The sequence below is a fragment of the Pogona vitticeps genome, chromosome 3 (genome assembly GCF_051106095.1).
Source record: "Pogona vitticeps strain Pit_001003342236 chromosome 3, PviZW2.1, whole genome shotgun sequence".
Taxonomy (NCBI): Eukaryota; Metazoa; Chordata; class Lepidosauria; order Squamata; family Agamidae; genus Pogona; species Pogona vitticeps.
In genome coordinates this window covers 44,824,095-44,896,183 of record NC_135785.1, presented here as the reverse complement: position 1 = coordinate 44,896,183, position 72,089 = coordinate 44,824,095, and the positions used below count along the sequence as shown (strand labels likewise).

The window sequence follows — 72,089 nt, the reverse complement described above, 5'->3', positions numbered from 1 at the left end:
GGAAAACTGTAGCCTGTTTCCCATCTGTTTTTTGTTTGTTTAGTCGTGTCTGACTCTTCGTGACCCCATGGACCAGAGCACACCAGGCTCTCTTGTCTTCCACTGCCTCCTGGAGTTGGGTCAAATTCATGTTGGTAGCTCATATGTACATACATATAAACTTTATTGTTTCTGGCCATAGACCTTTACAATATATTGACTACTGTAGCATATAAAATCCAATTAAAACAGGTAATTGCCTTAAAACCATCAAAACCATTAAAACCAATAAAACCCGATCTAAAAATATTGTCATAATGTAAAACATCAATCCACTTTATACAGCATTTATGTGGCATTATGATCCCTGACAAATCGAAGCCTCAGCTTCTTAGCTGCTAGTGCAAATTGTGCTACAGCATATGTAATGTACATCTGAGCAAACAGTCATCAGCCTCTTGAAAATAAAATGCAAGTTTATGTACTTTTATCGTCTCCAACAAGGTTGCAGGAAGCCCATTCAGGTAAAGAGATATTCTCATTTTGCCTCTCACACAGCTGTTGGAATGAATGTGGACTTTTCTAAAGTAAAGATCATTTTTTAAAGCAATCTCCCCTCATATCGACATGCTTCCTTTTTTATAAATGGGACCGAATACCAGATCTGTTCCAAGACTAATCGCTCAAGGCAATATCTTTGTGTCTTAAGCCAAATGGGAAACACCAGTAGAAAGTCCAACATCTTTTTTTTTTTTTTTAAAGGAACAAAACAAAAAAAGACTTATCATTTGGGAGGTTCACAAAAGCTCAGCAGCATGCTTCAGGCATTAGGGGAGAAATGAAGTCCTTCATTTTATAACAGGAATGAGTGAGGAATGGTCTGCCTTCTTTGGAACACAAGCCCTGCGATTGCTAGCAGACATGTTGCCAGTACAGCAGTTACAGCAGGAGATATAAGATCACTTTGAATTTCTAATCTGACTTGTAACTAAGGGGAAAAAACACTTCAAAATCCTCTTCCTTCTACTCTGAAGAGTATCTCCAGGCTATGCTGCACCAGTTTCAAAGGGGATGTCAGCAGCCACTCATATTGAAGCGGAGAGAATGAAATTGCTGTTGCTGACAACTCTGAAGCATTAAACATCTCAAAGCAAACTGAGATTTTAGACTCATTCAAGCAGATATTAGAAGTTGTGCCTTATGAATAGAGCACATGGGACTGGACTGAGACAAAGGGCATCACTTTGGACATGGCCTCTGACCAAAAAGGGTCACTATTTACATATTAGGCCCTATAAGGATGAGTAAGAGAAAGAAATGGAAAACTGAGAATTCCATAATGTTTATCATACAGGATGTGGTGTGGAAACCATATTTATAAACAGGGAGGCAGTGAAAGACAGGACGGCCTGGCGTGCTCTGGTCCATGGGGTCACGAAGAGTCGGACATGACTTAATGACTAAACAACAACAACAACAAAATACAGATAGCAAAATGGCTGACTGGTCATTATGGTGTTTTGATTAAGACTTAAGGGCTAAATGTTGATTAGGGTAGAGTAATGGTGCTGACTAAGGGACGTGGTGGTGGTGCGAGCTAAACCGCAGAAGCCTTTGTGTGCTGCAGGGTCAGAAGACCAGCAGTCGTAAGATCGAATCCACGTGACGGAGTGAGCTCCCGTCGCTTTGTCCCAGCTCCAACCTAGCAGTTCGAAAGCATGTAAATGCGAGTAGATAAATAGGTACCACCTCGGTGGAAAGGTAAACAGTGTTCCATGTATAGCTGCGCTGGCCACGTTACTATGGAAACTGTCTTTGGACAAATGCTGGCTCTACAGCTTGGAAACGGGGATGAGCACTGCCCTCTAGAGCCGAACACGACTGACTAAAATGTCAAGGGGAACCTTTACTTTTACCTTTAATGGCGCTGACTGGATGGTGTGATATAGCATATATGAAATTATTTTAAGATGATAGAATTAAAATGTGTGTCTCTTCGTTCTCTTGCCAATGAGTTGTGCCTTTCATTCTTTAGCCACCTATGGATGCTTCTAGATTAGTGACCTCCAGCCAACAGATTATTTCTCTGGGACTTATGTTCCACAAATCACACCAACAACTTATGCCCCTTTTTTCTTAGAATGCTGTCTCTTCCCCTGCAATGATTTCTACTTCTTCTTGCACTGAGGTGCACTGGGGTGGTATAAATGGGTCCACCCAGTAAGTATTTGATGATAATAATAATCATGTGCTGCCATCAATTCTGACCTTCCGCAACTCTTTTCAGGGTTTTCCAGGTAGAGTACTCAGAAGGAATTTACCCTTCCCTTCCTCTGGGAACACCCTGGGACTATGCAGCTTCCCCAAGTCCACACAGGCTGGCTCTTCTGGGATATACAGTGGGAACTGAATTCTTAACCTCTGGATCCACAGCCAGATACCTAATTCACTGAGCAAAAAAATATTCATGGAGTTGCAATGAATCTTTCCTGTCTCCCACAAAAATGGGAGGAACTCACAGCTTTCATTGGTTAACTTCCATCCAGAACACTAGGGCACAGTGAGAAAAGGAAGACGTGAGGACTTCCTATTCTCGCTGGCATAGGTCTTCCTCTTTTTGTAGTGGACCAATGGAAGATACAGCCTGGGAGCCAACAGCTTGGCAGCTTTCAAGGATTCACAAGGTTTTGTTAGATGCCCACAAAGGATGTAGAGGCCAGCTAATTACCATGGTGGGACATCCAGTTTGGTGACATCCTGGGTCCACTGGTGGTGACAGGAAATCATCATCATCATCATCATCCTGTCAGGATTTTGTTCTTTTGGTGAACAAGGAGTTAAATTTTAATATTGTAAAGGAAGTGCAGAGTCAGGAATGTAGAGTAAAAGCCAATGTAATGACCAACAGCATACAGGTGTAACAAGATGATGTAATGCTTGATTGTTAAGCAAGACCAGCTGTAAATGGTGAAATGTGATTGATTGTTCTGGGTATAAATGTAACGGGGACAGAACAGACCATTGCCACTCAGCAGTAAGTCTGGTGGTCATTTGCTTCTATATCATTGCTCTGAATGTTGTTATGCCAAATGTATATTGCCATGTATATATGTTTAACCATATCTAATATACTATATTATAATCACTAAGAACTCTCTCATGTTGTTTTCTCCCCACGTCTAAGTCTCTAATTTTTGCTAAATTTAAGTGGGAGGAATGAAAGCAATCTGATGAGGGGCTCTGTATAACTAGTGTCCTTAAGTTTCAAGGCTTGTCTTTTAAACAGAGTGCTCTTGCCAAGCTTCACATTCAACGGGACTCTAAGAAGTTTTCTTGAGGCCAGAGCCTCATTAAGCCTCTGGAGTTTTGGCCCCATGCCAACACATCCTAGGACTGCAGAGCTGGAAGGGACCCTATGGATCACTGGGTCCAACCCCTGTCAAGGAGGCACAGTGGGGAATCAGCACCTCTGACTCCACAGCCAGATGCCTAAACCACAGAGCTATCCAGCAGTTATTCCAACCACTGGCTCCATAACCAGAGACATAACAGCATTTTGTGACATCATTGGTGTTGTCACATCTCTATGCATTTTGGTTTTATTTGCCTCTGTTAGCAGGAAACTGCAAAGAAAAACTAACCATATGCCACCATAAGAGGGAGTGGGAAGCAATTTAAAATACTTGCAGTAGAAGCAGGCATTACTGGCATGAAAGCCCTGATTACAAACCATCAGCAGACAAGCCTTTCTCACCTGGTATCAGGCAGAAAAGAAGGACAGAGGCTGACTGAGTGGGTTGGTCTCCGCTTACACTCAAGAAGATGCCTGACTTTGCATGAGGAAGAGTAGATAGAGGACTTCCTTAGGTTTACCTGATGTGGCCTATGGTAACCTACCATCAACTGCAGATTGCTGTTTTTACTGAAGTCCCTGCCTTCTTTCCTTACACCACTTTGTCCCAACCTTGTTAAACAAAATGTTGTCAGTCACTCAGTATGCCCCACATGGACTGCATCTCAGCTGCATCTGCAGCCCTCATTTTGGAACATACTTTGAGCAAGGAAACCTGGCCTGCACATCTGGCCATGAATTTTGGAAAGGACAGGTCTTTCTTCTTTTTTGTGGCAGATTTTTTTTTATAAATGTGAGCTTTTGTTTCTTTAACCCCTCCTTGTGGCATTTTTAATAAAATGCTGTTTCAATTTTGCACTCAGCATTTTCATTGTTGGTTAGAAAACACCTTCTGTATTTTTAACAACGTTTAATTTTACAGAATCTAATTTTCACCAGTAAAATAGACCAAGTCCCATGAGACTTGATACTCTGAATCACATCGCTTTCTATTAGCTGTTCTAGTAACTTTTAAGATAGAGATTGAAATTTAAGAGCCTTAGACCAAATTTAATCTCCTAAGAGGTACACTAGGTCCCTAGCTACCACTCCAGATGCAAGAGGTATGTAGGAAGGCAGTGGCAACTAAGACGATTCTGAAGTAAGCCAGTTCCTGGAATAATAGCATCATTAGACAATTCAGCACTATATCCTCCTCATCAGGATGACCCTCCAAATAAAGATGGATGTTGAACAAGTCTACAGGGTATTGCTTTCATGGCCGTTATGCAGCTCCTTTGGACTGTATGTGTGAGTCACATGTTGCAACTCATGCTTCAGATGAAGAGTCCTTCTGCCCCTTCCTTTTCTCCTTAGCAATATTATCAACAGTCTTGAAGAAGGGTGGCATTGTCACCCACGTTCCCGTAACAAATTCATTGCATGCAGGAACAATGGGCACAGTTAAGTATGACATTACAGCTTGAAACATTAGCAAGTGATATCACCATTATCTCATTGTTCACTGGTGGCAGATTTGCTGTGTTGTTTCATTTAACTAAAAGCATGGAGTTAATTAAGAGTTTACTGAGATATGGGGTTAATTGTAGTGGCTTTCAGTATGCACAATATGACTAAATGGTACAGCAACTCTGGCACTTATCTGCTTTGTTGCACTCAGAATATATTCTTAACAGTCAAGAGGTTAGATATCTCGGTAACTTGTCTATGGCCATTTAATACAAATTGTCATCCTTTTAGATAAAACACTAAGTAACTAAGCTGATCAATTATGCTTTTATGGAAGAATTTATTAGTTTAGTAATTGCTGTCGTCAAGCTTTAAAACTCTACCTTTCCACCAACACCCACTGGCTAATGCATAACATTTAACTGTTGTGAAAAACTAGACATCCCATTAGATTTTGTCACAAACATGTGAAAGAATTACTGTTTCATCTTTACCCCCTTGGCATTTCCTTCCGCTAAAGTTTTAGTATAATTTAGTTATAATTGTATACTACACACCAAGGATCAAATCAGATGTGATGTGTGTGAAAGAATTTTATGTTTCTGATTTTTCCTTCTTTAACAACGAAAATGAGAAGGGAACAAAGTGCACAGCACAGGGAAGACTAACTGGGTATACTGGATGATGTTGGTCCAGTCCATACCCCTCAGCCTGGTCCATCTGTCCATGGAAACTTCCCTTCAAGGATCAACAGGAACTTTGGGGAACAGTGGATTCATTTTCAGGGGGTTACACTGTGGGGGAAAGAGTTTAACCACCCCACTGTACTTGGGTCCCTTAATCTTCATGAGTCCTGTTGTTCAAAGAAAATAAACAGACACATTGCATCTATTCATTCAGGCATTTAATGTCACATCTGTTTTGGCTATAACAGGTCAGCAGCATGAAAAGAAAAAGGGCTAAAGCAGTCACATGCAGTATCCCTGTATGAAGGTAACTGAATAGTTCAAGAGGACTGTGATGTTCACCCCGCGGCCCCTGTTTGTTTCACCAAACCCAGAGCTCACCTGAGTACCCCAACACGCCCTTTAACACGCTGCCACCAGTGGATCTCTTTATCAACCTATATTTCCTATGAAAGACTGAGGTCCAGTCAGTACAGAACTTTTAAACAGAAAGAGGTTTATTGATTACAAGTTCTTTTAGGACTAGTTCTTAAGCACATTCTTAAAGTTACACCAAGCTTTGACTGTCCTGACTAGACTCTGACTCACCCCTCCCTTCTAGTTTCTCTGGCTCCGCCTCCTGACAGCTCTCATTGGTGCATGCCGATATACTGCTGAATATTCATACCAGGGTTGATCACTACAAGGACATCTACAATAGTAATGTAAGCTTCTTTATGTTTTAAAGTTACTTTACATGATTGTGGCAAAAAAAAAAATGATATGGTTGCGTTCCACAGCGTTTCTCACGTGTAACCACTTTGTGCGGTCTGACCCATCAGCTGCAATTGGTTTGGCCAGCATTCTCTTTTCTACACCTCAGAGCACGAGGACAAAAGGCAGCTGTAATTGGTCATATGAATAGAAGCTGATGCTTGGAATCATGAACCCAAAGCTGACTTCAGTAAAAACAACTACATTATTACATTGAGCTACATCTCTCGGAGAAAGGAAGGACAAAATCTGGCACCACTGGCTACATGACAAAGCCGGGGGGGGGGGGGGTGGAGAGATTTGTGGACAGAAGTGAAGTCAAGAACATATAGAAGGGAGCAACACTGCAGAGAAGATAAAGAGGGAAGAAAAACTGGAGCCTTAGCATCCCGCTTCTATTCTTATTTCCCACCTGCTTTGACCTATATTGCTCACATGTGCAAGCCACTAGGGCTGCCCTTGCTTCCACTTTCAACATCTGGAGTAAAACTACCACCTAATATTGCTAGATGGTGGGATGTTGCCACCTTTTCTGCCTTCTCACTTCAGCACCTGCAGGCTCAGAATCTGGAAGGAAGGATAGATTTATAGATGGAGAATTATGCTAGTGAGACATAGCTAGTTTTAGTTACATCCTGACACTGTATCCCAATAATCAGATACTGACCTGTAGTCCAATGGGCCCTAAATTACTCAGACGTGACATTCTGAGAGACTTGCATTTGGTTGATGATTATTAAATCATAATCTTTTAAATTTTTTAATATTTTTGCAGACCACTGTTCCAGATGATAGGAACATTTTCTTGTTTTAATGTCATTGCATCTAAATGAAGTTTGTATTGTTAAAATCTTTCTCTTCTCTTCCTGCATATGAACTTCAAATTCAAGATTTCTCTTGGCCACCAGGGGGCTACAAAGAGTCCTTTTCAGCTCTTCTGTCTGTTCATATGCTGGCTGATGATGCCGGTCCCTCTCTGCCACTGCCTCTCACGTCTGTTTCAATCAGGATGGCCTAATGAGAATTCCAGTGAGGTGCATTTCTCGCCACTGGGCTGTTTTCCATAGCTAAACTATTCTATTCGTTGTGCCTCAAGGCCAGAGGGTTATTGTACTATTTTGTTTCCTACTGAAAAATATGTTTATGGCTGTCGCTTGTCTAATTTTCATATCTGTTGCTGTCATAGCTGTGGCACTTACCTGTTTTGTGCTATTTATTTTTCGAATAGATTTCTTCCATTAAATGCTAGAAAGCAATACATTTTCAATTACTGTATTAGCACCCGATTTGGGACCAGTATTCTGGGATACTTTATGGAAGAGTATAAATATGCATCGCCCCTGTAAGTCATAGCCAAAGGTGAGAGGTTGTGGAAGTTGAAATCTAACAACAAGGAAAAGGTTATATAATGGCACACCCATGCTTTCAGGGATAGGTTAGCTTTTAAAGTTACCAGTATGATTAGAGTATTGGGCTAGGATTCTAGAGAAGTGGGTTTAAATCCCCACTTAGCCATAAAGCATACTGAGTGATCTTGGCCTAGTAGTCACACTTGTTCACTATGACCTACTTCACGGGGCTGCCATGATGATAAACTGGGGAGAAGGGCCATGTAGGCCACCTTGAGGTCATTGGACAAACCCTGGACTTTGTTTGCAATATGATTGCATAGACAAGGCAGCTCTGAAGGAATGCATGTCTGAAATGTTTGTTTGTTTTGTTTTGTTTTTTGCTTGTTTGTTTTTCATTAATTATTATTTCCGCTTCTATATTGCTCCATTAGTGATATCACTCTCTGGGCAGTTCACAACATACAATAAATTAACACAATAAAAAACGCCATATAAATACCAAAAAAAGTACAAAAATGCTGTTGCTAGCCAAAACAATGAAGCTACTTTTAAACAGAAATGCACAAATTAAAATCCATTTGAGCATTTCAGGCCACTATTCACCATTAGCAGATGGCTGCTTTATCTAATTTGGTCTTAATTAGCTTCCTAAAAACTGAGAGGGATGGCACCTGGTGAACCTCTGTAGGAAGCTTGTTCCAGAGGGAAGGAACCATGATGGAGAACGCTCATTTCCCAGTGTTGGCTTATTGGGCCCCCTTGAGTGTTACAATTCTTAACATCAAGGACTAGAGATGCACACAACTTAAGTTGTGCCTCTTTATATGAAGATCTCCACACGGCACCAGAGGTGCCACACATTCCCTTCCCCCCACCTCCCAGATGGCGAGGACAAGCCTCACAAGCCTCTGTGCACTGGCCAGGTTGTCGTCCACCTCCAGCTGCCCAGTCGGGGAAGGAGCTTGGGCTTCCCTTCCCTGTCTCCTCTGGCAGCCAACCACTCAACGGCTGTGCATTGAGAATCCCTGTCCTGCCTTCTCATCTGAATTGGCAGCTGTTGGAGGAGGTGGGAAAGGGAAGCCTGAGCTCCTTCCCAGGCTGGGCAGTTGACAGCAGAAGATGACCAGGGTGGCTTGTGAGTGGGGCCAAGAGGTAGGGAGAAGGAATGTGTGGCACCTGCATTGCTACACAGAGATCTTCATATGAAGAGGCATGATTTAAGTTGTGCCCATCTCTATCAAGGACTTTGAGGAGCAGTAGTACGAGTAGCTGTTGGGGGTGGAACATTCCTCTAAATATCAAGATCCTAAATGTTATTTTATTTTTTATTTTTTATTATGACTTTATCATCTTCTAATTATGAAACTAGCATTTCATATATTTGATACCCTAATTTGTCTATTTCTAGTGGCTAGTGAAGGCATGCTTCCCTGCTAGCAGTGGAAGATAGGTGGGCCTGGCGTGCTCTGGTCCATGGGGTCACGAAGAGTCGGACATGACTAAATGACTAAACGAACGAACAAACACAGATATAGTAGTTTGGTGTCACTTCAACTGCCATCACTCCATCCTCCAGAATCTTGGGAGTTGTAGTTGTGTCAGGTGCTTAGAATTCTCTGCTGCAGTTCAGGGGACTGCACTGGGGTTCTCTAGTAGGGAGTTCTAAGTACCTTACAAAACTGTAGACTCCAGGAGCCCTTCAGAGGGAACCATGGCAGTTAACATACTGATACGATGCACAAATAAGGAAGGCCTTACAGGATCTGGAGTAAGGGCTCTAACATTGCTAAGAGAAGGTTCTTTCTCTTGCTTCGGGTGGAGATGGGCTTTTGTGAGTGGAAGCATTTTTTGCTAAGGCAAAAGAAGATGGGAGACAACCCAGCCGGTATCTGTAGCTTCATATATAGAAGCGCAATGGAATGAGTACAATGTGTCTTTGTACACATTTGGTGCAGGGATGCATTGCAATCCTTGACTCCAAGAGCCCTGCCCATTTTAATGATGGCATTTAATAACCAATCTCCAAATGTCAGAATTATTAAGAGATGGAAACTATATTTAGAAGCCCCCACATGTGTGAGACATATGATTGATTCAAAGATTAAGTAATTTATGTTTTATGTATTCTCGAAGGCTTTATGTTTTGTCTGATCTGCTCCGCTCGAGGTATCTTACAACAAGTAACAACATAAAAATCACAATAAAAATTTTGACATCATTTATAACCCTCTGCAGTAAAATGAAATGAAAATATAATAGGACTGTGCACCACATTATTTTCTCTGTCGTTCCGCAAACACAAGAATGTAAAAACAATCATGAAAACAACAGAACAAGAGAGACACTTCCATTTGGAAATTGTTCTTTATGTTTAGCAGAATAAGAGTATGCTGAACACTTCACCACTGGGAAAACATGCCTCCTGTTTCTTTCATTTGAGGCAAAGGGATATGCTATTGCACTACAGCTTACAGAGAATTAAGAGGCCCATTGTAGCCAGTTTCAGCCCATTCTCAACATAATGATTCTCAAATAATTATATTGCTGCCAGTTCCTCAATGGGTTTTGTCCTTGCATTACACCATACCTAGCAAGATGGTTCATCAAGCCTTACAAAATATTTGACATGATATGAATACTTCTGGAAACTCTCTGAGTCCTTCTGCAAACACATAGCTATCCCTGAAAATATTGAGATGCCTCAAACTAATGTACCAGCTCATGATGCCAGGGACTGAGTGCCCCCTGCAACTGCTATAAACATGTGGCATTAGCACTAACTGGCCTAAGGCAAGTGACGTGACATTTTGAAGTGTTCTACACTCAAGGCCATATGGAACAGGTTACCTAGTGGAGCCAGTAATGGTGGACAATATAGAAATCAGTGTGGCTGATGAACCATTTCTAGGTTATCTTTCCTTGGTAAAGGAGCAAACTAATATCTTTCCATCCCAAGTTTTGATTGAGAAATTTAGATAAGACATCCAAAACTAATAGCTAGAAAAGACAGTGTCAGCTCCTCTGCAAAATTCCAGGGATCTTATTACTGTGAGAGCCTCAACATCCCGTGGCATCCTTCTCTTTATAGAAGCCGTTGGCTCAGTGCAGCTAAGAGCAGATGGCCGTAATGACTTGGCTGAGAAGAGCTGTCAGCGCTGACCCCAGACACCCCCCTCCCTCGCCTCCCATGGTTTTTAAAATGCCACCTGGGGAGTGCAAAGAGTCTTGCTGCTTGCATACAAAATTACTGTCCATGCCCTGCTGTGTGACTTTGGCACCATGTGATGTGTGCCTGGTGCTACAGTTCCTAAAGGTTGCATAGCATTCTGATCTAGACAACAGGATAGATGTGGAAAGGTGTGTTTGTTTGCTTTTATTTGTTTGTTCAAAGGGATAAATTAGATTTGGAAGCAACATGGCTCAACGAGAGGCTGGTTATAGTCTCTACCCCAGTACAAGTGGGGACCTGGGTATTTCTGAAAGGGAAGAATCCCAGCTGTGAAACTACAGTTCCCAGAATTCCATTGCCAACATGGCCATGTCCCCAAAAAGCAATGTTCCTAAGCACTGAATGAAGCCTTGTGGAAAAAGAGAGTATCACTCAGGAATTTTTGCCCTTTTTAGTTGAAAAAAAATTGTATGCTTGACTGGTGGATAAAACTTTTTTTTGCCAGTTATGATTTTTCATCAATATCCTCTTGAGTTTTTGTAATGGGAAACACTCGCTCACTTCTAAAAGTTAGCAGTCTATGAAAGTTCAAAGAATGCTGTTTTTATGATTACTTCCCCACCCAGGCACAACACAGATCTAAGGTTCTTTGGAGAAGAAAAATGACTAGCAAACCGCTTTAGGTTTGAGCTGGGTTTTCCTCTTTCAGTGCCAGGCATGAGAATTTTGTAGTTTGAACAGGGCAAGGGTAATATGATTGCACTGCTCAACTAGATTAAGCTTGCTGGAATTAACAACCGCTTCTAATAACAGTACTTGTCTGATATGCCATCACCTTTAAATGTGTGCCCCTAAGTGCACTTACAGTCACCAGAAAAAGCAACGTGCATAAATGGCAAAGTTAAAGCACCAGTTGCTCTTTAGCTATTTGGTTTAAATATGCCTGTGGGCCCTGAACTTTGTGGGTTAAGCAACAAAGCCCAAAGGTGGTTGTCAGACATTCACAGATTATGCCCATTAAGAGAATGCTGGGTTTTCATCTCTTGTACTAAATTTTGCAGTAGAGATAAATAATGGCTACCTGTGAGGTTGCACAGTGGGCAAGATGGAGCAGGAAGAGGCTACTCAGGGGACCGAGCCAGTCAGCAGTCATGCAACCGAATGAGGTTAAATCCAAATAGCTCCTGCTTCAGTTCAGCTTTACATTTGTCTCCAGTAAGGTCCTGAAGCTTTTTTCCCCCTCCACCAGAAATTGTTCCATAGCAGTAGAATCCCATTATTCCTTCCGGTCTTTCGCACCACTTCACCAGGACTGACTGGGCATTATATAACATAGGGATAAAATATTTTTTTCCAAAAGAGCCTTCAGCATGTGTACAGTGTTGAAAGAAAAAGTTATACACCAAGGCAGAGGCGAGGGAATAGGCAGAAAGATAGCCAAATAAACTTGTCCCCTCTTGTCCTTCCTATGTGATCATGTAGAGACCTATTCATTGCTTCACTCCCCCCTTCATTTCAAAACTCAGAACTGATGCTGCTACACTTGCAGTCTCTACTATTACCAGACATAGAAGCCAACTTTAGAGATTTCTCTAACAGAGTTTTAGCCTTTTGTTTCTGATCTAAAAACAAAAGGCTAAATCTCTGTTACAGAAACCTCTAAAAGTTGGCTTCTGTGTCTGGTAATAGTAGAGATTGCAAGTGTAACAGCATCAGGATCATCAGGAAGCAGTGGAGGATAGGAGGGCCTGGAGTGCTCTGGTCCATGGGGTCATGAAGAGTCAGACATGACTAAACGACGTAACAGAGTTTAATTTTTTTCTCCTTGACTATCTCTACATGAATGTCCTAAAGCAATACAAACAAGTTTACAGTTTTTACAAGAATAAAAGTTTCTACCATAGTTATTCCAGCTTAAGCAACCAAGAGTTTAACACTTGCCTACCAAAATTTGTTCAGAAGTACCAAATATGCTTATGCATAAGTGGGATGTGCCCAGTGTTTTAACTGTACAGTCATCCTCCTTCACCCCATGTGTTTCCATCATCCTGTTGGAACAAGCAGTTAGAGCCTTGGGAAAGTCAGACAGATCACAGTGGATGGCCAAGAAGTTACAGACAAAAACCTGCCAAGATCTTAAGCAATGCCAGAAGTCGTAGACAAAAGATCACAAGAATTTCCTAGAAACTGTCCTTGCATCCGTAAAGAGGAAGCAGAGGGCAGCAAGTTAAAAAAATGGGAGTTTAAGACTGCATTAACAGATGCTTGCAAGCTCATATTACACTCCTCCATCCTCTACAAGTCTTTATACAGTTGATGCATAGCGGGTGAGCTGCAGTTAATTTAGACAGGATTTTTAAACAGAGGGGAAATGGCTTTCCTTCCAAGCATATTTAATTGGTGACCTGCTGACTTAACAAGACAACTTTACTTGAATTGGCTGCCTTATGCTTTCAAGTCTGGTCTCTCCATCTCTATGAAGGGGGAGCACAGAATGCATATGATTCTGCAGACTGCTCACTGGAAGGGACACCACAAAGACCAGGGAACGATTCTTATTTATCATGATAAACAGCACACACTTTCCTCTCTGGCTAGATTACTGTACTTACCATTACTTAAACCTATGTCAATAAAAATAAATGGGATAGTGATGAAAGACTGGTAACCTATATTTATTATCCACAGAAACTATTTGACCTTCTCGCTTGTGGTAATCAGGTCTGCAGGGTCTTTACAACATATGTTTCATTTTTGACCCTATAAACGTAGAACTTCCACCATATTATGTACAGCCAAGGTTAAAAGAATTAATCAAATGACTACAAACTGATGGGTATTTTTACTGCAGTAGTACAGATCTAACATTCCTTTACTCCAATGTTAAGCTGACATTTAAAAGCAACTTATAAGTAACATGATTAAAGTGGAAGCAGGGTTGGAGGCATCATAGTCATAACGAAAAATGGGATTTGTTGCTTTTTTGTATCATAGAAATAAACATGTGCATTTTTTCTTGGAAAACATTTCAGTGTCCAACGGTGCTCCCAGACAAGTGGCTCCCTAGAGATGGGCAAAATTGCAAAACCAGCAGTTTGTACCAGTTTGTTCTTTGGACAAAGAGGTGTTCCTACCCTGCCTCCTCTGATGGGTGCCCACTCAGAGGCAGCGCCTAGAGGAGGTGGAGCAGGGAAGCTGGGGCACTGCTTATGAGTGGGTGCCGCTAGAGGACATGGGGCTGAGAAATGCCAAACACTTGTTTGGCCAAAGGACAAACCAGCACAAATCATGGGTTCAACGGTTCATGCCTATCTCTAACTGGTAGTCAAAAAACATTTTGCAGCTGTATGACCTAAGCTTCCTGTGGTGTTCATCCTTATTATGTTAAATAACTCATGCATTACTCATATTTTATGCTGATATGGTTGAGAGGTGGGGCCACTAGAGATGTTAAAAGGCAGAGCCAGAGAGAAAGAGGAGTTTTACAGTCTGGATCTGAGTTTGAAGAGAGAGAGAGAGAGAGAATTAGTTGGGAATCTGAGAAGTGAATAGTCTGAGGAGTGAATAGTAACCTGTAAGATAATATAGAAGATTGTTATTGATGATTGATGAACCTGAAGAAGATACTTATGAATTATTATAGAAACATCTGTAAGCAATAAACCTGTTTTATTCAAAAGGCAGTGATGTATGGACCTTCATCTTTCTTAAGTAAAGTACATTGATTTAGTAATCAACTGGTGAAAAGGTGTGTTTTGTTTGTTTGTTTGTTTGTTTTGCCTTCAAGAGCTCTCTGTTTTGGGGATACAAACAGGGGACACAAAGGGGCAAATGTCACACTTCCGTACCATATTTTTCATGAAAAGAAAGGTGAAAGAAAAGGTGGGGAAACATGTTTTTCTTCTGAATTAAAAAGCACTGTAATCTTTTCTCACAAAGAAAATTTGCATCAGGCCTGTTACATTGATTTGGGCAGAGAAATGGTAGAAAAAGAGTTATATGTACTATAGAAGCCATGTTTACCTAATAATCAGCCCAACAGCCTGGGTACATTCCAAACACTCATCAAAGGCTAGCCTATGTACTGTAGTATGCACTCCAGTAATCTGATCGCATGTTTCACCATGGATTTAGGGCTTGAAACAGACATTTTAGATGACTGGTAATTAGGGATGAAGGCCCATTAATGTGGCAGAGATATGATTCAGGCAATGCAGTTGAAGACCTAACTCACTGCTTACTTGTTCACCCAGTTCATAAGGATTTAAGAGTAAGTCTGTTCAAAGAGTTAGGTCTTGCATTCAATAGATCTGATGCGTATCTGATAAACTTTTTACTGGGGGATAATGCACCATATATTTCTGAGAAGGTAGCCTATTTCATTTTCAGAGCATGAACTTTAAAGGAGGAAGTTTTATAGTGACGATGATCAGGTTTTTTTTTAATTACATGAATTGTGCTTCTTAGAATGTTGCTTTTAGATTATCTTTAGTTGAGCAATGTATTTCATTGTTTTATATTCTTTGAATTTCTTTTGTAATGGCTATGGTTATACAACTAAACTTGTCCATGATTCAGGAAATTGAACATATGTGAGACTTTAAAAGAATCATGTGATTTAATCCTTAAGATCAATCATGCAAGAAATAAGCTAATGCAAACATTTTGTGAAAAAAGCTCTTGGTTTGTATTCAGGTACTTTCAGCTGATAAGGAATTTCATTCTGGAAAGACAGATTACTTGTATCGCTGGTTCTGCCCTAAAACACTGCTGACCTCAGTATGAAATAATCATACTAGAGCAGGGACCCAAAAGTGGTTCTTGGGCTGATGCACCTCAAGATTTGAGGGTGTTGCCATTCTTACCCTACCACAAGCTGCCTAAGGCATGATACAATAAGAGAATGTGGATCAGTACATGACCAACAGTTTAAAAGCAATTTCAAGGACCAAATGTAGGATCAGCATGAGAAACAAGGTCTGAAACAAATCCAAAGTCTGAACACAGACTGGACACATGGGAAGCAAGAGCTGAGGCTGCCCAAAGTCCAAACTCAAGGGATCCAGCAAACAGCTATGTAGTCATATAATTGAGATAAAAATAAAGCAGTATTGTTCCAGCACAGCTGAAAGTTTCATTCAAAGCACAGCATATTAACAGGCCACCACTGTTACCTGTAGAATTAGCCATAGGAACAAATCCACTTGTGTTTCTGCCTTTTGACTTCCCCAAATAATACAGCAAAGATGGATATAGAGCTGTTATGAGCCAGAAGGGACATGATTGGAATGACAATAGCAGCTGTTGTTCCTCTTTATCCAGTGATAAAGTAATAAACGTTGCATTTCTCATGCTCAATAGCCTCTGGATACCAAACAGAAGAGCATCACAGAACAGGCTGTCATGTTTTAATCATGTGATTGAATCACTGTACAAAGGACAAGGCAGCGGTCAAGCAAAATGTCAGTTTCTGACTTGTGACAGGGCAGAACGCAGTCCAGAATTAACGTCTGCCCAAAAAAATCGTACAAATTACAATGCAGAGCTATAGAAGGGTTGTAAGAACATAAGAAGAGCTGGGCTGTATCTGATCAAAAAGCTATTAACTCCATCATTCTGCTTGCACCGTAGGCAGTAGGTGGTGAACAGCACACTGCCTTTGCTACTGACTAATATACAGACATTGTGAGTAGCAGCTGTCTACCTTATCCTCCATAAATATTTTTAAAGCTATCCAGGTCGGTGATTGTCTTGCTACATCTTAACTATCAGTTTTGTGAAGGACCTGTGGCCTTAGCAGAAAGCATAAACAAATTGACTCTTCAATAATGTCTTGCTGTGAGGTTGCACATCAGGCACTAGAAAAACTTGCCCTGGCTTCGGTACCCCTCACTCCCACAGTCTGGTTCCGATATGTAGATGACACCTTTGCAATCTGGAGCCACGGTGAAGAAAAATTGGAAGAATTTCTGAACCATCTCAACAGCATCCACCCAAATATACAATTCACCATGGAAAAAGAAATAGAGGGCCAGCTCCCATTCTTAGATGTCATGGTCTTACGCAAAACTGACCTCCGACTGGGACACAAGGTCTACAGAAAACCCACCCACACAGACTGGTACCTACACAAAAACTCCAACCACCACCCACAGCAAAAAAGGAGGCATAATCAAAACACTGGTAGACCATGCAAATCTGAACTGTGAAGTTCAATTTTCCCAGCACCGAACTCAACCATCTGAATTGGGCCCTACAGGGAAATGGCTACTCCAAAAATGAAATCACAAGAGCCATCAAACCAAGAAAACAACACCGAACTGAAGAGGAAAGACAGCCACCCACAAATAAAGTATTTCTGCCATACATCAAAGGGGTCACGGACCACATGGGGAAACTTTAAAAAAAAACACACAACCTACAAACAGTACTCAAGCCCACCACAAAAATACAACAAATGTTACGGTCTGCAAAGGACAAAAGGGACCCCCCTCACCACTGCAGGAGTATACCGGATACCTTGCAGTTGTGGACAGGTATATATTGGAACCACAAAATGAAGCATCCACACCAGAATCAAAGAACATGAGAGACACTGCAGACTAAAACAACCAGAAAAATCTGCAATAGCTGAACATGCCCTAAAACAAGCTGGACATGAAATTCTATTTCAAAATACTGAAACACTGGACACCAGCAATCATTACGTCAGACTGCGCAGGGAAGCCATTGAAATCCACAAGCACCAGCAGAACTTCAACAAAAAAAAGGAAAGTTTGAAACTCAACAAAACTTGGCCCCCAGCTCTCAAAAATACACAGTGCAAAAGGTCAACAAACTCTAACCAGCCACAAGGACCCGGGATCACTACACGCAAAAGACCAGCTAATGACACCCACCAATCAAACTGACAGATAATCTCTTCTCCTTATCACAACAATACACCCACAACAAGAGACACTAATCACCCATCTCCAGAAAAGGACAAAAGCTGACCTCACAGCCATAAATACTCCACTCCCAAGCAAACTACACAAGAGCACAGAGTGCTGTCTTCTGAAGATGCCGGCCACAGAGACTGGCGAAACATTAGGAAGAACAACCTTCAGAACACAGCCAAAGAGCCTGAAAAACCCAAAACAACCACTAGCAAGACTCTTCTCCTATAATGATTTGCTTTGAGGAAGGACTCTCTAGACCAAGGTTCTACAAAGTGTGACACTGGAATGCACACAGACCCCTGAGGCTATTTTCAGAGCCCACAACCATTTCTATTTGCCCAAAACAAGTAACCTCCAAATACCCATTTTTCAAAATTGAAAGTGGATTGTGAGTTTTGGCAGTCTATATGGAAGTGGAGCTAGTCCTTGCAGGGTCAAAGCACTAGGACTTTTCCAGCAGCAGGGATGATGACATCTCCTACCATTCCTTCAGACTTTCCTCCTCCTTCTGTGCTGTGAACATCAATCGTTTCAGTATCAGGGAGAGATACAGACTATCCCAGGAACAATATAATATTGTTGCAGATTAGTGCTGCTGCACTACAAAGCATTTGAGGGTGGTTTGCTTTTAAATGTGCATTTTAAAGCAATTAACATTATAAGATACCTGTGTGACATTCACCCTTTGTGGCACCTACGTGTTGTGCCCTCACAAAGGCACCAGTCATGTTTTCCTCTCACTGCCACCAGTGGATTACTTCAATCCACAATATAAATGACGTTTGTCAAAACACTTGTGAATGCAAACAGAACTTATTTATTGAAGTGAAGCCAATTTAATAACCACAGAAATTCTTCAGATAAACATTGTACACAAGGAAATCATTAACAGGTCTCCAATACATACTTTTATCTTGCCATATAATTACCACCTTCTCTATTTATTTATCTTAACCAGTTTTATCTCTATTAGTATCTGTTCCTTCTCTCTCTGACTAACCAGTCTCTTATCTGACTCTCCCTCCTCCTGCCAAACCTTCCTATATCCTCTGACTCCGCCCCTCCTATCCTCTCATAGGCTCATGCAAATTAGATCATGACTATGAGTGGCTGGAGTGACAGTGGGGCAATCGACACCTGTTCTTCAAACATTAGATAAACACTGATCTAACCCCTGGCACATATTAGGGGACTGGGTGGCTATGGGGGTGGTCATAAAGAGCACTTACTCTTCCATATTTAGCACTACACCACTTCTGCGCAAGCCTCAGAGAATCCTGGAAGCAGAAAAATGCCCAGCCCTGGATCTTCCAAAATTGTCCACACCTTTCTTAGGGTGAAACATCTGTGCCTTGGCAGCTCTTTGGGCACTCCTTCCATTGGATCTCTCATTCTGCCTGATGGGACTTTTTCAAGGTAAATGATCATGTGGCAGCAACCACTGCCCCTGTGAATGCCACCATGCCAGCCTTTCTTCTTTGGTGGTAATGGTGGGCAGCTTGCTATCCTCCCATTCTATCAAGTAAGTTGTGGGCTTCTCCTCACCATGTGGAAAGACATTGATGTTTGTCATCGTGCAATGTCACCTGATGACCAGGTTATACCAGTTAAGGTATCTGGTTGATTTGGTAATCTGGGAATAGCAAAGGGATGATTCATGTATACAGCTTCTTTTCAATATTGTGTCTGTCCTTGGAACATGCAAACAGATTCCATGAAAAGCACTGTCTTTGCAGTTACACGGAGTACTGCAAAAATTCTGAATGTGGTGATTAACATGGACTATCCATTTCACATGTTCAGGATCATTTGGCACTGTCATTACCCAGTGACGAAAATGTATCACTTTGACAGCTGGCAAGTGCCTCCCCAGTCTCTCTCCCTCTCTCTCTCCTATACATGTGCTTCTCCCACAGCAAACCTACAGCTGCCAGGACAGTTTTATTTAGCCAAGAGTACATAAAGGGATTCCATTGTTTCCTAGATCTAACTATCCCTCATTCTATTTTGTCCCAGCCATCCATTAAGTGCCAGGAATTGAAACCAGGAATCAGAACACATGGTTTATGTTATAAAGAGAGGAGTAAAGAGCATTCAGCCTTGAATGGCCCTGGGGAAATGTTCCTCAAGGCCACCACTTAGCCCTAAATAGGCTGTCCTCTTCTTTTACCCAGTTTGCATTAGGGATGTGGAACAAAGCCAACTCAGCTATGGACTCAGAGCTGGGGTTCACTTGCCACCTTTCCCCTTTTCCCTTTGGGGCAGAGTAAGACTTAAAGGAAGAGAGCAACACTATGTAGGGGTTTTCCTTAGACTCCACTGGCCAGGTGGGCCTTGCTGGTGGGCCAAATTTAGCCCACATGTCAGAGATACCTCAACCCTATAGCTCAATGGAAAGTTCTGGTGCTGTTGGATATAAGATACAGCTAATGACGTACAGAAGATTCCAAAATGGATAGTCATCTGATCATTCCATTTGATCTGTTAAAGAAGAATAAATCCACTTGAGCAGTGAATAGAACAGATTAATGTAAGAACTACTATGCTGGATCACTCTTGAAAAACTATCTAGTCCAGCACTCCAATCCCTTAATGGCCAACCACATGCCCATATAAGTCTGCAAGCAGGATATGTGTTTAGTGGTATTATCATACTTTTGATCTCTGGCAGCTGGTACTGTGAGGCATATTATCTCTGTATTTAGTTCCTCATAGCATGGTTATTAGTTTTAACTATCAGTGAATGGAACTCTTCATGCTTATTTTTGCTTTCTTTTTCTTTTTTTTACAGTGCTTCTAGGATTTTTCCCTTGGACTGAATAACTATATATAAGTTATTCAGTCCAATTATATATATAGTTATTCAGTCCAATTATATATAATTGGACTGAATAACTTATATATAGTTATTCAGTCCAAGGGAAAAATCCTAGAAGCATTTTTATATATATAAAAAAGTTATTCAGTCCAAATATATATACCCCGCCCATCTGGTCTAAAAGATGGATGAATATCTAATATTCATAGATAGGTCCTACTTTTCAATGATGTTGTGGCTTGTGTGACAGACAGGAGTTCATCACTTTTTTTATAACCATGTTCTTTTATGGTGTTTCTTGATAGGTGCCTGACGATTTACGTAGACAAAGCCCCAGGCTGTTTTCAAAAGTGTTAATCTAAGTAGGCAGCTGGAGGGCAGAAACAGAATTACAGATAATCTGTCAGTACAAGATAGAATTCCTTAACTGCTGAAAGTGTCTGAGTGCACAGCAGGAGCTTTTTCTCACCTCATGGTTTTTGCAAATTAGCTTGCTTTATTTTGTGATTAATCTTCTAGGCTCAAGCAGAGGATTCCTTTGAAGTCTGGTTTCTCAAACAGGAAAATACTCCAGAACCATAATTCTCCAGCATTAACAGTTCTAATCATGGGCTATCCATAACTTCTGTTTCCACCCTGATGATAGAGAAATTTTCCAGGATATCCTTGCTTTCAGCCTGTGACTATCTGCCATCTTGTGGCAATAATGAACACTTACATGGTGCTTTACAGTGTTCAAGGTGCTTCCCATCCATAGTCCTAACATCTAATTTTTGGAAAATAGGCCTATAGTTTTACTGCTATATGACAGATGGAAGACTAAAGGATAGTGTTTTGCCTGAGGGCACATGGTGTCTAAGATCAGATGAAACAATAACCCATAATGAGCACAAGGTTCATTCACAATTTTGAAACCATGGTTTAAAATCCTGGATTATTATCACTTCAGGAGAGTGCAGTGATGTTGTTTTGCAGCAGAGCCAATCAATATTCTACAAAGCCATATTTAAAATGGGGCAGCCCGAACAACAAATTATAACTTCAAAATTGGACTTTGGATCACCACCAAATTTGGCACAGATGTAACAGACAGTGTGCTCTTGATATGAGCAAAATTGTGGGAAATGTTGGTCAAACAAGTTTTAGGTATGGTTTTTTAAAATTTCAAACTGTTTTGCCCTTTGTGCAGAAAGAAGTGACTAAATGTCCTCAGATTTAAAGCAGAATACAGTAAATGAATTGAAAAGACCACTCTTGCCTATAATAAAAGAGAAATATTGGTCACACCCACTTTTTAATATGGAAAGAATCCAGGTTGCAGGGGCTGAAATATTGATCCTCAAGAAAGGCTTTTTAAAAAGGAAAAACAGTGACTTTTGTTTCAAAGGCTTACCAGCAAGAGCATTCTAAAATAGATACATTGTTTTAAGATTTCTTCAGGGAAAGCTAGAGGGCAATGAAAGGTCATGGAGACAGAGTCAAAGGAAAAGTTTAAAGAGTAAATCTAGGGAATTAGCATATAATTTTGTAAGACATACAGTGGTGCCTTGACTTATGAATGCCCTGACCTATACGAACAATTTGACTTATGAACTGCTCCGGCCACAACATTTTGCTTTGACTTGTGGCCAGAGCTTGGACTTACGAATGAAAAAAGGCAGAGGAAAAAGGCAGGAAATTCCAACTGTTGGTGGCAAAGAGGCTGCTTCTTTGTAGCTCTTGTCAGCAAACACGGGTCCAAAAACACGTGTAAGCCTGGACAGAGAGCAATCAGGAGTTTGCACATGCTAAAATGGGCTGAGTGAGTCCAAACTCAGCTAGCCAAGATACAACACTCCTTCTCACAGGTCTGCCCACATAAGAACACCCTTGTACTCTCAGTTATTATTTTGAAAAGGTCAAGTGGGCTTTGTAGTCCTTAGACTCAACTTGCACCACTGACAGGACTCTAAGTAAGCTAGGCCGAGGCAGCACTCTCAGATGACCCTATGACAAGTGTACTGTTCAGAAAACCAATTGAGTTTTATAATCTTTATTTTATTAAAGAATAAGCATGTTACTAAGTATCAAAGCCAAATTAAACCAAAGCAAATAAACTAGCATTGTGCTGGTTAGTTACAAAGATGTAGTGAGGCAAAGAAAACATGAAAAATAGAAAAGTGTTCAAAAACCTTACAAAAACACAAAAAGCCATTAAAAAGAATAAAAACAGTTCCAGTCCAGGAAATCATTAGTAAAAACAAAATAATCCAAGTAGGTTATAAAAAGGCTATAGTCCTCAGTGATCCTGTAGAATAAAAATCCCTAAGCAAAAGTAAAAATCCATCATATGTCCCATAGTCCTTAGAAAAGAAAAATCCAGTAAATGTACCATAGTCCTTACAAAATTACAAGAGCATAGTCCATATGGAGTATTCCAAGAAAAGAAGTCCACAAAGAATATTCCATAGGTAACAGTCCATAGAAAACAGTCCATGCATAGTCCTTAGGAAAAATCCCATAAGTCCAAGGGTAATCCAGTATAGTAAAGGTTAGTCCCATGTGTCACGAATGACTGAAGGATCGGTCTGGAAAGACAATGTCCATAGGCAAAAAGTTCCTTTTTCAAGAGTAACTGGCAAGGGCTCATCGCACCTTCCCACGATGTCATCCAATCAGAGTTCGTTACTAGGCAAACAGTCCTGTTGCATCACATGACTTCTTTCCCATACGCACCAGATGTTATTTGGGTTTTCTGTGGTTTCGCATAAAGTCACAACAATTCCCATCTAATCACACAGAGTCCTTTCTCAGGCTTTCAGAATAACATTCTCTCTGCTCGCCTAGAAAACAACCTGTCAGCATAGCAAAGATCCTTTATGCAAAGAAACAAGATGGAACCTCTCTGGCTCATTTCTTAATTACAAAACCCATATGCCTTAAAAGATTTTAACTCAAAAACCCATCTCATCACAGCTCTTTCACCCCAATGTTTAGAGCAGGGGGTCAGGGAACCTTTTTACTTCTGCCGAGCAGGAGGAGGAAGGAGAGGCAGGGCAGCTCCGGATCGCTGCCGGGTGCAGGAAGCCAGTGCACTCCCTGCCCATCCCTGGTGTGGGTCTACTTGGGAGTAAGCACCGTGGAATGCATAGCCTACTCAGGAGTAAACATCAAGGAAAGTGTGGGTCTACTTGGGAGTAAGGGTCACCCACACGCCCTGGTGGGGCGTGCGGGTCGGAGGGGCTCTGTGGACAGGGTGTGCGGCAGTGGCGCAGGAGGAGAAAGGAGAAGCGGCCAGATGCCAGTGATTTGGAAGCACGGGAAGCCTCTGCAGAGGCTTTGGACTGGTAAGGTGCTGCTTTTTCCTTTTTAAAAAGTTGTTCTGGGTGGGTTTTAGAGGGTAGGTTTGGGCAGGGGGGGTTACGTTTCTGTGTTGTTTTGTTTTTTGGAGCATTTTGTTTGTTTGTTTGTTTTGCAGTCCCAGCGTGGGACTTGCTCCAATGTTTATTTTTGGATTTTTAAAATTATTTTTTATTTTTTTTTATTTGCAGTCCCAGCGTGGGACTAGCAGTGTTGTTGTTGTTGTTGTTGTTGTTGTTGTTGTTGTTGTTGTTGATGATGATGATGATGATGATGATGATGATGATGATGATGATGATGATGATGGTGATGATGATGATGATGATGGTGGTGGTGGTGGTGGTGGTGGTGGTGGTGGTATGTTTTTCTTTGGCTGGAACGGATTAATCAGTTTTCAATGCATTCCTATGGGACATGGTGCTTTGACCTACAAACCTTTTGACTTACGGCCACCGTTCCAATACGGATTAAGTTCATAAATCAAGCCACCACTGTATTTTCTATATTAGAAAAACACAAACCAGTTGTGTTTGATCCAGCCTGAGAATTTTCAGAAACATTTCTGAAACTAGCCTCCTGACGTAAGTCTTCAAAGGGAAAATCAGCAGTACATCTGGGGCAATCTGAATTTTTGACCCTGTCAATCAGGACCCAATTACCTGACTCTCAGGAGGAGAACTTCCTGGCCAAATAGGCATTATAAAGGGATTCTGTGTGTGGTTGTAAAAAATAATTAAAATAGAATAGTAAAGAAATATTCTGTGAAATTACTGTGGGGTTTTTTTCTTTGTCTCTGCGGATGATCTTACTTAATGTTAGCAGAGCTTTAGTGCCTATATCTTGTCATGATTTCAGGTTCTCTTGTCACTATACAATTGTTTGGTAATTAAGAAACAACTCTGAAGTGACTGTGCCATCAAGTCACTTCTCATGTGTCATGACTATATGAGTTTATGACCTCCAGAATGTCATATCTCAGCTGTACTCAGATCTTGCAATCAACAACATCTCATGTTAGGTTGTTCTTTCGTTGTACTATCCCTCCCCATCCTAACAAAATTGTTTTTTCCTTTAATTTCTGCTGGCTAACATTCACTCTTGTTGAAAAACAGCCATGACAATTGCTTTGTGTTTGGGTGAGAAATGGTTAACTGATGAAAAAACAAGTTAGCTTCTGAGATTTCCCCTTGCTTCATGTCACTTTGTGTATGGTAATGCTCACAAGAAGGTATCTTGCAGACCATCTTGACTGCTGCCATTGGTGTTGTCAACATTCAAGCTACCATTCGCTATGTAAAACAATTTTTTTCCTACTGACAATGTAGGCATGATATTATGTAGCAATATCATGTCATTTCCTGATGTTTTGAATTGTGGATAGAGAAGCACAATACCTGACATTCATAAACCAGAGGTTTTCTGAAGAACTGAATTACCCCCAAACCATGACTAGTGAGCCAATTCTATAAATGAACTTTTTCAGCTTTATATCCAGAATTGAGCTAGTAGGTAATTAGCAGCAAAGCCAGTTGAATCCCAGACATTGTGATTCACACTAAAAAAATCCATCACTGACCCTTATTTTCTATTCTATGGACACCAGATTTGCAATAAGATTATAGTGTTAACAGTTGTGGGGGATTGCTTAATAGTGAAGGTCTAAATGAATTGACTTTTTTTCTGCTCTGAAGAATGGAGCTCGACAAAGTTTAATTCAATATCTTCTGGGATGTAAATAATTTAGTCCCCTCTTACTCAAATCACAATCATCAAGATAAATATGATACCTATACCTGATAAATTGATTTATTATGTGGTCTGATATTCTCCTCTACTGACCAATCCATCTCCTTAGGACTTATTACTGGGAATATCAAGCCCTCAAGCAAGGTAAAACAAAATTTCTTCCTCACCCTTGTTATGAATGTTAAATTTCTTCTTCAACATGCAGTTATGAAGGGCAAATCCACTCATTCTACAAGTAAATTAATTTATCATGTAAGAGGAGGCCTATGGCTATAATCCTAAGGTTAAGTATCAACAAATGTAAGTGCTATTAAGCTCGATAGAATTTAATTCTTCCAAGTAAATGTTCCTAGCGTGGGTAAATCTTCAAACTATGTGGAGTTCCACTGTTTCCCCCTCTGTTTTTGAAACACAGGATCAGTGTACACTGCCTGTATGGCAAGGCAGAAGAGAGAGCCTGCTTAATCCTCCCCACTGACCCCCCATGCCTCAGACTGTCATTTTCCAGCTTAAAATCACATTCACAAGATGTTTAACACTCACATGGAGAAAGAAGAGGTGGGTGCAATCCTGTTTAGATGTGAGCTCGCCAGGTACTATGTAGACATGCAGTTCAGATCCCAGAGAGGTTATACAGTAATGAAAAGAGACAGATGCTCCAAAGCAGTGACAACGGATGCCTATTGTGGTTGTTGTGGCAGAGTAAACCCAGTTATTAATGAATGGATGGGCATGAGCGACAAAAAGTGGGCATTCATACACAGAAAAGCAAGTATTCAAACATAAGACACACATGCAGAGTCACTCTGCCTCTGACAGGGAGAAAGGCAGTAGCAGCCGGGCTTGGACTAGACTAATCCTGAGATGGGTTGTTGCCTCACTTGTCCTGATGGATCAGCTGCCACTACTCCAAAGTCTTAAGTGAAGAGAGGTTAAAATCAGTGAGATTGCAATCCTGTGGTTGGTAGGATCAGGTTTTGGGAACCAAAAGTTATTCCAGGTGTCTCACTCTAAGAATTTTGATGCTTGACTGTTCCTCTCACTTCCCATAGATATCACCAAACTGCTTGCCCTATGAGCCACTGTGTTGTTTAGGCAAGAAAAGGGACACATTGGACGTTGGGAAAGATTCGGGTTCCACAGGAGCCCCAGACTTCTTAAGTCTTTGACATGTGCTTACCAAGTGGTGGAGTGAACATCAATGTACACTTTTGAGCTGGTGTACACACTTTCTTTCTCATTGTTTGCACTGGGAGGGCATGCTGGGGGGGGGGAAGTATACCAGACAATAAGAGATAAAAATGCTCCTTCATCCCATTGCTTGGCAGTTCCCTTTCATGGACCACAGCTCCTAGAAACCTGTGACAGTGATCATGGAACATTCCATGCTCTGCAACCTTTCCTTCCATTCCACTGCCTTGAACATGGCAGGGTTTTCTATGAAGATATTCATTCCGCTTTGGATCTCTCTGGCCTAGCAGGCAGATAGGACTGGGCTGATAAAAGCAAGGCCAAACGATCATAGAAAAATAAATGTGAAGAAATAGAAATGAAATGATAAAAAAAATCGCTGAAGTTTCAAGCCCCCCCCCCGACCCAATATCGGCTCATAGACTATTAGGACAGATTAATGGTGGAACAAGACTGGCTATTAAAACACAATAAAATGTGAATTAGAAATAGCTAGAGGGTCTGGCTTTGTGTCAGGGTGAGGCAGAACGCACATTTTTGATTCCACAGGGACTCATAGTTTATTGCCTATGTAAAGGGCTAAGAAACAACCCATCACTGTGTCTAGCCGCCAATAAAAGCTAAAATTATACTTAGGCAAAAATGTTTGTGAGTCTGAAATGCTGTTATGAGGTCCTGAAACCACGGGAAAAGGATTAAACATGATTGCTGGAAGGCCTCTGCTGCAGATCCAGTACTATTGAACATGTATGGGGAGGGCAATAATACAGCTCAGTTTATCAAGGGCATTGTATCATACAGCTGAGTAAATCATTCAGAATGGTGTAAATCACTGGTTCTTAACCTTGGGTTACTCAGGAGTTTTGGACTGCAACTCCCAGAAGCCTTCACCACCAGCTGTGCTGACTGGGGTTTCTGGGAGTTGCAGTTCAAAAGCATCCAAATAACAATGGTTAAGAACCACTGGTGTAAATGATTGCAAGATGAATCACATTCATGATTGGCCACTATGGGGGAAAAGGATTCTGAATTTGATGGATTCTTTGTTTGACTGATACAGCAGGATACTACCTTTGTTCTCATATTCAGATGCCTTTAACCCATTTGGTCTTCACTGTCCTGCCAGAAAAAAAACCTTACTTCTAAAAATTGTACAGGTCATGACTTGTCAGATTGGGTAGCTGAGATACTTGTTCATGACTACTGTATCCACCAGAGAGGGGATGCAGGTGCTATGTCTTGCTTCTAGGTCGCCTGAGATAAGAGTGAAGTCTTATCCGATTAAGGCAATTAAAACAGTCGACATACATGGCCAGGGAAGTCCAGAAGCAGGGTCAATATCTGTAGCATTTGCCCTCATGGCCCCTCCTTGTTTCCCCAAACACAGAGCTCACAAGGTACCTCAGCACACCCTCTGATATGCTGCCACCAGTTGATCTTTTTATCAACTTATTTTACTTAGCAAAGATGAAGGTCCATCCGTTACTGACTTTTTAACAGAACAGGTGTATTGATTACATGAAGTTTCTGCAATAATTCATAAGCACATTCTTCAAGGTTCATCAAGCTTCAATATTAACCTTCTCTATTAAGTATCACAAGTTACAGTCTTAACTAATCTCTCCTCAGACCCCACAAACTATATTTCTCTCTCTCATTCCAGACTCAGATTCTGACTCAGACTGACTGACTTCTCTCTCAGGCTCCGCCTTTTAACATCTCTTTCAGGCCCGCCTCTTAACCACATTAACATATAACATGAATAATGCATAACTTACAACGCATAACTTAGGGTGAATGCTACAATACCAGATGTTTGAAAGCTGTTAATAGGTTGGGGTGGAGGGGATCTAAATTATGTTTACATTCGAAAGATGGTGTTCAGATTTACACTTTATGACTATATTAAATGCCTTACTAGAATTAAGATACAAAATCTCATCCCTGATTTTATCTCTTCCTCTTTGCCCCCATTTTGAGCTTTGGAAAGAAGAAAATAACTGCAAGAATTTTCGATAATCCAATTTTTTTACCTATCCCAACCCCCCAAAAAGTTATCTTCTCTTCCCTTTTCAACCCCACTCCTTTACAATCTACTTATTATCACAATTTCTTTACTTTAAAAATCATCCTCAGGCTAGGTAGTACACATATGATAGCTGGAGAAGAAACAGAGTTTTTATTATATAGTTCATTGTTGTTCTTGTCACCTTTCAACAGTTTTCTTCTCTGCACTCTCCCACATCAGACAAACTTAGCTCTGGATAAGAAACATGGATAAGAAAACCCAAAGTTGAGCATAACACAAATTGTTCAGTTAAATTAGAAAACATGCAGCTTAATTGATAACTTGAGATGGGCACAAACTTCTGTTTGGAGGTTCATGCTGGTTTGTACACGTGTCACCACAGATTCCACACATCCGCTCCCCCTGCCTCTCTGCTGGATCCCCCACTCACCAGCCAGTTCTTGCTCCTCTCCTCTTCCTCTTTGGTTGTTTGACTGGTCTCTGGCAGAAGCATGGGCTTCCCTGCTCCACCTCTTTGGCTGATTGCCCACTCAGACAAGGAGACAGGACAGGCAAGCCCATGCTCCTGCCGGGTCCTGGTTGAACAGCTGAAGACAAGGAGGAGAGGAGCAAGAACTGGCTGGTGAGGGGGGGATCCAACAGGGAGGCATGGAAGGGAACACATGGTACCTGTGGCACCATGCATACGAACTGGCATGAACCTCCGAACCAAGGTTCCTGCCCATCTATGTTGATAACTTAACCGATCATAATATGTTCATGCCAATTTACAAGATGCAAATCAGTAATCCAGCAATGAGAGTTTTACCAGAGAGGTAAACCAGGCGTGGGAGACCTAAAGTTCATGGTTGTTGGCTAAAGACAGAGTGCTCAAAACTGGCAGAAGAGAGCCCAGTCTGAGCCCACCAGAACGACATGTGAAGACTGGAGCTGGCTACCAAAGGGCTTGGAAACTATGCTGTGAGATTGTGAGGAATTTTGCAGCAACCAGAATCCATTACCAGAATGCTACTGCATATATTGGAGCAGAAGACTTAACAAGTTGGAACCATTATGCAACCTAGAGGAAAGAGGAAAGCTTTCTTATCTGGGAACTGCTTAGCAAAAGGATCCAGAGACATTTAATCTAAGTACTGTACATTAAAACAATTTCATGCCTGTTATTGCAGAAATGACAATTTAATCTCATTTGTAAATGATTTCTCCAATAAACATTTTAATTTTGTTCACCTTGTCTCTCTAGCGATGGTGTCAATCCTAAATATGTGCCATAACAATAAGGCTACTTGGTTTCTAAAAAGCACAGGCGTTGACATCTGATAGCAATGATTGGTTTTTGTAGCTGAAACAACCTCATGGCAGGGAGTTATTTTAATCCAAATCAAACATTTTACAAAGGAACATATATGTGAAAAATCTTACATTTGGCACCTAGTAGTGGGATAAGCTCTCAGAACATGGTACCTGAAAAGTACATTTCCTAATCTGCAGAATAGATTCCAGCTGAGTTGGGATTGTGTTTTAAAGAATTCCCAAATATCCTGGAAGGATTTAACACTCTTGATAGTCTCTTTCAACTTCCCTTTGATTATCTTTTCTAATTCCTTCATTGCTGACCTTCCTTCTTCTGATTTCTTGGCTGCAGTCTCCATTTCAGTTAATAATTAAAAAGTTATTTATTTGTGTGTAATGTAATCAAACTAGGCCAAAATCCTAGTCCTGTAAAGCATGTATACATTAATTCAGATACAATAGTTGTCTCAAATTAATCCCAGAAGGCAGAACACAAAAGTAGAAAGGCCAGTTTAGACATCCTACACAAAAGGGGACCCAGTCGTGCCAAGGTCTCCATTTTTTTTCCTGTTCCAGAGGTCACATTTGGATTTAAGGATCATGGACACTGTCACAAAATGGCTGCTATGGATGAGAGGGGGAGAGGGGTGCAAGCTGAAGATAGGCATAAATTTCTGGCAATTTTTGTCAGTTTGTCCTTTGGACAAACAAGTGTTCAGTGCTTCCCAGCTGGCATGAACCCACTCAGAGGCAGTGTCCAGAGGAGATGGGGCAGGGAAGCCAAAATGCTGCTTCTGAGTGGGGGCCTGCCAGGGATGGCGGGGCTGGGAAATTGCCAGACACCTGTCTGGCCAAAGGACAAACTGGCATAAACCACCAATTCAGCAGTTCGTGACAATCTTTAGCGCCAAACTCAGAACTAGCCTGTGACTTTTTACAACCACGGGTTATTATGTAGGCACAGGCAGATCTGGCTCTAAACGCAGAGGTATCTGTGGTATCTTCTTTGCCAACTCTCGCTATAGTGGGTGTTATGGTTATAAGTACCTACTGAATAAATTTCAACCATTCACTCTAACTAGGTCATTTAGAATCATGTTGTTGTTGTTGTTCAGTTGTTAAGTTGTGTCCAACTCTTTGTGACCCCATGGACCACATCATGCCAGGCCCTCCTGTCTTCCACTGCCTCCCAGAGTTTGGTCAAATTCATGTTGGCAGCTTTGATGACACTGTCCATCCATCTCATCCTCTGTTGTCCCCTTCTCCTCTTGCCTTCACACTTTCCCAACATTAGGGTCTTTTACAGGGAGTCTTCTCTTCTCATGAGATGGCCAAAGTATTGGAGCCTCAGCTTCAGGGTCTGTCCTTCCGGTGAGCACTCAGGGTTGATTTCCTTCAGAATGGATAGGTTTGTTCTCCTTGCAATCCAGGGGACTCTCAGGAGTCTCCTCCAGTACCACAATTCAAAAGCACCAATTCTTTGGTGGTCAGTCTTCTTTATAGTTCAGCTCTCACTTCCATACATCGCTACTGGAAAAAACATAGCTTTGACTATGCGTATCTTTGTCGGCAAGGTGGCTTTTAATTTTGTGGCTGCTGTCACCATCTGCAGTGATCATGGAGCCCAAGAAAGTAAAATCTGTCACTGCCTCCATATCTTCCCCTTCTATTTGCCAGGAGGTGATGGGACTAGTGGCCATGATCTTAATTTTTTTGAGGTTGAGCTTCAGACCACTTTTTGTTCTCCCCTCTTTCACCCTCATTAAGAGTTTCTTTATTTCCTCCTCACTTTCTGCCATCAGAGTGGTATCATCTGCAATGGTGCGGCTAAAAAATATTGTAAATAAATAAATAAATAAATATCGGAGGTTGTTGATATTTCTTCCAGCATTCTTAATTCCGGCTTGGGATTCCTCCAGTCCAGCCTTCCGCATGATGTATCCTGCATATAAGTTAAATAAGCTGGGGGACAATATACAGCCTTGTCATACTCCTTTCCCAATTTTGAACTAGGCAGTTGTTCCATATCCAGTTCTAACTGTAGCTTCCTGTCCCATACAGATTTCTCACTCCCATTTCTTTAAGGACTTGCCATAGTTTGCTGTGGTCCACACAGTCAAAGGCTTTTGCGTAGTCAGTGAAACAGAAGTAGATGTTTTTCTGGAACTCTCTGGCTTTCTCCATAATCCAGCGCATGTTAGAATCATTCTCTGTATAAATTCCAAAACATTCAGGGGTTTTGTATCAAAATGACCAGACAGTAAGAGGGACTTAAATATAAAAACATAGGAAGACCCCTGATGCACCACACCAAACAACTCTCAGGTCTAGAATTCTGTTTCCTCACAGTGGCCAGCCTTCCCCATGAACTGTTTTACAATTATTTATACCATGATGAATGATAGGATGTCACTGAGAAAGCAAGGCATGTTCTTACTGATCCCATATTAGCTAAACAGTGCTGGGTTTGCAATACAATGTTTTGTGCCATCATAGTTAATTCTTATCCTGTTACACTATGGTAGCACAGAACATTTTTCAAACTCATGAATATTTGACTGGCAAAATATGACATGAGCTCTTATTGGCTACTAAATATAGGAAATAAGTTATTCCCTGGCACCTTGCCTGCACAAGAAGTTACGAGATTTTGTGAGGTCTGGAATGTGCTTTTTGCCTCATCCTGGCCCAGTACCAGAACTTCCAATTCTTTCCTACTTGACCTTTTATTGTTTTTTAATAGCTAGTCTTGCTCCACCTTTAATCTATCCCAATCTTCATTTCCATCATCCTAATGCTTCGTCAGATATCATTTGTTTCTTGGAAACACTGGTAGGTGTTTATTTTTATTAATCTCTGCCTTACTCAGTTTCTTAAGCTTTTTGCTTCCTCTGTCTTGACTTTCTGTGACATTTTGGCCTGAATCACTCTACCAACAATGTGAATTAGAAGTATCACGATCTTAATCACTTTATCTGTGAAATCCTACAAGCCTGTTCTATTGGGAAGATCGAAAGGTAGAGGAACTACTTCCTACAAAGTCCTGCCGAACTTGAGGTTGTGGAATGGAAAGAATGGCAGAGCAGAACTTGGAAAATTATTTCTGGAGTACAGCTTCTAGAATTGCCTTCCTAAAAAGTAACTTATCTGAATTCTACATGTAAATAGCTTTTGTCTCAAACTACAGAAGACACTTGAGGACCTGGGCTGGTAGCATTCAAATCCCAGGTACATAGATTACAATTCATTGTGTGAAGTCACATTCAGTCAATGGATGAGTCCTTCAAAAGTTAAGAAACTGTATAGCTGCACTGGGCAGTCCTTCAACCCACAGGTGTTCCAATCCCACCACGACCAAGAGCCAAACATCACTCAACTGCCAGCTCGGACTGTAAGAGAATGGATGTCAAGGTTATATTTAGAAAGGATTCTTAAGCCAGTACACTCTCCCCATCACATTGACTGGCTAAACTAGGTCACCCATAATTGCTAAACCATACGTCTTCACCTTCTTCTCAGACCCTGTTTGCTGGATTTGGAACAGGTAAAAACAATTGGCATTGCCACTTTCTCTGTGTTCCTCTGTACAATGAAAACTGAATCTAGCGCATGAGTTATTGAAGAATGCATTGTAGGGAAAAGAGTGTGTGTGTGTTTGACTTGTAAAGATTTTAATCCCTATTATCATAAAGTTTTAGAAACTTGGTTGCCTCTCCAAGAATAGTTGGAATTACTTGTTTTATCTCAAATGCATCACCAAGAGATTTTACAGACTTCATTCACAAGGGGCATCTGCTCCAGTTGCTGCTGTTTTTGCTATTTTTACAATCATTTATTCCCCTGCTGCCTCCCCTCCCCCTGGTCTTGCTTTAGGTTTCCACATTGGGTTTGGCAATCAAGAAGAAGACCTTTTACGGGGCATTTGAGCTTCACAAAGTGAATTCTCCGAGAGCAACAGTGGTGTTAGCAGGATTTACATGTGGGCAAGGGCTTAATGTGGAAAGGGCAGCCAGAAAGGGAGAGGGATGTTCAAAGAGAACATGTTCTGAAACTGGATCCCTCTCCCCCTGTCTCCCTCCCTCCCTCCCTCCCTCCCTCTCTTTGCCTGTTTTTGAAAAGTGCCTCCTTCCTCAGCTTTAGGAAATGGATCCCTGCTGGGATTTCCTTTCAAAGGTGACTCGTAACCTACTTGTTAGGGTCGATTTCTGCAGGGTACCCACAACTGGTATCTTTTGCAGGGTCAGCCAAAAAGCTCTGTGTGTGTGTGTGTGTGTGGTTGTTTGCGTCCATGTGTGTGTGTGCAATTTGGGTGAGGGGAAGCACTTGCTTCTCAAAGGGTGGGGGAAATCATACCCTCAGCACTTGGCAGTGGAAGCAAGCACCAGCAGTAGCAGCAAATAGGCTCTTTGAGAGGAAAGGAAGAAAGGCAATGTTCTAATGGGGACTATGGAGTTTCAGAAAGATCCCAGTGCAGTAGCTCTAGAAATGCTTCTTGTAGTCCAGCCTGAGAAGAGGAAGACTGCCCAAAGATTGCAGATAGACAAACAGATGAAGAGCCATGGTTCATCCCAAAGCCAAGGTAAAGAAATCTGTATTAATTGGGCAGTTTAGTTTGCAGAGATGGGCAATGCATGCAAATTCAAGTATTAAGTGTTACAAGTGAGTTGCAAGTGTTACAAAGGGGACATGGAGGGGGGGATCAGGGGAAGCAAGGCAGTTATTTAGGCAATTCTGCCCCTCCACCCTACCCAAATAATAGTTAATAAAATATGAAAAATCCTGTTCCTTTTGCAAACTTTCGGTGTACTCCCCTCCTACCAATCTTAAGATGGCAAATGTGGTTTCATGTTGCGGGCAAAGCAGGACAAATATCTGTTGCAAATCCATGCAAAAGAATGTACAGGAGACACTGTCTCGTCGTCGCAACAGTGCACAGTGTCCCATCGCAACATGAGATATTACAGTGTGAGAAATCTTTGAAGTCTCTTCACAAAAAACCTACAGTCAACAGATGAAGCCAGTAAGTGAGTCAGCTAAAGCAGACTGTGATGACAATTCCATCTGTAGTCTATTGTTATCATAAACAAAGGGAACAAATGTTTGTGTTTGGGTGAGAGCATGCATATGTGTGCTATCATATACGTGTGTGATTAATACAGGGACCAGCTGAAGGAGACATTTATAGCTAGTCAGGCCAAAAGCCTGAATCATATTTTGAAGAAGACAGAATTGTAAAACTAAACTAAGTAGCACTACCACCCCATTCACTATACAGAAAACAGTGAAATGGGTAACCCAATGAACATCACCGTTGTGATCACAAAGACTAGGATACTTTAACCTGGAATTGGTAGATAGAGAGGGAGATGATGTCACTTGCCCTGGGTGCCAAATCAGTTTGTTAACTTTCTTCCCATGGCACATGCCCAGCCTGTTCCCCTTCAAGAAAATCTATGAATTTACATGCCACACAATTGTTCTCCTCACTTTGAAGTTAGTAACAGTACTTAGGATTTCAAGATGGCTCACAAAGCCATTATTCTTTCATCTTTTCACCTGCAAAAATTAAACACTAATAATCAGCTTACTTCATTGGATTGTTGTAAGGATTTCAAAGATAATGTACATGATACAGAGCTTATGCTGAAACGTACTACATAGCCTCAAAGAACCTCATATACATTCTCTGAGAAATCCTACAACGACCCAGTAAGAAAAGTGAATTTTATTGTGCCTTAAGCACACATGAGGAGAGGGGTGACCAAACATTGGCTTGCCTAAGACCACCTGTTGAGTTGTTAACTGAAGTGACATTTGAATCCGGAACTCTCTGGCTCACAACATGCCCTCTGAACGTTATGCCAGTTCTCTCAGTAAAATATGGTGAACAAAATTCCAGTTGTTCCTCATGGCAATGGAGTCCAGTCCTACCTAGATTTCATGTTAAACAGCTAGATTTACTTGGTGTGATGGCTTGCCTTCAAATTATTAATAGCTGTAGTGGGGCTATTGGGCTGAAGGCAGGCAGTTAACCCTTTCTTCAGCTGCTGCCTTTCAGAGGAAAATCCCTCTCACCCCACAGCATCTGTTTAGTCTTTTCATCCAGCAGTCAGAGAAAACACCAAATAAAGAAGCAAGAGATGGGATATTCACATTCATATCCTGGGGGAGACAAATATGAAGATCAGCACGACAGGTGGCTGGGCCCTTTGGACCTTCCCTCCGGAACCATCCCAGTTCACTCACTGGGCTTCGTGTGGCGCATGCAGCCATCTTCGGTAACATTGTGTCAATATTGGAAGTAGCCCGGCTGGCACTCCCCCAACTCCCTGTGGTGCTGACCATTCAGCAGCTGAGTGGGGAGACTTGTCATCCCTCCTCCTTGCTGGAGTGGTCAGCAGCTCAGGGAGGTGAGGAAGTGCCAGCTGCGCTACTTCTGCAATTGGCATAACGTTACCAACAATGGCCATGGGCAAAATGCAAAGCCCAGTGAGTAGACTGGGATGGTTCTGGGGGTAGGGAACGGACCTCCTTGACACCTGTGGTGTTGTGCTTCTTATTCATATCCCCGAGGATACGAATACGAAGCTCTCATGTCTAGAAGCAGTAGCACCAGGATACAGATGGAATGGCAGATGTATCATGAGGAGTGCCACAACTGAGCTCAGAGCCATAGGACACCTTTGATGCAAACATTTGTCATAACATTAGTTTTTACTGTTATTCTTCAAGGTACCACATATCTTTGTTATTTTGCTGTAACGGATTAGCATAGCTGCCCTGCAGTCACAGCACTGCTACAAGCACAACTATTTTCTCACTATCATTGTGCTCATAGTTGCTGTGAACAATTTGTCACCTGGGATCCGATCTTCTGATGACAAGCCTGCCATATTTTGCATGCCTGACACCCAAGGACCAGCCTAGCTATCTTCCACTGACATCTTACGTGAAATGTATGATCCACGGTACACCCTTGGTGGTTCAAGCTCCCCTCTGTGCTGCTTTAAGATAAGAGAATAAATTATGTAAAGAAACAGGATTTTGTTAACAATTCCAATAACGGATCTCCACCTTTCTACACACTGGCAGTGTAGGTTGGCCTTTGCACCTCCAGGCTGTGATAAAGAGCTACGAGTGATCATCATTCAGGGCTAACAGATATTGTAGAGATGTTGCATGGAAAATAAGATCCCCTTTCCCTGCACACACAGTAGTTCTAATGAAAATTTCAACCTTGTACAAACACACACGCACAGGATTTTACCAAGTCTAATATTGCATGTGGGTGGATAAGACCATCCCCAGACACAAAGCAAAAAAAATCTCTCCATGGTTAGGAGACTGATTAAGATAGTTTACCCCAGGAGATTGATGCAACGCTGTCATGCTTTCCTGACAGCTAAAAAAAAGTGTGCTGCTTATATACCGCCCCATAGTGCTTCAGGCACTCTCTGGGCGGTTTACAAGTTAATTATGCAGGCTACACATTGCCCCCCAGCAAGCTGGGTACTCATTTTACCAACCTCAGAAGGATAGAAGACTGAGTCAACCTTGAGCCGGCTACCTGGGATTAAACCGCAGTACAGCGGTTGAACCACTGCGCCACAACCTCTTGGGGGTTTTCTTGTCATCTCGGCAGGCAGTCCTGTTGAAGTCCTTGTTAACCTCTAGAATGGGGAAATGGCCAGGGCTGTGGGCACGATCACTCTTAAGCATTGCTTCCTATTGAGTATAGACAGACAAGTGCCCTGGCTTGTCTGTGAACTAGCAGTGATTAAATGAGCAAGGTAGAGGTTTCACGGGTGGACGGGAGATCATTTGCAAAGTTAAAACTAGTTACCAGCTGTGTCCTTCAGATGTCAGATTTGGGTATAGTGACACATGCCGTAATTACATCCTACTTGGATTACTGCAATGTGCTCTAGGTGGGACTGCGTTTGAAGATAGTCCATTTCGGGGCCCAATTCGAAGTGCTGGTTATTGAATAAAAAGCCATAGACAATTTGAGTCCACGCTATCTGAAGTATCTCCTCATATGAAATTTCCCAGCATTTGACATGTTCAGAGGAGGCCTTCTTCTCAGTTCCATTGCCATTGTAGGCAAATTTGATGAGGATATGAGAAAGGGCCTCCACTGTGATTGCTATAAGATTGTAGAATGCTCTTGTTTGGGAGCTTAAGTTAGCCCCTTCGCTTCCATCCATCCACCCGCAATGACTAACTTTTTCAAGCAGGCTTTTAATAACCATAACTGGATCCTAGATGCTGGGTTTTAGCTGAATAAGTTTTTAAAGTTTTAAATGTTTAAAATTGTTTAATGTATTTTAATTGTTATTAGAATCTAATTGTTCTTAACGTGTAATTTATTGTGTTTTTAATTTTACTTGTTCTGATGTTGTGAGACACCTTGAGTCCCCTCATCAAGAGACAGGTGGTCTACAAATAATACTAAATAAATAAAATAAACAAAAAGAGTAGAAACCACTTCTCTTGTGGATAATGCACCTTTTTCTTTAGAGTGTTTCAATAGATTAGTTGTATTAATTCAATTGTTTTAAAAACCCTGTTTTATGAATGTGAGATATTGTGATTCTGTATCCATAATTCAAAATGGCCCAATATTGTTGCACAATATCATGCCTGTGTTGCCAGCAGGGAAAAGGTTGCTAAGCTTTATATAGCAAAGGGCAGCCTGAAAGTTGACAACACCAATCTACAGGATACCCTCTTGTGCTCACTACCATTTACAAATGCCAGAAACTCACTCCTATAGCTATGAATATGGTGGTTTTAAAAAGGTATCCAGTTTTAGTTTGAAAAAGACTACAGGATTCCTTTTTTCAAATGATGGCTGCTGAAACATAAACAAGCATCTAAAAAAATGCATATTACTTCCATTTTCAGTGGTTTTCCCTCACTAACAGATTTATCCCAATCAAATGAATCAATAAATAAAACTCGAACAATTAACTAACGAAGATTTGTCCAATTAGGGATAGGAATATTTGTAATCATTTATTCAGCATTTCAGCCAACAAAACATTTTACATTTCAGTTCAGCCCTCCTAAAAATGACCCAATGAGAGAGTCCTGTGGGTTTGCTTTTTATCAATGATGAACAGGGGCTTAATGCATTATTTCATGTCATTTCTTCCTCCAGCCTCATGATGCATAAAGACTCCCTCATGAAGCCTATCACATCTCTGATATATAGTGTCCTTTGGTGTGTGTTGCATTGCAGCATATGGAATCCAGAAATGACTGTAGAACGCCATGCTTTTTTTTTTTTACAAAAATATTCATTTTCCATTGGGCAAGGGAAGATCATAGGGAAGGGGATTTGCATCAGGGTATCGGGGTAAATAAAAATACTGAATATGATAGAGAACAGTATATATCATTATTACATCTGGCAATGTGTTTCTTACTAAGCTTATCTTGCATTTTTTTTCTAAGCCTTTAACATCTAAAATTATATCTTATATTTTCTTTCTCATAATTTTAACCCTTTCATATTCTCATCTCTCATCCAATTATACAAAGGTTCCCACTTTTTTCTAACCTCGGCAATTTTTTTGTCTTTTAATACAGTATTTCAGTGAAAATATCCATCTCTGCTGCTTCAAGAATTTTTTCTATTAATTCCTGGGTTATTGGAGTCTCCTCTTTTTTCCAGTATTTGGCATATAAAATTCTTGCTGCTGTAGTTACATGTATGATAAATAACTTTTTTCTTTTTCTATGGAATCTGGTGTTGTATTTAACAAAAACAGTTCATGTTCATATGGAATTATAGAGGATAAAAATTTTTGTAAAACTTATGGACTAGTTTCCAAAAGCTCTTAGCTTTCCTACCATGCTTTTTTTAAAAGCGTGTTTACAATTCTCATAATTATCTATTATTTTCAGAGTCTAAGACATTCTTAAGGATTCTTTTCAATTGTCAACAGGGCATTCTTAAGTCTTGTTCTTCTTCATCTCTTTCTCATCTTTCTGCCACCCCTTTCCCACCCCAAATATTAAAAATGCTGTGGTTCATTCCTCCTCCAGAGCAGAGAGAGAACTGTGTAGCCTCTACATGGCATGCAGCCTTCCAAGGCCATTAGTACCTCCTTGAATGAGCTCTTGAAATCTCATGCTGTTATTTATGCTTTTATAGGCTTTCAAGGGGATGGCAATGGAAACAATAAACTGGAGCAGTATCAAGAAAATGACCTTCATGGTATGTCATTACCCTTTTTCCCCCAAAAAATAAGACAGGGTCTTATGTTAATTTTTGCTCCAAAAACGCATTAGGGCTTATTTTCAGGGGATGCTTTTTTTTTCATGTACAGCAATCTATGTTTATTTAAATACAATCATGTCATTTTATTCTGGTTGCTGCACAGTGGTGGAGGACGGGGTTTCTCTTAACTGAGGTTTATTTTGGGGGTAGGGCTTATGAACATCCTGAAAAATCATACTAAGGCTTATTTTCTGGTTAGGTCTTATTTTAGGGGAAACAGGGTATTATTATTAGGACTATGTCCTTCCAAATTACAGCCAGCCCCCAACACATCTAGGATTAACTATCAGAAGACATGACATTCTAAAAGTTTAAACCTTCATGCTAAAAAAAAAGTGCTGACCTCAAGATTCTGAAACTGGGTGTCATAACTGTAAGGGATAACTCTAAAAAGAAGAGTAATCAGCTGATAAGTAGACACACAACTCTTTTGGACAACAACTGTATTATGTGCAGTGGTCCTTAGACACAAGCAAGCAGAATTAAACATTATACAGGTACAATGAGCACCAGAAGTGGGAAATATGAAATACTGTCATTGATTTAACCATGCTTATTTACAAGGAAAAAATAATTGGAAACCTAAACCTATACTGTACATTTTTAATCTCCAGGGTAAATGATAAAGCATCTCAATGAAAATGTATCACAAGAAGGAGCCATCATCACCATCTTGAGTTCTCTGTATTGCAACCCTTTGACCAAAGAGAACATCTGCTGCAGTCACTTTTTTGTGTGGACTGATGGCATCCTCAGAATAAAATGTAGTGTAAATAAAAATAACTGCTGGATAGCTCGGTGGTTTAGGCATCTGGCTGTGGAGTCAGGGGTTCTGAGTTTGATTCCCCACTTAGCCTCCTTGACAGGGGCTGGACTTAGTGATCCATAGGGTCCCTTCCAGCTCTGCAGTTCTAAGATTATATATGAATGCAATTAAGATCTTGAGTTTGAAACTGAATTTGCATGCAGTTTTGAAAATTCCAGTTCTGAAACATCTGTTGTGGAACCAAAGTCTGCATTTTGCACTGAAAATTAAAAATCAAAATTTTATCAGTTCCATTCCAAGAGCAATACAATAGTTTGCACTGAATTTTAGATATGAAACTAAAATGTTCAGGTTTTAAAATTTAAATTTCTATCTTTATAGAAAAAATTATTTCTATTTCTATACTCTATTCTTGCTGCCTTCTTGAAGTCAAAGATAGCACACTGGGTTTTGCTGTTTACTGTTCACAGATGCGCTCAAACATCTAAAAAACCTTTCTTGCATTGTTGTTATTAAATCATTTGTTCTGGGGAACTCAGGCAGTCTGTGCTGACAGAATAACAAGCAAAACTGGGCTACAAGAGGGAGATGCTAGCATGTGGAACTTTGAGGTTGACTGATCATGGAATGTATATGGAAGGGAGGGGTAAAGGATTGAAGCATCTCATAGCAGGGCATGGTTGGCTTGAATCCTTAAACAGAGCACCCCTGCTAAGACATAAGGATGCACTCCAACATTTCAATTGAGTTTCTACTTGCTTCTTAGTTAACATGTTTTTTTTTTCAGTCTCAAGTCCAGTTACTACAGTTTCAAAGTATTTTGGTCATTCCAATACTTCCTTTCCCTCTGCAGGCTGTGCAATTCAGATGCAGCAAGTCATCACATCCTGTTCAGTCCAAGGTATGTGGTAAACGAATGAATTGTTTGCTTTTTCCTGTGCTTATGTCCCAACTGTCGGCAGGAAGGATTGCAATCCAGAATATCACAAATAGGACAAAACATTAAGAGGCATTTTGTTAGTCCCCAAAGCAGAAAAGCTATTCAGGAAAGCTATTCAGGACAAGATGGTTGGACAACGTCATTGAAGCTACCAACATGAATTTGACCAAACTTTGGGAGGCAGTGGAAGACAGGAGGGCCTATGCAGGCATTATTAAACTATGCAAGCCCAAGATTTCCCAGAGGGTAATCCATTTCACAGGACCAAAAAACTGTAAGGTCTCCAGGCAAGGAGAGGAAGCAGAGAAAGGTGCAGTAGCTCTGGCCTCCAAGCCCCCACCCCCACCCGCTGTTCCTGTTGCCTGCCTCCATGTGTAGAGAGAGGCCATCTTCCATTGACATTGCTTGGTCTGTGGAGGATTTCTGTACAACTGAAAACCCTAGTTTGCCAAGATTCCCAACTGTAGAGAGGGCTTCCACAGACAGCGAAAGGTCTTCTCTTGAGATGGGTTCTTTCTACGCTTGATAAAAGCAAAACTGTTGAGGGAAGGAGTGGGCTGCAGTGGAGATGCAGTTTCACCCCTCACTCCTCTCTATTCTTGTGTTGATTTTAAATTCTTTTATAATGTCAACATCAGTTTCTTATTACTTCACTGATGCAGAAAACAAATGAAAAAAAGAAATCCAGTGACTGAGAAGAATAGAGAAATCAATGTGTGCAAGCCTGCTCTTAACTGGCTAAGAATAAATTAAAGAAAACTAAACCAACAAATTTTCCATTCCAGTCCAGTCTAGTTATTTGTAGATGAGATGCTGATCTTATCTTTCCTGCTCATACAGTGTTTTCTCCCCAGCAAAGTTATCTCCTTTTTTATTAGGTGTCTTCTCAATAGCGACTTCCTCTTACAAAGAAAGCCACTATATTTACCTTCTAATGATTATTCCAATGACTTTCATACTTCTGCTTATAACATGGCTTTACACTCATACCTCTTTTGGCACTTGAGGGAACATTACTGCTAAATATGGGATCAGCATCTAGTGAGGTCCATGGGGGGAAGTGAGAAGAAACTTCATCTGTGAAACAGACGGATACAGAAATGAGATAGAGACATGCCATGTAGTTTCAGAAGCATTTTGAATGTTTGGTTCCCTCTCCCATGGCCTGTCAATAAAATACTGTTTAAGGGTTCATAGTGAGAGAATTTCCATTTTATGGGTTTTAAAAGTTCATACTGTAAACAAAAACAAATCTGGAATATATTTCAACAATATTTATAGTTAAGGATTTCTGCACCTGCAATGGAACCAATGAGTGAACCATACTGTGGCTTCCATGTGGGGAAGTTGCCACACAGAGGGGATCCTGAGTGGCTCCAAATATTGCTGTAGTGATGTGGTGGCATTCTCTGGCTTCAGCTAAGAAGAAGGATGGTTTCCAATCAATGAATGTAAGCTATTTTTACTGTAGTATGAAACTTAACTGATGAGGCTTTGAGCCTCTAACAACAGTCAGCCATATTAACAATAATAACTGTAGAACACCTTCATCTCACTCTGCTTCTGAGAACAAGTGGTTCCTTCCAGAAATTATTACCCCTTTACTTTCCACAGTACTGTTACCTGTACTTTACTAAACAAGCACATTGAAACAGCCCTTAATGTTTAGGGGTGATATATAACATACTGGTCTCCATGGTGATGACCACTAGCTTATTCTGATGGCTGATCATTAATGAAAATGCATTCATTAGGGTGCATATATGAGGATCTAGCAATTTTCAGGCAGAGGCAGATTATTAGAGTACAAAGATATCTGAAACTCACCTGCCATTACGTAAGTCCTCCCATTCATCCAAGCTGTCCACCATGAACCTACCTTTTAGAACTCCATGAGAACAGGAGAAACAAGCAGGGTGGTTCACACCAAAGATCCATCTCCTTCTGTATTTTGTTGCCAAAAGCCATTTACCTAATGCCTTTGGGAAGCTCCAGCAAAGAAGCCCAAGGAGAATTGAATCTTTGTTTGTTTGTTTTTTAAAGAGATTTCTTAAGGGAAACCATATTTCTTGCCTCTTTCTTGCAGATATAACAAGTGTATTTGGCTCAGATCACAGTAATGTGTGTGCTCCTCTGACACTAAGCAACAAGAAGGAGATAGAACAAATAGTATGTCTGACTTAAGACAGATACACATATGAATCCCTAAATAGCTCTTACTGAAATGTACACATGAAGGAACCATAGTCATCTGAGAAATCAGCTCATAAATTGTAAGTCTTGGTCTTTCCACACCAAAGTGATAAGCAGAAGAATGAGTGGTGAGGAAGCAGGATAGCAGAGGAAAGAAAGAGAAGGTTTGAAGTTCAGGACTGCTTAACCAAAAGGAAATATGAAATGAAATGGGAAAAGTGGACTTTTTTTAAATGCTGTATTTGATGATGTACAGATGGATGTTTCCTTACATAAGAGACCAAATCTCTCTGGCCTACTGCAACTCCCCTTATTTCCTGAAAGGTCTGGAATACATCTCAAGCTTGTTCTGAGAGTCCACTGGCCTTAAGAAAGAGGCAAGAATGTGACATAGGAAGCCACAGTGGAAACCAGGTTGCCAACAAAACTTTACTTAGCACAAAAGTGGATGTTACAGATAAACACAGCATTAGAGTTGAAAGCACATCAGTGTATGAGACGTGATTTAGGCTGTCTTTCATGTCTGAGGGATTAGACCTCAAAGGAATCATGTGCTGAAGCCCTGAAGACAAGTCACAAAACAAAGCAAGGTAATGTGCAAACTCTGGAATGTGAGAGAAACTGGGTTGTGTAGAAACTCTGTCTCTGCTCTCAAGTTGCTACTGCTATTCAATTTCTCCCAAGAGCTGCCTCCCAGTGCAGCTATTACTGCCACATCCCAAGCTTGTCCTGAGGATCCACTGACATCAAGCTTTTTGGGACATTCAGGCAAATATAATGGGGAGGAGGGTAAATGTAATTCAAGGAGGACCCTGGCACTTGCCTCTTTAACCTCACACTGTATTGGATACAGGGTAGAATTAAGAATTGCTGAGGTCCTAAACTGTGTCAAATTTATAAGGCCTCATAGAATAACATTATCCCAAAATGGATACTATTCCAATGCTTATATGAAACTAGAAATTCCTTAATTATTTGGTATTTAGAGGCTATGATCATTTACAGCCTTAAACTGAGGCCTACTTAGCTTGGGCTTGAGTCCGATACTGAGGAGATACAACCCAATCTATTTGTGTTCTGAATTACAGTAATTTTCAGAGGACTGACCAGCTACAAAATCATTTTTTGTTTTAGGAACCCAAGTGAAAGTCGAGGTACATGATAGAAATTCCATGCCACAGTTATTCAAGAAGCTCTCCATTGGGAAAGGTATGCAGATTTATAAAAACACTTAAGCTAAGGAGTTCTGGTTTGGTTTGGGGTTTTTTTTAAAGCTAGCCACTCTCGATAGCTTCAGTCCCCAACTTATATACAACAGCAACAAAAATAACCATAAGCTTTATCCTACAGGGTTGTTGACTGAATACAACTGGACAATGCATGTAGAGCACTCTGAACACTTGAAAATGCTATACAAATGTTAGATAGTAGTAATGATAGCAGTGGTAGTAGCGTTAGTCAGACAAGTGCTACCAGTTGCTGCCCGGGCCCAATTCAAAGTGCTTGTTTTGATATATAAAGCCCTAAACGGCTTGGGCCCTGGATACTTGAAGGACCGTCTCCTTCCATATGAGCCTACCCGGCAGTTAAGATCTAGCCAGGGGGCCCTTTTGAAAGAGCCGTCCCTCAAGGAGGTAAGAGGGACGGCTTGTAGACAAAGGGCCTTTTCGGCAGCTGCCCCCAGACTATGGAATGCCCTCCCGACTGAGATTTGTCTGGCGCCGACACTGATGACATTTCGGCACCAGGTCAAAACCTTCCTGTTCCAGAAGGCTTTTAACTGAAATAATATTAGCTGTGGGTCCGATGGCAATTTTATATATATTTTAATTGTATTTTAATTGTTACATATCTTTACTGTATTTTAAATGCTGTAAGCCGCCCAGAGACCTTTGGGTAGTGTGGGCGGCATATAAATTAAATAAATAAATAAATAAATAAATAAATAAATAAATAAATAAATAAATAAATAAGTGGCTTGAAAGATGTCTTTAAAGCCTTTATAGCCCATCCTATGTCACAGGATCTCAGGGCGGGTTACAGAGCTGTATAAAATGGTTTTAAAACATCAGATGTTTAAACAATTTAAAACCAAACAATTTAAAATATACAAGTAAAACATTCAAACATTAAAGCCACTGTAAAATCTGTGCAAGCCTCAATCCTCAACACTCAAAGGTTCTAAAATGTTTGGTTTGGTGCTGAAATGATGCAAATGTCAGCCCCAATCAAGCCTCTAACAGAAGGACAGGAAAGAAGCTGTTGCCTAATCTTCAGTCCCAATGTGCAGCTGCAAACTGAAGACAAGTCCCAGGTCAGGGAAGACACCACCGAAAAGAAAACTTTAACCCTACCAGCTTGACAATCCTGGTCATCCATTGGAGAGGAAGGGTGCTGCATATCAACCCTCTCAACACTGAAACAGATGGTTAGGGTGTCCCCTTCCCTCATCTCCAGGTAGGCAATCAGTGCAAGCAGATTGTGCACAAAGCACTTTTTCACCAACAGATGCCTGAGCATGCATCAGGAGGCAAAAGTCTGACACCACTACTGGCGTCTTGTTCGAAGAGCAGAGGCAGGGTTAGCAGACAGTCACTCAATAATAATAAAAAGGTGTCAGAACAGTTGAAGAATGATGCAAACAATGTGCCAGGTCTTGTGAAACTGTGATGATCAGGTCTCTAGGTTACACAAGTCTAAGCAAAATTTACCAAGATGCACAAGGGTTATTTTCCCAGAAGGGCCTCTGTTTCCAATTATAAGGAAGAGTATACAGCACTGTAATGTTTGATTTTTATTAAATAATATGTATGGAGGTCCAGGCTGGACTGAGACTGTGCTACACCAAGAGATTTAAGAACCTTCGCTGTTTGTGCATGCCATGGTCCTTATGACCTCACATTCAGCTGCTATTTGCCAGAGGAGGAAAGACTGGCCAATTGTCACCTCTTGCAATGTGATCGCTGGAGAACTGTCCTGTCTTGGTGAGGTGAATTCATCAGTCTTTTTCTGCTGTTGTATTTACTGATTAAAGAGGCAGAGAGGGAAGGAAATAAGTGTTATTTTCATGTGAAATAGGACTCATTCGATGAAAATTTTGTACACAAGATGAAAATTTTGGGAAATAGCATGAGATTGCAAATGTTGATTAGAACAGATGTCATTTAGGCACTAATTACAAAATAGACAGGTGTCACACGATTTTCTCATGATGACAAATTCCCCACAAACATACACACAGAGAGATTGGAAAAATGTGGTGCTGGAAGTTAATGATAGCCCCTTAAACAACTCACGAATAACGAGGTAAGTGTTTGTTTTATACTCTGTGTCCTTTCTACTTTGATCTCTTTTGCCCCTCCTAATACTAATTATCCTCCCTATTTCCTAGGTTTGCAAGAAAATGGGAAACGCAGACCACGTCCACCTAGTTTGAAAGACCAGCATGGTAACTATGCATATAACATCCATCCCAACTAAACAAGCTGTGTGTGGTTTTTTCAAATGCATAGAATATACACTTTTAAAACAGCAGTTGTATATAGTATTCGCGAAGGCTTTCATGGCTGGGATCTAATGGTTGTTGTGGGTTTTTTCGTCTCTTTGGCCATGTTCTGAAGGTTGTTCTTCCTAACATATCGCTAGTCTCTGTGGCTGACATCTTCAGAGACTGGTGCTACATTAGGAAGAGCAACCTTCAGAATACAGCCAAAGGAAAAAACCCACAACAACCATTAGTTATATAAAGGTTTAATAATTATTCCATCTGTTTTTGGGGAATTCTGTAACTATATAGGGATCCTGTTCTGTTCAAACAGACTGTAATCTAGTGCAGTTCTTTCATTCATAGAAGGTTCTTCAATGTAGTTGAACTGAAGGGAGGAAATTATTTTAATAAATCCCCCCCCCATCTTTGGCATGCTCCTCCCCTCTCCCCACTCTATATGATGAAGAAACTGTCCAGAATAGCAAGTAGGTGGCATAATAAGATATAGGAGAAACAAGGAATATACAACATTTCATAACTTTCCCTTTCATCCATGGAAACCTCTGATAAAACTCTAGTCATTAGCATAAGGGCCTACCCACACTGGCATATAGTTATAATATGTGAACTTCCAGTGGCACAGTTTGGATCGGAAGTAAAAGAGACCTTATCTGCAAGTGTTTCAACAATCCATCTTTCCCCTTTAAAAGCTGTGACTCACCTCTCTGGCCTGGCAGTAGAGCATGCATTCTTTTTGGCACACTCATTGTTTAGCGCAGTGGTCCCCAACCTTGGGCCTCCAGATGTTCTTGGACTACAACTCCCAGAAGCCTTCACCACCACTTCTGCTGGCCAGGATTTCTGGGAGTTGAAGTCCAAGAACATCTGGAGGCCCAAGTTTGGGGACCACTGGTTTAGCGTCTTTAATCAAGATATGGAAGCTGAAGCTGCTGAAAACTGCTAACTGGCATCATAACTGCACATTCAGAGGGAGAGGGAGAGAGAAATGAAGGGAGGAGAGAATGAGGGAAGAGGAGCAGGTAGCGGGGAAGGAAGAAAATTGAACATACCAACAGAAGAGAGAGGAGTGATGTAAAAAATAATTTCACTTTCCCTGACTCTCCACACACAGTCAGAGGAAGTGTTAAATTGACAGCTGATCTGGCTACAAGGGATCATTTGCTGTTTGAATAGGAGGCACATTGCCCATCCCCCAAGCTCAACAAACCCTTTGTAGCCCAATCCATCCTACTTCCAAAACAGCCAGTCTGGGCAGGCCCATTAGGGTTTTTTAAGTACCTTGTTACCCATTACATCATGAGTTGGTGTGTTTGACATCATTTGTTGGTGTGTTTTACAAAAATCTGTATTCAGAAATATAGCCGAAACTCCCCACAAATTATCCCTCCAAAAGAGCATTTTAGAAGTAATGTTGTTACACATGCACGTCAGAGGTATCATTACAGCTTTTTGTATCTCTTTGTAAAAACAAGATTGTTAGGCCCTTGTTACTTAAAATGTGTAAGAGGAAACTTGTAAGATGTTTCTTCTAAGCTCTGGGCTTGAATATTATAAAGTGTTATACTATACTTTTCAAAATGTTGGGAGAAATCCTATTGTGGTTATTGTGGGATTTCAGGCTCTTTGGCCATGTTCTGAAGGTTGTTCTTCATAACGTTTCACCAGTCTCTGTGGCCAGCATCTTCAGAGGACAGCTCTCTGTGCTCTGGTGTATTTTGCTTGGGAGTGGAGTATTTATGGCTGTGAGATGGGCTTTTGTCCTTTTCAGAAGATGGGTGATTACTGTGTTTTGTTGTGGGTGTATTGTTGTGATGCGGAGAAGAGATTATCTGTCACTGTGATTGATGGGTGTCATTAGCTGGTCTTTTGTGTGTAGTGATCCCCAGTCCTTGTGGCTGGGTAGAGGTTGTTGATCTTTTGCACACTCTATTTTTCAGAGCTGGGAGCCATGTTTTGTTGAGTTTCAAACGTTCCTCTTTTTTGTTGAAATTCTGCTGGTGCTTGTGGATTTCAATGGCTTCCTTGTGCAGTCTGACATAGTGATTGCTGGTGTTGTCCAGTATTTCAGTATTTTGAAATAGAATTTCATGTCCAGCTTGTTTTAGTGTCTCCCAGAATCAAAGAACATGAGAGACACTGCAGACTAAAAAATCAGAAAAATGTGCAATAGCTGAACATGCCCTAAAACAACTCCTCTCTCCATTGGCTGTTGATCCATTCTGCATCACAACAATACACCCACAACAAGACACAGTAATCACCCATCTCCTGAAAAGGACAAAAGCCCATCTCACAGCCACAAATACACCACTCCGAAGCAAACTACACCAGAGCACAGAGTGCTGTCCTCTGAAGATGCTGGCCACAGAGACTGGCGAAATGTTAGGAAGAACAACCTTCAGAACATGACCAAAGAGCCCGAAAAACCCACAACAACCATTAGATCCCGGACCTGAAAGCCTTCACAAATCCTATTGTGTTGCTACGCTAAAGGCATAACATCTGGAAGTGAACTGCTTCAGGCTAAGAAGTCTCCATAGACAGCCAGCCATACCCAATTCACTGAACTATCCAGCCCCCTATGTGATGCACATCCATGTAAAAATAAATAATGAGAAGCCTAGACACAAGGAGCGAAAGCTTCTGTGAATAATAGCTGGTAATTGTTATGGGTTTTTCGGGCTCTTTGGCCATGTTCTGAGGGTTGTTCTGCCTAACGTTTCACCACTCTCTGTGGCCGGCATCTTCAGAGGACAGCACTGTAGTGCCTCTCATGTCCTTTGATTCTGGGAGACACTAAAACAAGCTGGTAATGCTTGGAGCTCATATATGACAAATCAGAGCTAAACTTGTATTTATTAGAAACTTTGGTCATGCAGCCCATTGCTTTCTATAAGAATGTCTGGATCAGGGCAGTTTCTTGTCTGAAGGAGCTTCATATGAATTCTAAGGGGAAAAATTGAATTTTGGAAATGATACCACTGCAAGGGAAAGCGGGCAAGATGGATTTCGTTTTGGCCGAGGAAGACAATCCCCACTTTTCATTCACACCTGCTTTGTATTTTAAAAGTTGAGTGGTAGCCATAAATGATCAGGAATTGCACGCAGGCGAGTAAGCAGCTGGTGGAAGAGAGACAGATTGCTGAATGCCTCTTCTGGCAACCGGCTTGATTTCCATGCCAGTTGGAGAAGGAGAAGTTTCTTCTTCCACAACCAGCATAACAACACAGCGAGCCGGCAGAGGACAGTCCGATTGCTCTGCCCCTTTTCCACTGGTCTATTTTGTAATAAGTAGCCCTTGGAAGTGTTATTTGTTTATATTGTGTCTTGCACAGTCCCAAGTCAGCATATGGAAGATATAGTCTAAAATTAACATTGCCACGCTCTGGTTGTGGCCACCACCACACCCCAAAATAGTATCCTGATCAAAGGCTAGAAACCTGTATTTCCATGCTAGATGTAGAGGAAGGGGCTTCCGCTTCTGTGCAGCTAGTGTGGAAATAGAGACTAGTGCATTTTGCTGACTTATTAACAAGTGTGGATAACACCATTAAGTTCTCCTCCTAGTCACAGCCATTTGTAACTGAGTAAAGATATCAGTTTTGGGAATTTGGGACGTGGTGGCACTGTGGGCTAAACCACAGAAGCCTCAGTGCTGCAGGGTCAGAAGACCAGCAGTCGTAAGATCAAATCCATGTGATGGAGTGAGCTCCCGTCGCTTGTCCCAGCTCCTGCCAACCTAGCAGTTCAAAAGCATGCAAATGCGAGTAGATAAATAGGTACCATCTCCATGGGAAGGTAAAACAGCGTTCCCTAGTCATGCTGGCCACGTGACAACGGAAACTCTTCGGACAAGCGCTGGCTCTGCGGCTTGAAAAACAGGATGAGCACCGCCCCCTAGAGTCAGACACGACTGGACTAAAAATGTCAAGGGGAACCTTTACCTTTACCTAAAGATATCAAAGTCAGTTACTGTGGTGGCTATACGTTGGACCAATCTGTAATGGTACAATGTATGGGAGATGTACATAATTGATTCCCATCCCCAGCAGCAGAAAGTAGACTCCTTTGTAGCAGGTGGGTGTGATACTTCAGCACACTATTTTTAAGATTTAAGGCTTCAATTCTATGTTTTGTCCGGGGACTGCTAGAGCCTGCAACTGTTGTGTGTATTATGTACCATGTAGTCAGAATTGACTTATAGCAACCCTAATAGGGCCTTCAAGGTGAGTTATGTAAGCAGTAGTTTTGCCACTTAAAGCCACCCTCCCCTGAGATTCCATGGCTGAGTGGGGATTCAAACCCAGATTTCCTGAGTCCATCCCTGCATCCATTACATCACATTGGGTATCTTCTGCCATTGTTAGGCTTGTTTCGACATCGTGTTCCTCAAGCCAGCGACCTGGTACACAATTCAAGCTGTTAATGGCAATGGTGTATGACTGCAAGAGTTATTGTGAATTCTGTAGCTGTAGGGAGCCTTTCGGGTTATAGCCTGACAAAGACTAAAACTGATCACCAATTTGAAGAAACTACCCAGCTCCCAAATGGCAAAAAGTAATTTTCTAAGCTGTATAGAGCAAGAACCTTTAAAGTGCGTAAATCTGCTTTAGTTCTCTTTAGGTCACTGTAATAGCCTTCTTCAGCAAAAGGCCAGATAAACAAACAAGCCTGTTAAAGAGACAGATGCCTTATGCTTGAGTGCTGGTTCGAGACAGACAGATGGCTGTTCCGCAGATTAAGTGACAGCACACCCACTCTTCTTTATGGTTGCTTCTGCTCTAATCACAATCTGTAAATGAGGCTGAACCAAGTCTTAGGAATGTTGGAACATGGACTTTTGGCATCCACGCTTACATCAGCTGTGCCTGCACAATCCTTCGAACTTGAAACTGAGAGGCAGGGAGTACTTTAGCAGTGTTGAACTATTCCTGCTTTTAAAGCCAGCATGGTGCACAATCCTGTATCCCAGTTTCCAGGAAAACCCCAATGTGGGGAAAAAATGTTTTTTTAACTCCTGATGTTTTGGTTGACAGCTCCCTTCAGGTCTGTGCAGCACAGCCTACTGTATGGTATGAGATCATACGACCTATGCAGAGCATCTGGAGGTCCAAAGGTTCTACGTTCTTGAGTTGATGTATAAGTGATTCATAACAAAGATTATGTGTCAATGACCATGGATCTACGAGCAGCCAATTTATCTTGAACTCCAGGATCTGAAAGGTCTGCAGAGCCGTAAGAACTTTAGCAGGTTCAAAACTTGGCAGCCAGATTGCTGGCCGGGGCTGTTTAAGGGGATTACACAACTCCTCTCTCCACTGGCTGTTGATCCATTCCCAGACACAATTCAAAGTGCTGGTTCTAACCTAAAAATCCCTAAATGGCTTGGGTCCAAGCTAGCTCAAGGACCACATATCCCATTATGAGTCTGCTCAGATGTTAAGATCATCAGTAGAGACCGTTTTCTCAGTCCCATCACCTTCACAGGTGTGTTGGTGGGGACATGGTAAAGGGTCTTTTTCTGTTGCTCTTCCCAGACTTTGGAACTCCCTCCCACAGGAGGCCAGGCTGGCCCCATCTTTACTGTCTTTCAACAAGCAGGCAAAGACCTTTCCAGTCAAGCAAGCTTTCTTTGGTGCTTGAGTGGGATTTTTAAATGGATTGTTATGCCTTCACTGCTTTGAACGTTTTCTTAGTATTGATTTTGTTTACCATTTCTCAGAGTGGTATTTGTTTGATCCATTTTAGTATTTGTACATTTACTGTTTTCAGCTTTAAATATTGTGTTTTAATGATCCAAGCCACCTTTGATTAGTCATTGTTTTTAGCTTTAAATATTGCCTTTTAATTATGTAATTAATTAAGCTGTCTTTGGTCCTTTTTAAGGAGGAAGGCAGGGTAAAAATATTTTAAATAAACAAACTTGCAAAGAAGTTCTCAGACCAAAGGTTAGTGGCCAGTGGCAAAAGAGGACCAGGGCCCTAGCAGCATAGTAGAGTCAGATAAATTAGCTCACCCTCTTTTACATCTGGTTTATCTGAGACATCATTTCATTCATGTTATGCCATTTGTCATTTAAACTGCTACTGGGTCTTTTGTTATGTTCACATTAAATTTTGATAAAAATTCAAACTGTTCAAAGCTTAACATGTGAAAAGTGTAGATCCAGTTCAGATTTGCTGTGGCTTGTGCCTAGTGGAAGGATCCATTCCTAATGAAGCCAGATGCTTCTGCATCTTTTAAGAGATATGCAGAAAAAGACATCTCAGTGGGTATAGATTTTGGTGTGTATTTGGCTATCCTGATTATTCTCAATTGCATGCTTCTTTCCAGCTTACCCATGGGATAAGTCATGCTTGAAATCTATGCCTTTTGACCTGAAACAGTTTGAGAAATTGGATGCTTACACAAAAAAGGTAATAAAAAAAGAAGAAGAAAGAAAAAAAGAATCATGAAAGTAATTATATCATGAGCTCAAAATGAGCTTCCGCTGCTTCTGGGACTCCTGCTCCTGTTGTTATTTCTTCCACTGCATGGTGTTGATTTATTTGCCTGAAAAATAAGACTATTTGGAAGAAGGAATTCTGACAATTGACATTCAACGTAATTTTACAACGCATTGGGAATCTGGGAAATTCCTTGTGGTCTGAATGCAAATCAGATTCTGTAATCGCTAACTTTTTATTACCTCTGACAAGTTCAAAAATGCAATTTGCTGATGTCTGATAGCTGAAGACTCTCCCGCTTATTTGATACCTTCAGATAACCTGGTCCTTTTGGAATGCATAACCCAATTAATCCAACTCTGAGCTCCATCTGTTGCTTATTGGTTTCTACCCTGAGCATATTCTCCTATGGGGCCTCATAGGCTGCTCATATACAGCCCCATAGTGCTTTAAGCTTGAACCCTGGGTCATGAGCACAGTTTTGGCTGCAGCACAGCAGTTTAACTACTGCACCATGAGGCTCAGTACAAACCAAAATCACTTATAATTCTAAATATGAATTGGAAGTCAAGTGAAAACTGGATTTCCACAGAGCTACAAGCTTTTCAAAGGACATATTGTAATGCAATCCTATGGATGTCAGTTTAAAAGTAAATTGGAGATTGCCCAGTAGTTGCTCTCCTTAATATACATGGCATGGATATGGGAAGTCACATGGTATTAAACTCTGCCACCAACCGAGGAACCATGTGAGATTGAAATAAGCCATGCTGTCAGGAGAGACCAAAGGACATCAAATGAAATGTCATGTGGATGGTAAGAAAGAAGCACACATAAAATCAGTATACCCACCCTTGAATTCTTTATGAATTCCTCTGTTGTTTTTTCTCAGAAAGAATTTCCCGATGTGCTTCATGAACTGCTTTCATAAAAGCTGCTAACAACCCAAAGAGTTGCTTAACTCACTTCAAATTTAATGAATTGTATCAACCTTTTTTTTCCTTTGCTTCCTGCACAATTCCTTAGATGTTCACTTTGGGAAGAATTCCAAAATGTGTTCTTCAGTTTGCTTTTGGCAGAATGTCACTGGCAACTTCTGTCTTAAACAACTTCTTAAATATTTCATTCAAAGACAGTAACAGTCAAGAGTAACTTTCTCTCTGGAGCTGTGGCTTCCAGAGCCTTGGAAAAAAAACACTTGATTGGCTGGCAGAGAAAATTATATGATAGTAAAATCTAATCCTTGGCCTGAGGGTTGAGTATATCTGGTTAACAACAGTTATACCATGTGAAGGGAATCAGCTTAAATAGAATCTCATTATAGCTAGTTAGTGCTTGAACATACCCAAAGAGCACAGACATAATAGGAAAGAGTAACCTTGCCCAACAGTGCATTTGAAGCTTGCAAAGGGCTTACTTGTTTTATAAGACTCAGTATCTGCCAAAAACAGCATTGTGGGGGGTAAGGAAAACCTTTCTCTGAGTACCTTATGCCAGTCTTCCTCAACATGGTGCCATCCAGATGTTTTGGACTTCTTCACTGCTGGCCATGTTAGCAGATGAAAACATCTGGAGGGTTCTAGGTCAAGTAAAAGTGAGTGATGTCACACTGGGTGCTACTGAAACTTTTCTGAGCAACTATAAGCCAGGATGGACAACGACATGTGGCCTTGAACCTCATGTCCCCTGCCCTATTTTCTGCAGCCCTTGCTATTCTTTGTCATTCAATTTTGGCTCTGTGGTGATGCCAGCAGCAAAAAGAACAGTCATCCTGCAGAAAAGAAGCTACAGTACTACTGAGCTGTGTAACTACAACAGCAACAGAACAGCAATTAAGTTATTTAAACACAGTGTATGGAGAGTGTTTGACTTGTTTCAAAGGATCTTTGGCCCTGCAGCAGCTTGTTTCTAAATGAAAAATACTGGTTTTGCTGCTATTTCAGTGGCAGTAGCATGCTCATTCAAGGGGCCCTACCCCTGAGGTGGTCTACCCCAATGCATGTTAATTTGTATTATGGGAAGCAAACCAATGGATATACCAAGTGATGGAAAGGGAGACAGATGCCCAAACTCCTCTGACTTTAATAGGGAGGCCACAGAGACAACTTGGTTGAAGAGTGCTGTCTAATTAAAACCAGAAATCTGTTCACGTCTTCTAATACAGGTGACTGCCAAGAACAGTGTAGAGGAACTTGTGAAAACATTACTCCGTGTAACACATACAGACCTGGAAAAGGTGAGAGCCATTTGGACATGGATTTGCCACCATATAGGTAAGCAGAGAATTCTGCAACTTTCTTGAATCTGTGTTGAACTATAGTGCGCCTTGTACTGTCTTTCTAAGACTCCAGTTTTATTTTATGTGCTATGTCAGCAATATAAGGACAGAGCATGTGAAGAAAAGAGCATGCTGAGAAGTTTTTTTTTTCTGTGAGAAATAAAGAGTAAGGCCTAAATATGATTGGTAGTCTCACCGTCTCGTAGGGTTACCAAGTCTCAGGATGATAGCTGCAGTCTCAAAGAATCAATATGCTTCCTCAGATCTGCCTCCATGCAGGAAAAGAAACTGGGTGATTACAGCTGCTTCACCAAAAAGGAGTACATGTTGGACTGAATTTGCATAAATAAATTTAAGCTAACACATTCAAATATAGTCATGATTATATGTATTCAATTGTATTCAAATGTATTCAAGTACTCCAAATGCACCAATTTAAGTAGAAGGTCACCAAATATGGAAGACTAGGAGATGACCAAGCGACATGGGTACCTTCTGTCTGTGCTATCGAGTCAGCTGTTGCTAATGAGGATCTTTTCAAGGGCCCTGCTCTACCCAGTAGTGACACTTTAACTTTCATTCACCCCAAATAGCCTCCTGTGAACCAATGCATGAACTGAAATCCAGTCCTCCATTGGTATTTACAGTGTTCAACATTTTGTTATGCACTTCTGCCACCGAAAAACATGCACTCAAGAATATAATACACAAAACACAATGACTAGAATCTTATTAGTGTTCGCATAAGCTTTGCCTAACTTATCATGACTAATTGCACCCAACTGATAAATTGGGCTTGGTCATATGCTTGGTCATACGTTTGATTGTGCAATTAAGATGCACCCTGGGTACCTCATCACTTAGCTGGAATCAGCAAATCTCACACAAATCTTGTGTGAACATCAATTAGTTATTGGCTATTTTCAATTTATAGAAATTCATATGAAATGTAAAGCAATGCAGAAATTATAGAAAACATAATTAAGACTGGAGAAACTGGAGAAACCAAAATTGGTAGATCTGTCCACCCCTAAAGTATTCTAAGGCCTTAAAAGCAAATATAACAGTAACATCCAGTACTCCCGTTAGTATGTGTGAATAGTTTCTAGGTATGTACGGTCTGCTGGATTCTAACAGGTAAAGATATCCCTTTAGCACAGTTAATGTTGTTAATTTTCCATTTCTTTCCTTTACACCTGTCTCTGAACATTCACTTTTGTTCCTCCAGAATATGATGTTGTAGGTTTCTATAACAAAGACAAGCAGTCTTTCAAGCCCAAAGATGTCCTTCAGAGTGGAAAGACCATTTGTGAGGGGTATGCCGGACTTTTTGAACAAATGTGCAGGTACATCGTGTTCAGAAATATTCAAAGATTAAGTTGACCCATCGCCTGTACCAGTTCTGCCTCTGCTTACACCAGCCAGCATGTGAAACATCATTTTGAAGCTGTGCTGTGGAACAGCAGCAAGTCCTCAAAAGGTCAATTTTGCTCCCCTCCCCCCATAATTTACTTTGCGCCATCTGCTGAGGCTCTCATTGCATTAACATAATGGCAGATGAGTACATGGGGATAATTTAGTTAGAGGAGGCTCTATGCTTTTGCCGGGAGTATCTGAAGGTTAAAAGAACAACAGGCCTGAAGAGTACACTCTGCCCCGTGCTATCCCTATCCCACCTGCAAAACACTTTAGGAAGGACCCCACACTGTGCATGGCTACATTCTCTGCAAATGCCCCTGACAGCTAGAACACCACTTTGCTGCTTTATCAGATACATGGCTGGGATTTGTCTGTGCACATATCCTTCACTGCTAAGGAAGTAATGCTGACTCATCCATTGTGGGTGTTCTAGAAGAAGTAGCCAGGCTCCTCTGTGCTAACATGTCAGGCAAAAACAAAATAAAGAAAACAAAAATGTTGTGATATCTTAAAGACTAACTGTTATATTTTAATGTGAGCTTTCGTGGACAAATCCACTTCCTCAGACGTTTTGTTTTCACTTCCATACAATATTTCTCACCTCACAGAAAAAGGGTATCTTGAAGCATCAAGACAACCCATTGAAAAAATGGTCATCCATTGTGAGATTTTTCACCCTTTCACAAGAGCAAAAAGACCAGCACTTTTTAGTCAGTAGCAGCATTAATGGGAGGGTTGGCTTCTATGTTTTGCACATTAAAAAAAACTTATATGGGGAGGGCAACTGCAAAAAAGGCACAAAAACTGTTGTAATCTTGCCCAGTGAAGGAAAACCTTGCTGCAATTTTCCATTTGCATTTGCAAGATTTCCTGTACATTCCCACATCACTGCTCATGATAGTGGGCATCCAGCCAATCCTGTCCAAAGTAAGATTAACCTATAAGTTTTGCTTTAAAAAATGAAATACAACTGGTATTGGGGTAGAAACCCCTGCTTTTTGTGTTTGGAATGAGTCAGGCCTTCATTAAGTCCAGAGTCGAGCCTTCTTCCAATATAAACTTTAGCTATTGAAAATCTATATATCCCTAATAACTGACATTTACAGTCAGCAAAGAGTTCTGTGTTGTTGTTTTTAAAATTGTTCCTCTGGGAACTGCTGTCACCCATGCAAAGTAAACAGTAACATTAGTCATAGGTACAATTTTAAGAATAATATTTATCTGCTGAGCCAGTCTTGGAAGGCAATGAATTAGTTGCAGCAGACTGAGGAGACACCCTGGGATTTTTGTTTTGTTGAAATTCCAGTATGTTTGGTCAATCTACTGTATCTACTGTATTTGTTTGATGGGATGTGGATACAGTCCCTTCTACACATTCTGCCACAGTTATTAATGTACAGCTATGGTAGAATCAGGCAAAAGTCTTGCCATGTAATGCTGGTAAACACTGAAAATGGAAGAGCATATAAAACTGAGAGATTTAGGCTGGAGATGGGTTCCTTCTCCTCAGCCTGGCCCCCTTTAATAGGAGGGCAATGCAAAAGATGTGTCCCACAAGATAAGAGCCTAGGAGACAGCGAATCTCCAGACCCCTAGCCAATAGGGATATTACACGACAGGTGGAGGAAAGGCCACCAACCTGATGTGGGACAGCTAGAGGGGGGCACAATGATGGGAATTAGAGGGTTGGAGTTGCAAAGGTCATTGTCAACCACATTGAATGAAGGGAGGGCAATCGAGCACTGGGACTCCATCTTCTGTGCCTCTGCAGAAGTGTAAACAGGAATAGAGGACAAGTGGATCCACCTCCTTCCACTCAACCCATTTGCCTGGGGAAAGGTTTGGGGATCTGAGGCTCTGGCAATGCAGCCCCCAGCTGATCCAGCACCACCCCAACCTTGATGTCCTCACTGCCTGACAGGAGCTGTGACTCCTAACCAATCCCACCTTAGAGATTACTGGAGATGCAAGCAGCAACAATCTTGGCAAAGGAGGCTCTAGGGGGAGGACCACCAGGGAACCCAGCCCTCATCGCCTGCCTTTACCATTCCTCCCTGGAAGGGCTGTGTCCCAGATCAGCACTCATATTTCTTACCTGCTTCTCTAGACCTGAACTTTCAGAGACCCCAGTGAAGTCAACTGGGACCTCAGTGCCCAGGGAGTTAACCCTGGAAAACTTTTAAAAAGGAATGTCCACTGATGGTATGCTCCTTGGGCTCAATCTTGGTGACTGCCCAGATAATGCATAGGGACAGCTGGGCTGGGAAGTAGATCTGTGGGTGAATAAAGTGAGGAAGAGGGCGACGGTGGATATAGGTGGTGGGTGGGTTTTAGTCAGGGAACTCAAAAGGGGAAATCTCTCTAGAGGTGTTGTTGCTAAAACGTGTACATAGAGATGTTACAACCAAGCAGTCGTAAGATCGAATCCACGCGACGGAGTGAGCTCCCGTCGCTTGTCCCAGCTCCCGCCAACCTAGCGGTTCGAAAGCATGCAAATGCAAGTAGATAAATAGGGACCACTTCGGTGGGAAGGTAACAGCGTTCCGTGTCTAAGTCGCACTGGCCATGTGACCACGGAAGATTGTCTTCGGACAAAACGCTGGCTTTATGGCTTGGAAACGGGGATGAGCACCGCCCCCTAGAGTCGAACACGACTGGACAAAAATTGTCAAGGGGAACCTTTACCTTTACCTTTTTAGAGATGTTAAGCCAGATGTGACTTGTTGGGCCAGGGCGCTGGTTGCTAAGCATACTAAGCAGATAAGGCTGGATATTGCACCCTCTTTAATGAAGAACTGGATTTTCAGAGACCCCAACTGTGCCCAGGTGGTTAGTTCCAGAAACCCAGCCCTCTAGGAATGGGGAGGGAGGGGTAAATGAGGATGAATCTGTGCCTTTAATAAAAGCTGTTGTGATGAAATCAAGCTGGAAGCCATGAAATTATTCCTTGAGTGCTCCTCAGCCTGAAGGCTCCTCATCTGGGGAGAGGGGGCAGCAGGACTCGCAGAGCCTTATGACACCACATGGCCAACTCTAGCTATCTACCTCAGCATTCTCTACAGATCCCTGACTGCCTGTGGTTATATTGCAAAGCCCCAAAAAACAAGTATCTTCAAGCAGCAACATATCGGTGCTGCAAATTTAGGGGGAAATCCTCATTTGGGGTTAGATGGAAGCTTTTTTCACCACTCACAAGTCTAGATTCTCTTTGAATATGGTTTAATATACCAACACTAGTTACATTTTCATGAAGGCAAAATGCTTGTGTCAAATACATAATCAGTAAGGCATGGGTGAAAAGGTGATATTTTCCTAGGTTTGTGACTACTCTGAAGGCATTCACAATCGAACACTATCATTCAGGATCAAAAGCTCTGATGACTTTTACATATGATGACTGTAAAATAAAACTATACGGTGGCCTGCCAAGAGCAGGCTGGCAATACTAATTACCTATAATTTGTGCTTTCATTATCAGTGATAAATTTCAGGTAGCAAACAGGTTCTCCACTCACTCTTTATTTTATCCTTTTAGCCTAAATCCAATTACTAGTCCCTATCATTGGATCAATTGCTAAATGGCAAATCAACACTTATGTAAATCCCATTGGTTCAGGGGGTCTGTTCCAGTTGTTAATAGCAATTGAGTTTTAGGTCATACTTTACACGAAGTTAAAGAGCAGGTAGAATGTAGATCTAGATCTACTGATGGATCACTATGAGATATTGTGTAGATTAACAAGAACTTCCAACTCTCAAATATAACAACAGTATGACTTTTTCTCTCTAAAGCTGCTGAAATGAACGATGCCTGAGATAACCAACAATGGCTTTTTTTCTGTTTTGTTTTGCTGAAATAGCTCTGAGCTTAGTTCAGTTCTGGCATGGATAACAAATTCCTAGGATCTGAATATACTCAAAGGCACCCTGTTATTTCAAATACATGTCTCTTGCATTTAGCTGTGCTTGCTGGATCGTGGGATTTTAGGCAGAGGAAACCCAAGTCTGCAATTTGCTACTTGATCTGGACAGCTGTTATACTCTTCTTTAAGCCATCCAAAACAGTGATAGTGGAGGAAGTGCATAGGGCTGGGGAACATCTACCCCTCCAGATGTTGTTGGACTATAACCCCAATCCACTCTGTCCAGCACAGCTGGGGGGAGACTCAGCTAGAAAGTCAAGAGTTCCCCCTTCCTTGAATGTGGAAAGCCACATGTTTCCAGTGATAAACTAACACTGCAAGTCTAATCCGTTTTAGGGACAAGGATTTTCAGGGTTGGCTGGGCCTCTCATACCTAAGATTTCCACATCCTGTTACACGTTCTGATGTGCACATTTGAGTGGAGTCCAAGAGCAATGAGACAGGTGGTGGTGTTTCTGCTCTGACAGCTGCTTGACTTGGCAATTCTGCCAAGGATCTGACTACATTCAGGAGATGAAGGACATTCATAGAGGATAATAAAATCTCTGAAAGAACTCAACACTGGCAATCACCACTACCACCCCTTTTGCCCCCATCATTTTAAAAGACAAAAATAGACTTGGAAACAAATGGGGTTGACAAGACACCATCACTCCCCATTGTTGATGTCAATATTATTATCGCCCACCACCCCATCTCATTACAATACATTTTATTAAAAAAAACAAAGTGGAGCTGCCAGTTTGGCTTACACGGGCAAGAGCTGATCAGAATTCCGGAGCTTCGCTGACTTGGGCAGCTGTCTGAGTTGGCAACCCCACAATTTGCAACAGCAAAGTTAATTGACTAAGGGCAGCTCTGGCTGGCGAACCAAACTCCCACTTGGCAGCAGAAAATGGCAACAGGCAAGAATGTTTATATTTCAGTAGTTTAATCAGAGATTGTTGCACTGACCTAGTCATATAAATTATGAGAAGGAACTGGGCTGGACTAGTTCCTTATAGGATGGAACTAGCCCTGCAACCAAGTGGCCACTTTCTTCTTTCATTAATTACGTAGACTTGCCTTCTCTCCAGCCACGCACTTGATTGAACAAAGTTCTCCCAATTTTTCATAGGTCTGGCTGAAATCATTCTTTTCCCTCACACACTTCCCCCAGCACTCTGTGTTTTTGTTCTTTTTCTCTCGACTTTATTCACACTGAAGTGACCAAATCTGCCTACCGTATTGAAGAGAAGGTCATGCCATTCACGTAATACCATTCTAATTTACAACGTTTTGCAGGCTATTTTCTATTTCCCTTTGGAACATGGGCTAACATCTTATTTGCTTTTAATCATCTCCGTGCATTGAGCAGATGCTTTCCCTGAACTGTCTGCAATGATTATATCAGTGTCTGCAATCAATTCCAATTGTTTCTTTCAATCCATGTTGCCACAAATTTAATTTTATCTACCATCACGCTATTCAAGCTACTGGCTTGGTTAAGCATTGAGGCAGCGTTTCATGTCCCTCTGCTAGGCACTTGCTTTTTATTGATGAAGTGTTACTGGTTAGACGATCTTTATACTACTACGCAGAATGGGCTGTGATGATGATGATTGACTGATTTATATTCTGCCCTTTTGTAATTTATTTATTTGCTTGCTTGCTTGCTTGCTTGCCTTAATATGCTGCCTTTCTGCCAGCTCTAGGCCTTTTTTCCAGAACTGGAATCCAAGGCAGCTCACCACAAAATTAACAGATACAGATAAAAATATAGAAGAGCAGATACAGGTAAAAATATGCAAAAGGTTATCATGTTAAAATACGATTACCCAAGGTGTAACACTACTGAATAAAAAGGCTGCTGTATTAAAAGTCACTTTAAATGGCTTTATATGGCTTTTTAAAAAAGAGCACAGCACCAATCTGTTAAAAGCCCTTCTCTCAGCAGCCAGTTAATCATCATGGCCTACCAAGTTATATAATATAAACGAGAGAAAAATAAAATGGAATCTAAAACAGATCACTTTTTACCAAAAAAAATAATAATCACACCAATGTAAGGCAATGAGATCCACAAGGAACTGTTGCCATATGCGGTGCTCTTATTTACTGTGCCTGCCTACCATGCCCTTTCTCCAATACAGTGGGGTCTTGACTTGAGAACTTAATCCGTATTGGAAGGCGGTTCTCAAGTCAAAAAGTTCTCAAGTCAAATCTGCATTTCCCATAGGAATGCATTGAAAACCATTTGATCCGTATCTGCTCTTTTCCGTCCATAGAAACTAATGGGAAGCTGCTATTCCGCCTTCAACCACTAGAGGGGGATATTTTGTTTCCTTTTTTTCTTAGGTCAAGAAAGGTTCAGGGAAGGCAGGGAAAAGACAGTCCAGGCAGTACAGGACCAGGCAGTCCAAAGACTGTCTCCCAATCCACTCTCTAAACGCTGGGAGGAGTGAGGAAGCAGACAGGCACCCTTTTCACTGGCCAACAGTTAACTGAAAGTTCACATTTTGCACTTTCCCTGCCTCCCACGTGGTTTTTTTTCAGTTCTTAACTCAAATCTAAGTACTTAAGTCAAGTCAATATTTTCCTATGAGAGTGGTTCTTAAGTCAAAATGTTCTTAACTCAAGCCGTTCTTAAGTCAAGACCCCACTGTACTGTACTCCATTCCATTCCCCATCCTTGTCTCCCTCCAGCAGTCAGACAGTATCCCAGGGACAAGAAGGACACTGGGTCCTGAGTGGGCTGTTTTGGTGTCCTCCTCTCACCTTGGTTTTTGATGGGTTTTTTGCCCCTAAAGACTCCTGAGAACATCAGGGTTCCATCAAGCATCGTAATATTTCTGTCTTGAGCAGGCAGTGAAGTGGGCAGGAACCTGTTCCAAATCCTGGATGTCACTCAGATATGTCACTCTTTCCAGCGACTATATGCTTTATCTCAGAAGGAGCTGGAACACAAAGCAAGACCTCTGATTTATAGAAAAGGCATGCTCATATGGAGAAAGGCAGCTCTTGAAATACAGTGGTGCCTCGCATAGCGAGGTTAATCCGTTCCGGATTAACCTTCGCTATGCTGAAGCAAAGCTGAACGGGGCAGCGATTTCCATTGGAACGCATTAAACATCGTTTAATGCGTTCCAAATAGGGCAAATACTCAGCGTTCAGCGAAGCTTCTTCATGGCCGGCAGCCATTTTCGCGCCCTCGCCTCGCTTAACAAGGGCGCGAAAACGCTGCGCGCGGCCATTTTAGGCCATTTCCCGGCTTCCGGCGGCCATTTTGGCCGCCGAACAGCTGATCGGCGGGGGGCGTTTTGCGAAGATCGGTAAGCGAAACGCTTACCGGTCTTCGCAAAGCGAATTTTTCCCTATAGGAAAAACGTTGTGCGATCGCATTAGCGATCCAAAAAAACGGATCGCTATGCGATTTAATCGTTATACGGTGCGCTCGTTAAGCGAGGCACCACTGTATACTGGAGTCAAATCTTGGAAGTCTTTAAAATGGGGTGAGCCAGTGTGGGCTCTCCATACATTTCTGCACCGACTGCTCCCACAGTCCTTCACCAGTGGCTGTGCTGTCTAGAGCTAAAAGGGGATTGCATGCTAACAACATCTGAATGGCCACAATTGCTGACTCCTGATTTATTTATTTATACTTATTTATTTATTAGATTTTTACCCCGCCTCTGTAGACAAGCTACTCAGGGCAGCTTACATAGATAAATACACATCAATATAACATATATAAAATCATAAAGAATACAATTATAGTGATTAATTCCAAATAATACATTATCAAGATGGCAAAAAAAAAATAGAAGTCACTTAATTGACTGGAGGGAAGGCCTGCTCGAATAGCCAAGTTTTTAACTGGCTTTTGAAGACACCCAGCGAGGGTGCCAGCCGAATTTCGGTTGGGAGAGTGTTCCACAGCCGAGGGGCCACCGCCGAGAAGGCCCGGTTTCTTGTTTTTTCCTTCCGGGCCTCCCTTGGCATCAGGCCCCTCAGCCGTCCCTGCTGGCTATATCGGGTGTTTCGGGTAGATCTAGGTGGAAGAAGACGATCTGCCAAATAGTGAGGTCCCAAACCATTTAGGGCTTTATATGTAATCATTAACACTTTGAAGTCAATGCGGAAACGGATGGGCAACCAGTGCAAGGCAGCCAGAGTGGGGGAGATTTAAAAGACCCAAGCCAAAATGTAAATTAAACCTGGAGGCAATTTGGGGGTAAAGGAAGCTGAAGGAGAGTTATAATATGCACTGAATGGACAGTTCCCATTAAAAGCCTCACAGCCCCATTCCAGACTAGATATAGCTCCCAGACTGTCTTCATGGGCAGGCCCCGTGAACACATTACTGTAATCTAACTCGAACAAGACACTCAAACAGAACATCTTTACTTGCTACATTTCTATGATTTCCTCAGGGCGTAACAGGATTAGAGTCCATTCACAGCTACACGTGAGCAGTGGGACTAACTGACAGAGCTTATGAACAGAGGAGCTGAATGATTATAGAGAGAGCCATCTTCGATAACATCCCCCTTAATGTGGTTTAGGGATAGGAAGGAAAAACAGCCAAAGTGAGAAATACAGCATTACTGACTGACAGGTAGAGACTTACAGGGAAGTTACTTAAGGGAACAGACATATTGACAGTTTCAATGTGAAAAGAGGAATGCCAGACCGCTTCTGCAGAATCCCTTTTAAAAAAGGCTTGGGCTAGAAACTAAAGATGTATAGCCCTTGCTATAGAGGATCAAGTACAAAATAGTTTGCAGCCTATTGACGAACACTCTGGTCCCAACATTACATCCTGTATAAGACACGTCAGTAAGAAGGGGGAAAATGACTGATGCATATTTAATATTAGTAATATACAAAGATAATAAATAATGTAGAAAAATAACCATGTTTTTGGAAGTGTATTGTAGAAGTCTCTTAAGATGAGTATGAAAAATATTTTAAAATGTCTGGGTTTTTTTTAATGAAAAAAGCAAGCAAGCAACATTTCATTCTTTTGTCCCTCTCAGCATTGCAGGAGTGCAGTGTATGAATTTGTCTGGTTATTGCAAAGGCCATGGCTACAGGGCTGGGCAGACCTTTACAGGAGACTATGACCATGCTTGGAATGCTGTTTACCTTGATGGACGGTGGCATCTGGTGGACAGCACATGGGGGAGTGGCTCCATTGATGACTGTTTCAGCAAATTTACTTTCAGGTACAGTTTTATCACCACCAGCACCACCATACAGGGCATGAAAAGAAGGTATTTTGTTTGACTTCTTATCCTCCCAAGATACAATGGCCACAGCCCTATTCGGATTTGTGTAAGGTTTGCATAACTTGCTGCAGCTAATTATGACTAATCAATAAAGTGTTTGGGGTGCATCTCAGTTGCATGCCTAGTCACACAACCCAGTGGCACAAACAAAATATTCCCTGGCACTTCAACAATTAGCCACAGTTAACTGCAATAAGTTACTCAAGCCATGTGCAAACAGCAATAGGACTCCAGCCAACATTATTTGCTCACTTTTTTTAATTTAAAAAGCTAGATTTCAGATTTTAAAACATACTTAAGCATTGTGCACTGAAGTTCTTATGAACTGAAATCATCATAACAGCCAATTACCCCACTCTTTCATGTTTTGTATCTTGAAGATTTCAGGGGATAACAGCAAAGAGCCTTTTCCCCACCCCAAAAGAGAATTGGTCCCACAGAAAGTGGGTTCCCTCCCACACTTTTCTTGATACTATTGCCATGGATATTTCTCAAGCTTTCATTTGCTTTCCTAGCAATGCAGAGTTGTGACTAGCAGTCTTGGCACCTGGAACATCACTGTCCCATTGGTTAAGCTCAGATCATAAGAGAGTGGCACCTGTGGGGAACTGATGGCAAAATGGAGAGGAAAATATGTGCAGTGGCCTGCCCATCTTTTCTTCTGTACGAGGAGGACCAGCAGGACGCAGTCTATGTGTTTCTGAAGGTGGTTTCACAGTCTTCCATCAGTACATTTTTGTACCTTCTAAGGTTTGGTACCATATGTCAGAGCTCTGATAGGCCTGCTCTGGTTTAGAGATGGGCACAAAGCACTTTGTGCTGAATTGTCTTACGTCATCAGCATGGCACCAAAGGTGCCACACATTCTCTTCTCCCCCCTCTGCCAGCTCCCCCACTTACCATCCAGTGTGTGCTGCTCATTCCCTCCCCATCACACAATCTCCCAGTTCTGGCAGGAGCACAGACTTCATTTTTCTGCCTCCTCTAGCAGCCGTCCACTCAGATGAAGAGGCGGGGCAGGGATTCCTACAGCATTGCCTGTGAGCAGTGGGCAGCTGCCGGAGGATGCACAGAAGGGAAGTCCATGCTCCTGCCAGGACTGGAAGATCATGTGATGGAAAGGGAATGAGCAGCGCATGCTGGCTAGTGAGTGGGGGAGTTGTTGGGGGGAAGGGAATGAAAAGAACCCACATGAAGTGCTTCATACCCATCTCTACTCTGGTTACAACTCTGTAGAAATAAGACGGCTGAAAAGTTTTAGCTATTACTGAAAATTATTTTACAGAGCATGCTGGTGATCATTTATTGCTCAAGACAATGCATCATTTATATATGATAACATCCCTTAAATATGCAGGGAATATACTAACATGATTTTCCTGTCACACAATGTGCTAAGCAACTTCTCTACCTATGATCTGCATTTTAAAAACGTCATGTATATTTTTGTGTATAATTAGTTGAATTTAGCACTCTTACAGCCTCCACCCAGTGTTTGTTTTTTAGACCAAGGTTTTTAGCCCTAAAGGGGAGGGAAAGTAGGCTTGACAGCATGGACAGCACTTAGTAAAATCTGAGAAGTCAGCAAGGATGAAAACTGAAGTGTCCTGTGAAATTCCACCTGCTACTACTAATGCAGAATTTGAATTATACAAAATGAATCAGAAAGTTTGAGCAAATTTACTTCCTTAGCATCATAAAGTTCCCACATTTGGATTCACTAGCACAAGTGATTTTTGAGATATAATTCTGTCCAGATTGGAGTCTTTAGACTAGTGTTACCTTGCTATTCTGTATTATTCATTTGGAAACCCCGTAGAATGTGATGGCATATAACAAGACTTCAAAAGTAACTGTATTGTAAGCCCATACCTCATTCAATCCTCTGCCTTGAAATCCTAGAAAATTATGCCATGTTCCAATATCTTGCTGATCTCATGTCTCAAATCAGCTGCACTACAGAACATATTAGTCATATTGGGATATTTTTCTGGACCGACTCAGTACACTATCAGGGACAGCAAGGACAAACAGATTAACTCCAATCCCATATCCCTTACTCACAATAGTGTGCAAACCTCAGATCTTGCTTTCTAGAACCCCCACTGTGATTTTTATCAGCCAGTCCTAATTTTGTATATTTAGAAGAAGTCTCCAAAGATTCTGGTGAGACTAAGTATGCCCAGGTTTCCAGCCTCCTCATTAGCTTTGGTATGAGGCTGAAACTCTGAGAATCATGTGTATTGCTAGTGACGTACTAATTTCTCCCTTCTTGTTCCAGATACAACGAATTTTACTTCCTCACTCACCCTGCCCTCTTTATAAATAATCATTTTCCAGACAACAGCAACTGGCAGCTTCTCAAACCAACTGTGACACTGAAACAGTTTGAGAGCAACATGCTATACAAGAGTGACTTTTACAAAATGGGATTGCTGGCAGCCCATCCGGAAACACCAATTATTCAAACAGGTACTGTCATACAGCCTCCTGCCACATGCCAATATTATCATAAGGAACAGTTCCAGTGTTGGGGCAGGAAAAAAAAAATTAAGACAGCCAAGTTTAGGAATTTGGCTGGCGCTTTATTACTTTTCAAATATTAGCTCTATGGTAGTTCTGTGCTACTGCTCATGTTTCAGACCCACAATATGCAAAATCCAGAGTATTGCTAAATTATCAGATTGCATCAGTCCCTAACATTTTTATATTAGTTTGAAATGAATGCAAAAAATTGTTCGGAAACGGGTGTGAGGAGTATGTGATTGACTATCATATGTGAGTATACAAAGTACACTGGGTTTCTGAAGCTCCCAGCTACTCTCTTCAGAGTCGTTGCAGAGCCTAACAGTAGAACGAAGCACCTCATTTTGGAATCCTGTCTTTTGAACTCTGAGCTTTCTTTGAACACTGACAGCTTCTAAGGCAATGTAGTCAAAAGTGCAGGCAGCTTGAGCTGTATCTGAAAGCCATGTGTGCTTTCATCTTTTCCCAGAATGATGAGCAGTCCTATTGCATTCATAATAAAATAGAAGCAAACAAGTATCCCAAACTGAAACCTCCGCACCCTTCAACCTACTTGTTATTTATTCTGAATTTAGAGCTGACAGAAGCCTGACAAATTCTAACCAGCCAACCATAATATTCTCCCTTTCACTGCCAAAATGATTGACAATACAGCAGGATATTCAATTCTTCAGGTCATTTTCTACAGGGCTTTTGATTGATTTGTGCTTTTGAGTAAATAGGAGGAAACATCCTAACCAGCCTTCTTTATTTGCATGTCACAGTAAATGGAAAAGTAGCAGTAATGGTGGAGAGCCGTTCCCCAATGCTGTTCATGTTTGAATTGAAAGGGGCAAAGGAATATAGTTTGATGACTTTGAAGAGGAGCGGAATGAATCTGGAGCTTTATCCACAGAAGACAGGGAGTCACAAGTTACAGATCTACGCCAAGCCATCCAAAGGCTCAGATGAAGTCTACAATTTTGTGCTGGAATACATTGTAGAGTGCGCTTCTGTAGACAGGAGTGTTTGCTTTCCAAAGGAGCTCTATCAGCCTGTTGGTCCCAGCTGGTTCACAGAGAGGCAAGGATTCCTCAGACCTTCAAAAAAAGACCCTATCATTCATACCAACGATGGGCGCTGTGACTTCAGCTTCATTCTCAGCAAAGACTTGAGCGTTTTAGCCTCACTGCATTCAGATGACATAAGTCTGACTGAAGACATAAGAAGACGACATATCTTGCAGGTTTGTCAAGGGAACCAGTTAGACTTTAAGATTCATCTTCCCCATGCTGGAAATTTTGCTTTCAAAATTTTTGCTAAGAAAAAATCTGATTCTGGAAATTATAACTATATCTTCAACTACCTCATCTGTTGCTCAAACAGTGAGGTTAAGTGGCCCATGTTCCCCCAGAATTATAGCAAGTGGACAGAAGGTTATGAACTCATAGAGCCTTTAGCTGGGTTGCTACCAGCCAACCGTATCATCAAGTTCAAGCTCAAGCTTCATAGCATCACCAAGGCGTTTGTACAGTGTGAGAAAACCTGCCCCTTATCTCTGAGTAAGGATGGTTACTGGGAAGGATCTTGCAGCACTTCTGGTTGTGCAGAGATATATGTGATGGTGCTGGAGAATGCTAACCACAAGTTCTACTCACACATTTTGAAATATGAAGTAGAGCCACAGTAAGAGACCACTCCTACTGTTCTCATCTGCCCAATTAAGCAGTGACATTTTATATACATATATAAACACAATCACATCAAGTCTTTCATCCTAAATTTGGGTGACAAATTTTGAAGCAACAGCAAAATTTCTTTATTGTCTTTCATTGATATTAGGTAATGAAGTTAGTATGAAATGTAGCTTCCAAACCTATGTAAAATCAAGACACAATTTTGCTTATAATTTCAAACTAATGATTCATATGCTATGTACTTAGCACATTAAAGTGGCATCTGAGCACATCAATCTCACTACTATTTCTGGGACATAAATTCCCAAAGTGATTTTGAATGAGTGCGTTAAACAAAAACATTATCACAGATAACAAGAGGGCATTCTGTAATTTATGCTAGGCGAGGGAGAGGAGGACCACATACTTTTCAAGCATGAGTGCAAATATGGCTGCAAAAGCCAAACAAGACACATGTTCTTGCAAGGTGATCATCAATATGGAAGTTTTCTTGTGTGCACACTTCATTGTCTTACAAATATGAAATGATACTGCGAAATATGTTTTTACACAGATCTTAAATGCAGTTAAATACCAATTTTTATCTTATTGGGCTGTGGTGCTTTTAAAATCACATCAGACTAAATAAAAAAATTGAATAATAAACTATGTTAATTTTTGTCTAATCTGTATAAAGAGTACTTTGTGAAGGAAAAATCACTTGCCTGTGGGAGCTTCATGGGATATTCAAAGACAATCCTAATGACCACCAAAGAATAA

The 72,089-nt window shown here is 41.3% G+C and overlaps 1 protein-coding gene across 2 annotated transcripts; it reads left to right on the top strand.

Annotated features, from left to right (window-relative positions):
- Positions 1-34,444: 34,444 nt before the first annotated feature.
- Positions 34,445-71,669, top strand: KY (kyphoscoliosis peptidase). Of its 2 annotated transcripts, XM_020786410.3 has the most exons (11): positions 34,445-34,676; positions 40,260-40,322; positions 42,005-42,052; positions 45,419-45,493; positions 47,676-47,732; positions 54,126-54,208; positions 56,403-56,511; positions 57,745-57,862; positions 66,877-67,065; positions 69,410-69,600; positions 70,419-71,669. In XM_020786410.3, exons 1-11 carry the CDS (start codon positions 34,535-34,537, stop codon positions 71,321-71,323), a joined length of 1,980 nt encoding a protein of 659 aa, XP_020642069.3. In that variant the 5' UTR covers positions 34,445-34,534; the 3' UTR covers positions 71,324-71,669. The 2 variants fall into 2 exon arrangements, with proteins under 2 accessions (XP_020642069.3, XP_072851958.2); XM_072995857.2 differs by lacking the exon at positions 40,260-40,322.
- Positions 71,670-72,089: the final 420 nt, after the last annotated feature.

Excerpts from the sequence above, each read along its gene's own strand:
- KY (XM_020786410.3), top strand. The coding sequence starts at position 34,535 with ATGGGGACTATGGAGTTTCAGAAAGATCCCAGTGCAGTAGCTCTAGAA. Across the intron at positions 45,494-47,675 it reads GAAGCTCTCCATTGGGAAAG|GTTTGCAAGAAAATGGGAAA; the intron begins GTATGCAGATTT and ends CCTATTTCCTAG. Across the intron at positions 57,863-66,876 it reads CTTTTTGAACAAATGTGCAG|CATTGCAGGAGTGCAGTGTA; the intron begins GTACATCGTGTT and ends TGTCCCTCTCAG.